At 33.7% G+C, this 66,749-nt stretch overlaps 1 protein-coding gene across 4 annotated transcripts; it reads left to right on the top strand.

The window, feature by feature from the left end:
* On the top strand, positions 33,223-44,181 carry LOC109343408 (mitogen-activated protein kinase kinase kinase YODA-like). Of its 4 annotated transcripts, none has more exons than XM_019581676.1 (11): positions 33,223-33,813; positions 34,728-35,042; positions 39,410-39,497; positions 39,669-39,731; positions 40,500-40,660; positions 40,749-40,824; positions 41,145-41,204; positions 41,303-41,410; positions 42,573-42,809; positions 43,331-43,440; positions 43,529-44,181. In XM_019581676.1, the coding sequence occupies exons 1-11, from the start codon at positions 33,398-33,400 to the stop codon at positions 43,776-43,778; spliced, it is 1,884 nt and encodes a 627-aa protein (XP_019437221.1). In that variant the 5' UTR covers positions 33,223-33,397; the 3' UTR covers positions 43,779-44,181. The 4 variants fall into 4 exon arrangements, with proteins under 4 accessions (XP_019437221.1, XP_019437218.1, XP_019437219.1 ...); XM_019581673.1 differs by having other exon boundaries at positions 34,725-35,042; XM_019581674.1 differs by lacking the exons at positions 33,223-33,813; positions 34,728-35,042 and adding exons at positions 37,236-37,825; positions 38,740-39,054.

Raw genomic sequence — 66,749 nt, 5'->3', positions numbered from 1 at the left:
TGAATTTATGTTTATTAGATGTCTTACTCTCTCTGATGTATTGTTTTCGTTTTATATATATTTGCTATACAGATGGTCAACAACAGCACTCACATTCGAGGTTATCACTTCACGATGTCCCCGATGGGACAATGGGCTAGTGACGAGCACACATATACATACACAGGCCCCTGCGGTATGTCGTTGCACATGGTGTGCAACGGGTCATCGATGATGATCCCTCACCCCAACACCTACATTGATGCTTCCTTCACCTTGCCGCCAAAGAGGCCGATGTCTCTATAGGTTGGACTTCGATACCCGCCAGTCAGGAGTGATGGCATTGTTCCCTCCCACGGTTATAGGACGTGGCCAGATTGTTTGGATGCTCCATCATCCAGTAGAGCCAAGAGGAGCAGTGGTCTTGGAGGAGGTCCCTGCAAGAAGGCTCCGGTTTTGAGAATGTCAACCTCTCCAAATTATGCCGCTGGGTTACGACATAATGCAGTGGAGGAGGAGGACGAGGTCGTTGAGCTTGTCAATGTAGAGTGCTCGGTGGAGGTGATCGACCTCGTGTCTGACTCGAAAGAGGAGGAGGACCCGAGTGAGGGGTCCAACATTCCTGGAACCTTTTGAGTCAGCTTGTGGGCCAGTCGATGTCCCATTTTTGTTTTTGGTGGGGGCTGTGTTTCTTTGATTTTGTATATGTTAATGGCGATGTAGTTTCCGCCTTTGTTGATCTAGTCTGTATGAACTGACTATGACTTAACCGATTATATACATCGCATTATTCCGGAAATTGTGAATCAGGTTAAGTTATCATTCGATAACGATAAGTTGATTTTCCGCATTCGAGTTACTTAAAGTGATGTCCTAGAAAAGGAAGATTTGAAAAGGAGGCAAATTTTATATAATTCATTTCAAAAACAAATTTATCCATTTTTCCACAATGTTTTTTAGAAGTATTTTTCGGGGCGTTACAATGTCCCAAAAGGGGACTTGGAGAATTGATGATGAGCGATACACCTACACCGGCCCATGTGACCTTGAGTTGGAGCTTGTATGTGATGCCTCCATTATGCGCCTTCTAGCACACCATGCCATTAGAGATACTTCCTTCACCTTACCAGCCAGGAGGCTCGTACCCGCTGATCCATCTACCTAGTCTACGACTTTGTGTAGACCAGTTGCTATCGAACCCTGGTTCTTAGACGAACCTTGTAATGACCATTCTTCCCCGACTCTGTGAAGGGGGAGACGATCGTCTAAAGATGCTGAAGACGCCGTCAGGACCAACAATGTTGTAGGACCGCCATGGAGGTGGATGATTTGAGAGGATGAGGCGAGCTCTATTGGATCAAGGAGGGACGATCTAAGTGCCCTTCCTGAGCAGCTGGCATTTGATGGGGCGATGATTATGACTCTTTGTTCCGACTTTGACACAGTGGAGGAGATGGAGGCCGACGATGACGTCGACTGTGTAGAGTTAGTCTGCATAGAGGACTCTGTGGAGGTAGTAGACCTCTCATTGGACTCAGAGGTTGAGGATGATCCAAGCGAGGGCTCTAGTATCCCCGCTAGTGTTGGAGCTAGCCACTAGAAGCTGTTTCTCTTCTTTTACTTTTTGGAATAGGGATACATGTGTCGGGTACTTTTGTAATGGTGACGCCCTCAGCTTATTTTGTACTTATTTATACTTTACAATTTTCAGTTTAGGCGATGATTAGATTATATCTTGTATTTTGTAACCACATTATACTGGACCAAACAACACCTTGTTGTGTGTGTTGCGGGGTCAAGTATGTTATAATGAAAATCATTCAGAAAAGTGTTGTACCATTTTCAATTACCATTATGTATTAGTTATTTACTTTCTGCAGTTTATAAAAGTGTGACGTCTTGAAAAAAGAATGGATATAAGGAAAATCATTTGTGATTTATATATTACATCAAAGAGAAAAAATTACCCATTTTTATAAGAAATTAATTACATTATTTACGAAGTAATTTTCGGGGTGTTATAGTATTATCCACATTGATAAAAAAAAAGACAATAGTATAATCGCATACTGATTTTTAACTCAAACAAGATATGAAAAATACTCGAGTTGATGACCGCTTTCCTTAACTTTGAGATGTTAAAAGATTTTCGAAATAATTAAAACATTTTGTTTTGTATTGACATGATAACTTTAGAAATATATTTTTAATAATGGTTTACCACTTTACTCTAAAGATTATAATCTTGCATGTATGAAGAATATTTATTTAATGATATTGCAGATAATTATAGAACCTATTAATTATGAAAACGATTTTCATTATTATTTATAATTACTATGAACATTTTAACAATAATTAAAAGATTTGAGTTGGATCCTTTTGACAATAAACTACTCTTGAAAATAATTTTCTATTATTAAGGCAATTAGAATCATTCATTTTTTATCATAATTATTTAGACACATTTTGTATAAATTCAAATTGAATTAATCATATAAACCCAATATGTTATCATAAAGCATAAAGTGATTTTAAATACAATAACATGGATATGTTGTTAAATCCAAACAAGTAATAGATGAACATAAAGACATCATAATGCATAAACATTATATATAAAACAAAATTAAACAAATAAATTGTAAAAATGGGAAAATAATAAAATAAAATAAACAAATAAAGAAACGTAACAAAAACAATTAAGAAGGGGAGAGATGAAGAAAACGTGTAGAGACAAAAGGTAATTGAGTTTTTTCCCCAATGACCCTTAAGGGTCTTCTTCCTCCAGCCCATGAGGGCTGCATTTTCTGCAAGCAACATGGCCAACACTGGAGATAGTGGTGCCTCACCACTCAAGCTGACCAAAACGACAAAGCCACTAGTCAAGCAAGGAAAGGGTCGTGTGGACCAAGCTGACGATAATAGGGTACCACTGGCACCTTTTTAGAGAAAAGTTTGGGTGCCTCGCAGGTCTATTCCGACCATGGGATTTCAGAAAAGAGATTGGGTCCCTCGCAGGTTGATTCCAACCATGGGGTTTCAACCAACACCTCTTGGGTCACGGCTAGAGGTGTCAAAATGGGTTACCTCGATGGGTTCGATCTAGCCCATATTAGGGTAGCCCAAACCCACCCTAAGCGGGTTGCGAGTTGTGGTTAGTCGGCCCGTATAATACTAAAAAATGTTTACCTAAATTTTGACATATTTAATCTATTTAAAATATATATAACATTTGATATTAATGTATAATTTTTTTAACACACTTGTTATGCCCAAGACAACCAAACATATAGATCTAATGCCTTGTGTTTGAGTTAAGATGTGATGTCAAGTTCACATATATGATTTTTAACATAACTCATATTAAATATCTCATTTATATTGGACTCTCACTCCCAAACACAATATAATTTGTAACTTCACTTTAGGATACTATCAAAATATTATAAATTTGGTTTATAGTAATTGTAATATAGATTCTCAAGTTTACAATGAATTCTATATGTCAAAGTATAATCACCATCATAATATATGATTGTTATTCTTTACTTTTAGTATAAAAATCATTTGTACTTGAGGATGCTCTTTGGGCATATAGGACTACTTACAAGGAACCCATAGGGATGTCCCCTTATTGGGTTGTCTTTGGTAAAGCATGTCATCTTCCTACGGAGATAGAGCATCAGTCATCTAGGCTGTAAAAACTTGTAACTTGGCTCTTGATCAAGTTGGTGAGGAAAGAAAGCTCAAATTGAAAGAACTCGATGAGATTCGCTTAGAAGCCTATGAGAACTCTAAGTTCTACAAAGATAAGACCAAAAGATTCCATGATAACTTGATTTCTAGAAAGGAATTTTTGGTTGGCCAAAAAGTGTTGTTGTATAACTCTAGGCTTGAACTCATGAGTGGTAAGCTTTTTTCTAGGTGGATTGGTCATTTTGTTGTTACTAATGTGTTTCCTTATGGTACTATAGAAATCAAAAATGAATCCACAGATAAGAGCTTCAAGGTTAATGGGCATCGCCTCAAGCCTTTCCTCACAAATCCTTCATTAGGGGATGAAATTGTGGAGGATGACTCATTGGTTAAACCCACCTTCCTCCCTCCATGAATCATAGAGTTTTTCTTCCTCTCCTTATGTAATTTTTATTGCACTTCTCCAATTCTATTGATTGATATATGTGTGTGGATATTATGATTGTGCTACATTGGGACAATGTGTAGTTTAAGTGTGGGGGAAGACTTTTGTAGGTCGTAGGTTTATATTGATGCATGATTTTAATTGATTTTTAGGTTTTGCTCAGGTTTGGGCATTTTCTCTCATACTTTCTTTCATTTAAGTCATGATATCTTGTGGTGTGAATCTATGCATTTTTGTGTATCAAGTTGTTTTTGAGAATTAAGAGATTGAAACAATTGTGATAGACTTGTCCCTTATGAGAATTTGAGCCTTAATTGTGGATGGATTGCTATTATACCATTTAATATTCTTCCATGTGTGATTGCACTCTTGATTACTTGCACTCTAGAACTTGACTTGTGTCTTGTTGATACTAGATATTCACATGCACATATGAAAGTGATTTAGGCATTTCTTTTAAATAAGCCACTTAGCCATATAAGCCTACCTTGAATGAATTTATCCTTTGAGAGCCCATTTGAGCCTTTTTACCTATTTTCTTATTATTTAGCTCATTACAAGCTTATAAGTGAAAAACCATGATTGTCCTAACCTTAGAGAAGTTTGGAGCTTTGGAATTGTTTTGGGAATGCGTATTAAGTAAGAAAGGGTGCATTGTTCTTCAAATCTTGTGGATTCTTGGTTATGTCTTAATGGTTGATACAATTAGGTATATAAGTGTTCATCAAAAAAAGGGAAAAGAAAAAGGAAAAAAAAACTTAAAAAGATAAACAAAAGTGAAGTATTGGAATTAGAGGTTTAGTCTTATTTTGGGGTTGACTTTTACTTACTTTTTACTTATTCCCCGTTGCTCCTCTATTCCATTTGGTTTTAGCTACATATCCCATATTTATCCTACCTTGTCCTTGGCCCCATTACAACCTTGAAAAGTCCTTTTGATCATTATGTGCATGTGCTTATGATGTTCATATTAGAGGTTTGTCAAGCCTATGGCTGTATTTGTTTTCATGAAGTGCTTTGAGTGTAAACACTTGCAACCTAAGACACATGAGTCTAAACACTTTAGAGAGCATATCTTGTGAGGTTCTATCATTGTTGTGACTGGCCTCTTGGTTTGATTGATTTCTTGGCATACTTGAATTTATTGGATGATATTCTTGGATATCTTGATTCGATTATTTTACTCTTGTGTATTTTATTTTGCCCATTCCATTGAATTTCCTATATTTCATTGTGATTTTCTTAGGCATTTCATTTTCTAGTTTTTTGTGATCTTCTTGCATGACTCACTTTGGTACATATCAATTACCATAGCCTTATTTCTTGATTTTATTCAAGAGTGCAAAAGGTTAAGTGTAGGGGTATTTGATGAGCAATATATTACACATTATTTATAACCTTAATCTAGTATGATTGATGATTCTTGGTACCTAATTGACTTTGTTTCGCATGGTTCAGTGTTTTAGACTTTATTTGACTAATATTCCTAAAATGAGTTAATTTGAGATTATTTGGCCTGATTAAATATATTATCATTTTCAGATCATATTTGGCATTTTGGGCATTATGGAAGTAGAGGACATATGTTGAAGTGAAGATTGTATTTTTATTTTAGGAGTTTTTATTTGTAAATTCGGTTTTAGTTTTGGGCCCATGTTTTAAGCCCATTTTCAGTTTGTGTTTTGGAGGGGTTAAATTCGAATTCTCTACCTAAACACACACACTTTTACATTCTCTCATTTTGAAACATAATGCATTTTTTTCCTTCTTTTGGCTCTGCTAAGGTTTCACTTCTTCATTTTCATTTTCGGTTTGTTCTTACATTGTCATGGAAGACTAAATTTCTGGACTAAATTCCTTTGGTGATATATCACAACTCTAGAAGTTTTGTTATTAACGTATTTTCGGTTTCTTCACTATTGATTTCTCTATCCTATTTTTGAATGTGGTTTGCTTAATCCCATTGTTTAGAAACTAGTTTGTGAGTTTATCTTCGTTTAGTTGATTTACACTCTAGTGCATGAACGCTTAGTTTGTGTGAATTTGTTAATGTTCCATGCTTATGTTGATTTCGCTTAGTCAAAGGATTAGATTGTAAAACTGTGCAAATTAGGAAGATAATGGTTGGAATCTCAAATTAAACTTTTGAAATCAAGGATTTAGTTGTGAACAAGCGAACCAAAGGGATTTAGCCATTTTATTACATTGCTTAACTACTATTTCTGAATTTGATTTATGTTTATACCATCCAACAACAACAACCCCCTTGTGTGTGTGTGCGAGTATAAGGCGTTTGAAGCTTTGCTTGAAAGATAATCCTTGGGAAATGACCTAGGAGTCACTTCCTAGTACTGTAGTTTTTAATTGTTATATTATTTACATCGAATACGGCCTCGATCATAGTTTCATTTATTATGATTGATTCAACTTATAGAGCATTACAAATCAACATCATTATTGACCTAGTTTGGTTTGCTTGTAACTTTCCAATAGGAAAATAGAATCGACCAAAAAACTACCTCAATGTGAGATACTATGACTCATCTTTCTCTTCAAATTATTCTGGTATACCATGAATCATCCCAAAAATTGCCCTAGTTTGAGACTCCATTCTTCCTTTTCTTTAGTGCTTCTTATTTCATGCATACTCTTTAAAAAGAAATACTAAATACAATGATCATGCAGCTTGGCTAGTGTTTGGGCTCTAGATGGTGATGATGAAATTGAATTTGTTGCAAGCTCTGAATGTTAATGTTTTGTTGATAAAGGTAATGGTGATGATGAGAAAGAGTGAATCTTAGTCCTATGAATTAAAGATGAGATATTTTAATCAAATTTTATGAGATCGGATGGAGTCAACATTTCTCTGCCCTACTGTGTACTTCAGGCAAGTCTCTGGCTAAGGGTTTATGAAAATAAGATATAAGGCTCAAATATGTGTTTTCCATGCCTACATCTCTACTCCTTTCTCCTTGTCCTATTTTCAATCATTTTCGGACATGACATTCAACTACAATGTTTTTTTTGTTTTTGTGATGGAATGAGTGAAGGCCTAAGATTAAGGTGATAGTCTTCTTCGATAGGATATGAATAGTTGCATTTTCATTGCTCTAACTTTTTGTATATCATTTTTCACACTTTGATCGGGGAACAATTTTAACTCGATTTTTTTTGGATTCCTTATCCCTCGGGTCAGATAGCGGAAATGATATATGATAAATGTGTACTAATTAGTTAATAATTGAATGTCAAGGAAAACTATTGAAATCCACCATCCCGTGGTTATTGATATTTTGCGGATAATTTCAGAAATATTCTATCATAATGCATAGGCTCAAACGAGTTGGCTAGGGATATCTTCATAGTGTTTGAAGACATATAATGAAGCCTTGTGTCATAGGCATAAAACTTGTTTGAAGATCCACATCTTTTTTGCTCTTATATTTGCATCGTCCTCCATATTATTTTAATTTTGAATCAATATATCAAATTAATGCATGAACTAAAAAAAATTAGGTTTTTTAGTGAATGATATTTATTGAATGGGGTATGGGATGGTAAAGTTACATGATCAATGCATTAGTATATACTTGTTCAAACGATATGCAGTGGAAAATGAAACTTTATGTATGGAAAAAACATGAATGAGTGAAATGGTAATTGGGATTGACTTGAACCTTTGAGGTCTTCAAAATAAGAAGTTTTTTTATAACCAATCATCAGTTGTGCTGGAGTAGGAAATGGTGCATTATATTGGGGTTTTTTCTAACTACATGAACATGCTCAGTCTCAACCGTTGTTAATTAAATCAAGTCCAAAAATAATATTTTAAAATTTGACCTTGAACTAATGAGTACCTTTGGATCATGAAATCTATGCAAAGCTTATTTTATTTTTATTTATGAATGAGGTGCATGAATGATATGAGGATTTAATTTTTGTTGCATGGAAGATGAATAAAAAATGTGTGTTATACTCTTTTTTTATTTTATAAATGTGCATGATGATGCATGAATTAATTCTTTTTTAGATGATTTATGAGGATGTATGAAATGGACGCATGATGATCTATGAAATACAATATATATAATGATAATGTATAAAATGTAATTGTAATATTTATCTTTGTTTTTTTATAAATGCATGGATAAGTGGATGAATGTATGATATTTTTTTAACTAAGTGAACATATGAATTGTTGAATGGATGGATGAGTGATTGAATGATTTGTTTTTTGGATGAATGTTTGAATGATTTAGATGAATGTTTATACAGTATATGTTTGAATGGTCGATTTTTAAAAAAAAATGTATGTATGAAGTGTGTAATTAATGTAGAATGTATGCCCCTTAGGATGATGCATAAATCTTGATTATTGCATGTTGCATGCCCTTAGGGTTAGTGACCTGATTGTGGCCAACATAGCCTTCATTAAAAAATATGAAATGTCATGATGGATTAATGAAAATCATATCGTTCAGACTAACCAATGGCAAGGACAACTTGCCCCTAGTTTTATGATATTACCTTTAGAACTATTGGTCCCATTGGGTATGTTTGTGAATATGTTGTCCTCATGATACATAGATATTGAGATGCAATGATATCACTCGAGCATGATGATGATGTTGGTATGTTCCAACCTATGCAAAAAAAAGTATATAAAGAGAGAAAAGTATACTTCTAGTGTCTTACACAAGGCACCATAAAAGGGTTATGTCTAAAAGCCACATTCCTAGGATGATGTATTAAGGTAGGTCTAGAGTGGACTCCTTAAAAAGTTCTAGACTCCTAAAAGGTCACCAAAATGCATCCATTCCATGGAAGAAAGAAGACCAAATATCATGGGTTAGAAACGAGAGAAGACTAGCCCCATCAAGCGTCTAACTTACAATATTGGTAATAGTCTGATCGGTCCATCACACTAATACAAGAGCCAACTCGAGGTTGGTACTGGCAACGCATATGTCCCTTCTAATCCTAAGAAATATCTCTAAAACTCGGGTATAAGGCATATATGTGTGCCAAGACGTTATGTACTTATGTATTGGGTGTTAGAAGCATACAAACCTATTTTAAAGATAAAAACCCCCAACAATGCAAAACAACCTCAAAACATATATATTATAAACAAGATAAGTTATATACAAAAATGGACAAGCTTTATGGGGTACACGTGAATTTATGCAATTAGTTGCTTCTGGCTTGACTCTATTAGGAAATCCCCAGCGGAGTCACCAGTTGTCGTGTCCTGATTTTCAGCCGAACACTAGTCACGCGACTGGTTTGGAGTCGCCACCACGTTTTTACGGTCAAAACATAGAAAACCCTTTTGATGCCCAAATATTGGATAGATTGGCCTTCAAACAAGAACTTTGGACTCGAGAGTCGGTTACGGATCGAAGAAAGTATTAGCGCCCGTTACTAAATGGTACCCATATTAATCGCATAAAACTAAGTTTACCCAAAAAGCTTATTTAATTTTATTGAAATTTTTTTTTGTGTCTGATAATAGTTCATGTTACTCCTACGTATCCCTATGTGTAATAGGGAAATCAAGATTAGGTAGTTCCTAGGTAGAAAATATGTGTTTGATTGATTTTAATTAATTTTAGTTTTTTTTAAATATAAATTAATAATTATGAAATATTAATGTTTTTATCCCAAGTAAGGAAGAAGCGTCAACACTGGTCTAGACTGCATTATCCATATAGAGAGAAAGAAAAGACAGTATTATAACCGCATACCACTTTTCAGCTCAAATGAGATATGAAGAAAGATTCAAGTCGAGATCGCTTTCTTTAACTTTAGAATTTAAACTCTATATTTATACATGGATAAAACATAGAGCAATAATTTATCAAAATAAATTAATAATTATAAAATATTTAAATCCAAAGTAAGTAAGAAGAATCAACATTAGTCTAGATCGCATTATCCATATTGAGATAAAGAATAGGTAGTATTGTAACCGCAAACCACTTTTAAGCTCAAATAAGATATGAAGAGAGACTCGAGTCGAAAGACCGATGTCCTTAACTTTAGGATTTAAACTTTATGTTTATGCACAAATAAAACATAGAGCGATAATTTACCGAAATAAATTCATAATTATAAAGTATTAATATTTATATACAAAACAAGTAAGAAGAATCAACATTGGTCTAGACTGCATTATCCATATTAAGAGAAAGAAAATGTAGTATTATAACCACATACCGCTTTTCAACTCAAACGAGATATGAAGAAAGACTCGAGTCGAAAACCGCTTTCCTTAACTTTGGGATTTTAAAATATTTTCGAAATAATTATAACATTTTGTTTTGTATTGACATGATAACTTTAGAAATGAATATTTTTAATAATTGTTTACTCTTAAAATTATAAACTTCCATATATGAAAAATATTTATTTAATGATATCGAAAATAATTATAGAACTCATTAATTATGAAAATGATTATCTTTATTATTTACAATTATTATGAACATGTTAATGATAATTCCAAGATTTGAATTGGATCTTTTTTACGATAAACTACTCTTGAAAATATCTTTCTATTATTAAGGCAATTAGAATCATAATTTTTTGGACCATAATTTTTTAGACACATTTTTTTATAAATTCATCTTGAATGAATCATATAAACCCAATATGTTATCATAAAGCATAAAGTGATATGATATACAATAACATGGATATGTTTTTTAATCCAAATAAGTAATGGATGAATACAAAATTACCATTATGCATACATATTATATACAAAACATAAATAAACAAATAAATTGTAAAAATGGAATAACTATAAAATAAAATAAACAAATAAAGAAACAAAAACAAGTAAGAAGGGGAGAGAATAAGAAAACATGCAGAGACAAAAGGTAATGGGGTTTTCTTCCCCAATGACCCTCAAGGGTCTTCTTCCTCCAGCCCGTGAGGGCTGCGTTTTCTACCTGCAACCTGACCAACACTGGAGATAGCGGTGCCTCATAACTCAAGCTGACCAAAACAACAGAGCCGCTGCTCAAGCAAGGAAAAGGTCATGTCGACCAAGCCACCTCGCCGAGGTGCGGTCTTGGGGTTTCAGAGAAGATATTGGGTCCCTCGCAGGTTGATTCCGACCATGGGGTTTCAACCAACACCTTGTTTCAAGGCTTCAGCTACTAGTAAGTCTCTGAACTTTAAGTTTGATTCAGTTATGATATATTCAACAATACTGAAATGGTACAGAGAAGAAATAAGGATAATGTTTTTCGATAATAACCTTTGTAGGATAAGGTTGCTGCTGTTTTGTTGTTTTTAGGATAAGGTTGTTTAATGTAAAGTGTTTAGGATGTGGTAGATGTTGGGTGCGCTTTAGGCTGATGGTTGCGTTAGGCTAATGATTGTGTTCAGGATAATGATTAGTGGGTATAGCCCCCTTAGTTTAGGATTAGGGTTAAGGGGTAGTTCTAGCTAATTATAGTTTAGCTCTATGAGTGTTTCTTAATCACAACTCCATCCTTGAAGTTCTTTAAAGTTTAAAAAAAGAATCACAGACTAAATTAAGTGTTCACATTCAGTTCCCACAATGTTTGTCAATATTATACTATGAAAACTAGGACTTGCAAAAAACATCGGTTTAGCTTGTCAATGTTTAAAACCTTGGTCCTATGTTCCCTAAAGTCAATAAGAGAAATAAATGTTATATAGTTCTATACAAGATTATAGAATTCGGAAGGCAACATATTTACTAGGATCCTTCATGCTTAAGTGTTTTCATTTGTAGTTAATATCTCCTTGATCCGCAGCCGGTTCTGGTAGATTGCTCCCTTTAATGTAAGTGTATATCTTGTTGAGATTCATATCCCTTAATCATGATTTATCTAGAAATTGTCTCATAGATTTATCTAATATATAATATAAGTGCTTCTTCACTTTGATCTTCAGATTATTATCAATCTTTGATATTATCCATCATTTAATGTTGTAATCAAGTGTCATTTTGACCCTTTCCATATAGCCTAAAATTTTGATATTCCAAAGCATGTGAGACATTCTCGAGTCCATAATTTGGGATTTTCAGCAGCCTTGTACCAATATTGCTCACAAATCATAATCAATTCGAATCACATATCTAATTACTTGTCCACTTCAATTATCATGACCAATCATAAAGTTAACATGTTGTCGATTAACCAACGGTAGACACTAAATTTTTTTTTTTTTATATTTATCAATAAACACTGAAGTAAAGAAGTTTTAAATACTAAAATCAAAAATAAACTAGAAGCTAACCAATCAAATAAAATATGATGCTACTCTTTCTTCAATAAAATATATATATTCAATTACCATGCATGCACTTGAGTATAATTAAATTAGAGTAATGATGTATCTTTTTACAAAACAAATAAGAAATTGACGGCTGGTTTTGACATATTATTGGCCCCGCGTGAGAAAAAATTTGGGTCCAATTGTTTTTTAAAATCTAACTATGTAATTATACTAAAGTTTGAAAAATGAGAGTCCAAAACAATTTGAAAGATCGAAATAAAAAGATGTATATATTGTATATCAAAAATATTTAATCTTCTTTTTATAATAATTATGAACAAAACATGTCTTAGATAAATTGTGATAATGTAAGATATATTTTATTTTTTTGGCCTTGAGTCCAATATATTTTTTGAGAACAACTTATTAATGATCTTTAAACAACTTCAAACTTTGATCACCTCATGTCAGATTTTATTTCAATTATACATCAATCATGTGATAATATAAAATAATCATCATTATAATTGACAAAGGACTCCACGCAATGCACTTGCAGCACACTAACCATGTAAGTGAATATGCAGGTCACTTATAAGAGAATCATTAATAAAAAAATATCACTTTGTAGGGGAGTTTATGGTTGGTTTGTATCAGTTTTTAGGCAAAAAGTAACCTGATCCAAACATATATTTAATTTACTATCTGGTCTGTTTTGTTTACAATAAGACATCAGATCGAAATATTATATGCGGTTTGGATCAATTTGAATCATTTCTTTATAAAAGATTATTACTCTACACATACACTTTAAAATCATAAACATTACCAAAATATTAAGTTTAATACACTTTAAAATGATATATTTAGATACATTCATGTTAATATTGTCACAACCTTATCATCGTATATTTTATATACACTATAAAGACATAATGTCACATATACACAACTTCGTCCCTACCATCATGCTAATTTAAATAAACAAATACCTATTGTATAAATTTAAAAATTATTATATCAAAGACCATAACATAATTAGAGTCACGATAATAGGTAAGGATATTATATTCATAAAAAGATGTTCTTATTAAAAAAGGATACAATTGAGTATATTGGCAACTAACATTGTTTTTTCATCCATTGTGATTGTATTGTACATTAGAAGAAACAAAATCTAACAACTTAAATATATTTATCAAAAGAAATATCATCTTTTTTTACCTACGTCTGAGAATATATTACTTAACGAACACATATTTTTTAGTAATATCAAATGAACTGAAGTGTTAAACACTTAAGTATACAACTCTATCTGTGCATATTCCTATAACTAAAATTAATATGTTCTAGTTTAGATCGGTCTGGTTCCTAGAGTTGGATCCAAAAACCAATCTGGACCGAACAGTTTTAAAAAAATCAATCCAACGCAATCCAATAACATTCAGTTTTTGCGCTTTCAATCTATTTTGGATCGATTTTTTATTTTATATTTGGACTGATGTGGATTTAAACACTCTATCACATTATGATACATTTTTCATATAATGTAAGAGAGTTTGTAGGAAAATATATCATTTTAGTTAAATTATTGCATATAAAAACTAGGGTAATATATATACATTGTTCATTTGTAACATTGAGTGTAATATATATATATATATATATATATACATAATGAGTTGTCATTCATCATTCATTTGTATTACTCTTTTGAATAGTAAATAATGATTGACGATAAATAATAAATAATAGACTAATAGTATATAAATCTCTTACTCTAATTATATATAATGTTAGAAATTCATAATTTCTAATTAAAGTGGGCATCATATATTTAATACAATTATATTGGCTATTTATTTTGGGTTATAAAACAAGTAATCTAATTAATGACAAACTAAAAGACTTCTGAAACTAATAACGGATATGGACTTAATGAGTAGGTGCCCAAATGGTTGGCATATAGGGGATAATGGGAACTATAGAAGTTCACACATAAGGAACGGTTATGGTCCCCAATACACCAAATCACAAATCGTTTTTACCTCTCCCCATTAGAGAGAAAACAAAGGTCTCAAAAGGAATTCAGGATTTGGTTGAGGAAGACCATCATATCAAAACACTCTCTCAAAAGGTATATCAAATGAGTAGATCTGAGAAGATGAATTTAGGTATGACTTTATATCCTTGTTTTATATTATGTGTGAAAATCATGAGATTCAAGATCTTAAGATTGGTATTTCACCAATCATAAAGAATTTCTAACAAGTGATACGAGAGCTTTAGGTTCAGAATTTTATGGTTCTCTATTAAAGATGTTTTCCCCCAAAAAATTTATGAACCCTAATTTTTTTAAATTTGGGGATTTTTATGTTTCCGCTATTAGTTATGAAAATTGGGTATTTATGAATAATGGGGATAACGTTTTTCCGCTTTTGCTTATTTGAATTATGAGTAATTTGTATTATGAATCCTTACAACATGTGTTGATATTCAAATCTGTGCATGAACATTACATTAACTTTTATGACTATTTTATGCAATATGTATATTATATGTGCACTAATGCCTTATTGTTGGACATTGACTTTTGTCACTTTACAATTTTGAAATTTGTTAAAGTATATGTATAAGGTATATATGTGTTAAGATGTGTTTTTATTTTATACATATACAACATGGAATTCATGACATTGTATATATTGTGAATTAAAATATACATATATACATATGTAATTGTTTCCAACTTGAGGTTGCTGTAATATCTAAAATTACTGATTAAAGTTAATATATTATATATATAATGGTTATGGTTAATGCTTAAAATTATATATACTTTACTATGTTAGTATGTAAAAGTGTATATATATAGTGTTACATATATGTTTTAAGATATACATCATCATATTCGATTTGAAATTTTTGATGATGATTTGCATATATATTTTTTATGTTTATCACTCTAGATCTACTTTGTATTTGATTAAGATTGCATCAATTTTCATGTGTTGATATATATGTAATATATCTTTTTTTGATTTGGAATTATATTATTGGATTAGATTTGATAATCATAAAAAATATCAAATTTAAAGATTTTAATTCCAAGATCATAATTTTTTATAATGAACCTATATTGTTTTCCTTTTGTCTGATAATTAACTTTTGAATTAATTGATACAATATGTTGCCAAAGTAATCTCTATTGTAGAAATTGATTAAAATTACACAGATGAGTATGAGATTATTTATGCGAATTGTGTTCGACTCAAAGAAATACATAATTTGGCCAAATAATAACATACTTATGTTGATAAATATGTAACAATTATAAAAAAAATTTCATGTGAATAAAAGTCAGTCCAAAGAAATGTTATTGTTTGACAGAACTTATTTTTAATATTTGATCATTACGTTGAGAGTACCACTTACAAATTAATTTTTTTGTCCAAAGACTAGAAATTGATGTTGTGTTGGGTATCTTATGATGGTCTATTGTGTGAACCTGTCTTGTTTTATATATATTACATGACTTATTTGTTTAAATGATTGTAACACTTATGGTTTATTACATTGGATGGTGATTGATTGCATTATCAAGGGGTTGCTATTATCGAAGCACTATTTATGTTTGGATAGTGTGTCCTTCCATGTTTAGTCATGTATAAAATGGTAATATATCTTCTATCAGAAATTCAAAAGGACCATCACCAGAATTAGAAATGTAGTCCTTGTGATGAGAATGATGCAATGCTATCAATAGGCTATAGTGAATATATGTATTTATATGTGGATATAAATAATATATATTTTGGATTAAGTGTTGAATCAAACTGAAGTAAATGGTTTTTTTCTCTTTTGAAAAATAAAACTCTTAATTTTAAGTGAATCTATTAAATAAGAAGTTACCAAAATGACATATTTTCTGTAAATTGTTCATAATAAATGTCAAATGCTAGTGCACATATGTAATCATGTGAGTATTAATCGGCCAAAAGGAATATTATTATTTGGCTGGATTATATACACACATGTGATGGTAAATATGTGATTTTTATAAAGTTGCATATGTGAATGATAAATCAGTCCAAAGAAAGGTTTATTCACTATGCTAGATATCGTAATAAACATCGGTCATTCAACACCGCAATTTTGAACAACGATGTTGAAAATGAGGCAGATGAACATCAACATCACATAATAAATCAGGCGCTTTCAATTTGTGTAACTTCAACAATGCATTCTTGACAAAACACTGTTGAACATCAGTAACGTTAGCATTGGCTTGAATGATTTATGTTTAACAACGCATTTGGTAGAAAGCGATGTTGAGATTAATACATGCAACAACGCATAATTAAGGAAGCGTTGTTGAAGATGACATAGTAACTACACTTTCTTAATTATGCGATGTTGATGTTTTACAACTCTTTAAATGTCCAAGATATTAATGGTGGCAATTATATGCGTCTCTTCGTTTTTAAAATATTAATGGTTGAATGGTTATGCATTTCTTGGTTTTTGAAATATTAATGGTTGAGTGGTACGTTATGCGTCTCTATGTTTGTTGAAATATTAATGGTATTCTGGTTCACTCATCTATAAATATTGTGGTTCACTCAATGTTCTATTTCATCATTAAGAGTATGTGTTTCTATAAGAGTATGTTCATGAAGATAGGAGAAAGAAAACATAAAGTAGTAAAAAAAGAGCAATATTGTAGAGAGTGAAAAAGAGAAAAAGGACCCAAATTTGTATAGAGGAGTCGAGGAAAAAATTGTTTCTATTTCAGAATCATGTCAAGGAGGTCTTTAACAACTTTTGATTTTGCAAAATGACCCAGATTTCAGAAGGAAGGTGACTATCATACAAGATTTGCATGAGATGAAGATTTAGTTCATTGATCTCTTTCAATTGAACGGAAATAAAAGGAAAATGATCAATGAATTATTTTTCTTCATCTGCAATTCATTAAGTCCATTGATTTCCTTCATGGCAAAAGGACCCAGATTTTAAAAGGAAATCAATGAACTGTTATACAAGATTTGTGTAGAGGAGTCGAAGAAAAAATTGCGGACAAAATTAATTTGTAAATCTTTCAGATCATTAGTGAAGATTTAATTTGTAAAGTATTGAGTTTACTTCATTCAGCTCTTTCCATTATCAAAACAAGCCAAGATTTCATAAGGAAAGTGACTGTTATACAATATTTGCGTGAGATGAAGATTTGTATAGTCGAGGAAAAAATTATTTCCTTCATTGAAATCATTTTCATTGTATTCTTCATCTTCCAAATCATTTAGTTCATTATATTCACATGTATCAAATCATTTAGTTCATTATAATATATTTTGTCTCTCTGAATGAATAATAAAACAATTATTTTGGATGTTAATTTCTATTTTTTGTTAATTATTTGGATGGTTATTTTCTTTAATACTTTTGTTGTCAATTATTAATCAATTAAACACAATAAACAAATTAACAATACTTAATAAATACAAAACAAATTAACAAAATGTAATGTTTAATATTTTTCCAGTTTCGTATTAATAAACACAATTATATAGTAATCTACTTCATGGCAACTTCATCTTAATTAACGTTAATTCATGTTGTATAAATATTTTTCAATTATGTAAAATGTTAATTTAACATCACATAACTATGAACACGCTGTTAATTTGGAAATTAAGTTCAGTTTAACATCGCATAATTAATATAGCGCTGTCAAATATATTCTATTCAACAACACTACATATCGGTAGCGTTGTTGATGTGTTAATGAAAACAAATAGTAAACAATTGGATACACAACAACAGCGTAATCATTAATATGCATTGTTGAAGATGTCAATACAACAACGTTACTGTTAATATGTGAGGTTGAATTGTTAATATAACAACAGAAAATCCTTAATATCCACTAGTGAAGATGTCAATATAACAACGCTATGTTTAATATATGATGTTGGAGATGTGTTAATGAAAATAAGTAGTAAACAGCTGGATACACAACAACATCATAATACTTAACATGCGTTATTGAAGATGTCAATACAACAGCATTACATTTAGTATGCAATGTTGAAGATGTCTATTCAACAATGCTACTTTAAATATGCGCTGTTAAATTGCTATTACAGTTTAAATATCTAAAACATCAATCGTTCCCTCTACGCTCTCAAACTTAATCGAAAAAAATATTCATACTCTTAGCAAACCCTCATACTCATAGAAAACCTTCATACTCTCATAAACCTCAAAAAACTTCATCAATGGCTTCCCAAAGTGGCGATCATGGCTCTCATAGTGGTGATGAAGCTAAACCGACTCCAAAAGACAAGCAAATTGTTGCTCAAAAACGACCTCCACGTGGAATGACTTCCATGAAGAATGTCATTCGGTCAAGAAGTAAGGATGTGAAGATAGAAGTTCAATGGAGAAAATCATTTGATTAAAACAATGAAGAAGGTCGTGCTCCTTTGCCGTTAACAGGTGACCAATTATTTAAAAAACTAAAGGGTTTTAATACTAACTTTGGTAAACCTTTTGCAAAAGAAAATGCCACAAGTGGGTGGAAAAAAAGGTCAATATTCTTTGAATTGCCATATTGGAGGTCATTATATGTGAGACATCTCCTCGATGTTATACATATCGATAAAAATATGTTTGAAACTCTCCTTGGTACCTTACTCAATGTCCCTGGTAAGACCAAAGATGGCTTGAATGCAAGGTTGGACTTGGTTAGTATGGGAATAAGAAGGGAATTGGGATCGATAATGAAGGGAAAACATATATTTCTACCTCCAGCAGCTTATACTTTGTCGAGGAAGGAGAAAATTGAATTTTTTAAATTTATTCATGGTATTAAAGTTCCAGAAGGGTACTCTTCTAACATTCAGAACCTCGTATCAATGAAAGACCTCAAGTTAAAAGGTCTTAAGTCTCATGGTTGTCAGGTACTTAAGAAACATTTCTTGCCTATTGGAATACAGTCAATTCAAACTAAAAATTTTGAGGAACCATAACTAGGTTATGTAACACCGCGAATTTTACGATATGGAATTATAAGATTTTATTAATATTTTTATTTATTATATTTTCGAAAATGAATTTCTGGGAATTTTCGGTAAAGAATTAGACGAAACTCTAGTTGAGTTTTAGTCTTGTAATTCTATTTTCAATTTGATGATAAATTTTCATGATTTTCGGAGACAGTCGGTTTCGGACCGCTGTCGGGGCCGAATCTTACCCGGTACTGCTCAAAAAGTGGTTTTTGAGTTCCGTGACTCGGAATCGAATTCTGATTGCGCCGTTGGCTTTGTAATTTCATTTCGAGTCAATATGGACCCTGAGTACACTCATACCTATTTTCTAAATATTTTTTTACTCGGAATGCCGAAATCCGAAATTCTAATCGAATATTAAGATCGGGCGATTTATAATATCCGATCGAGTAGTGGCCGATAATACTCGGGCGTGTTTATCGCACGTGTCTGCGAGGTGATCATTTCGCATTGGGATGGGAGATTTAACTTCCATAAAGCAAATCTCACATCACTTTCTTACATATCCCATGAGCTCATCATTAGCCACCCTAGGAGATTTTTTCATCATTGCCTAGAGGAAATCTGATTTCTCTCTCTCCTTAAACCCTCACACTTCACACTTCACTCTCACACTCTCTCATTTGCAAAATTTTCAAGAGAAGGTCAAAATCTTCTCTTCATCTTTTCTCTCATTTTTCATTTGTTTCTTCCATCTTCAATCCTTGATCTCTCAACATTCAACCAATGGATGTTGATGAGATTTAAGTATGTTGTTCATGAGTATGTCAAGAACATATTCAACCGTGGAAATTTTCTAAAATGCTTTCTAACTCATTTTCTCCTTAAAATCGTAAATGGTGATGTTCTTGAACTTATGAAAATATTTTGTTGGAACCATGAACAACTTGTGTTCATGGAGTTGTTATAATGTTTTATTACATGTATTTGGTTGTTGTAGCCAAAGGGGATGATGATGAAATCAAAGGAACCTTTAGGAAGTGTTTTGGAAAAATAAGAATGTATGTATTTCTATTTGTTTTAGCCTTAAACCATGGCTTGGAACAAGTTGGAAAAATAGAAACTTTTGTTAAAAAGGATGTTAAGGTTTATGAGTACATGGATGCCTCATAAAACTCTTAAATGATACTTTGAATAACATACTTTAAAGTGGTGAGATTATCAAAGAACGTCTTAAATCGGAATATGTAGTTTTACTAAAAATCGTACCTTTAAAAATGAATGGAAATCATGAACGAACTTTTGATGAAAAAGGATGGTCAATAACATGTAATGTTGGACCGGATGGATGAAAAGGATGTATGATCACGATGGGTAAAAAGAGAAATGATTTTAAGTATTTTAGTAACGATCTTAGAAATATCGGAAACTAACGGATTGTTATTTTGGTAGTTACGAAGATTCGGTGTTCGAACCTTGAAACCAAACCAGCCTTAGTTGACGAGTTAAATCACGCTTCATTAAGGTGAGAGAGAACACATTGTGACATAGTGGTGTCCGAATATGATACCCGAATCTCCTAAACCATCTCAAAGGTTTTGGAGTTAAATGGGGTTTTTAAAAACCCAAGATTTTGTATGGTTGAATGTTTTGAATATATATGATTGTTGATGAAATATGTTGAATATTGTGTGCAGGTGTTTGAAAAACTAAGTTTAAATGTATTTCGGTTGTCGATAAGGGCAAAAATTAGTATTCTGTCCAAGTCCCTGTCGCTTGGGTGAGAAACTCTCGCCTGGGCAAGCACAGACTCGCTTGGGTGAGGACTGGGCGAGGGGAAGTTTTGGTTCTGGAACTCCCTCGCTTGGGCGACAAAGCCTCGCTTGGGCAAGCAAGCCTCGCCTGGACGAGCAAAGGCCTCGCTTGGGCGAAAAAGCCCAGGAGTTTAATGAGTTTCTGGAACTCTCTCGCTTGGGCGAAAGAGGTCTCGCTTGAGCGAGAAAAGACCTCGCTTGGGCGGTAGTAACTTCGCTTGGGTGAGAAAGGCTTCAGTTTGTTTAAGCTTTAAAGATGAAATGTCACTTGGGCGACTAGTCCCTACGTTGGCCAGGGACAGTGTGGAATGATTTACATGAGATGATGTTGTGAACAATGCCATGAACTTGAGTTATGATGTTGTGAACCATGTGATGAACCCGGGTATGGGTGTTGTGATATAAAGGTTGTGGAATGAGATCATGGCTTAGATGAGAAGCATGTTTCCACAAAATTATGAAAGCATTGTTTGTGTTTATGCCTTGTTGGGCAAGTATCCGACTTGAGGTCGTGAACTAGGGGGGTACCCTAGTAAGGATACATGATATCACTAAACAACGATCGACTGACCGTAAGAGGCTTGGTCATGTGACCGTCAAGGATTATGTAGTGATGGGTTGTTGTGATTGAGATGTTACCTTGAGCACGTACGGTTGACGTACTATCGGGTCCCACGAGAAGCATTCCTTGTCGGGAGATGGCTTAAGGATGGGCCGATCATGTGTTTGATTAATACATTGGCATTTGACTTTGATTTAGAATGCATTGCATTGTGACCATGAAGTAGTGGAGAGGAAATGACGGGATGACTTAGAGCACCATGATGTAAGCAGGGACGACACTGATTGGACGGTGATTCGCCAACAGCGTCTTGAGGGAGAGTCTGGGTGAGACGAGTCCCTTGTATTCTTGGGAAGGTACCTTGTTGGATCGGACACTTCTCATAGGCCAAACTAGGCACTCTCTGACAACCCCGTGATTGCATTTGAGATCGATGAGAGGGATGCCCTGAAAGCGTTTGTACGACCTAGGGCTGGGTAGGACTGTTCTTGAGGGAACTGATCGATCTATTTTTTTATTCCTTGTGAGGATATGTTATTTCGGGTACGTACAAAGCGGCTTGGTACGGGACCTGTACTCTCGATTATTTCCGATTAGGATGTTGGATGGATATTGGTGTAAGGTGGATAATCATGACATATCATGCATACATTATCATTGTGGAAGTGAATTCCCATATGTGAGTTACAAGTATTGTGTATTCCTATATTTATGTATGTGATATGGTTATGAGTAAAATGTTAATTGTATTACTAGATATATTGGTAATGTTGGATTACATGGTAAGTTATGAATCTCTTCATGATGTCAATGATAAATGATGAAATGTATGTTAAAAATATATTTTATGTCTGAGTGTGATATTATGAGTAAGTCCACGCCGTCAATGAATTTATGTTCATTAGATGTCTTACTCTCTCTACTATATTGTTCTTGTTTGTGTGTATTCACTATGCAGATGTCCAACAGCAACAATCACGTTCGAGGTTATCACTTCACCATGTCCCCGATGGGACAATGGAATAGTGATGGGCACAGGTACACATACACAGGCCCCTACGGTCTGTCATTGCACATGGTGTACAACGGGTCATCGATGATGATCCCTTAACCCGACACCTACATTGACACTTCTTTCACCTTGCCGCCAAGGGGGATAAGGTCTCCAGAGAATGGACTTCGATACCTGCCAGTCAGGAGTGATGGCGCTGTTCTCTTCCACGGTCGGAGGACGTGGTCAGATTGTTTGGGTGCTTCGTCATCCAGTAGAGCCACGAGGAGTCGGGTTCTCGGAGGAGGTCCTTGCAAGAAGACCAAGGTTTTGAGAATATCATCCCCTCCGAATTATGCCGCAGGGTTATGGCATAACAAAGTGGAAGAAGAGGAAGAGGAGGACGAGGTCATTGAACTCGTAAATGTAGAGAGTTCGGTGGAGGTGATCAACCTCGTGTCTGACTCGGAAGAGGAGGAGGACCCTAGTGAGCGGTCCAGCATTCCTGGAATCTTTTGAGTCAGCTTATGGCCAGTCGATGCCCCTTTTGTTTTTGGTGGGAGGGTTGTGTTTCTTTTTGGATTTTGTATATGTTAGTGGCGATGTAGTTTCCGCCTTTGTTGACTTAGTTTGTATGAACTAATTATAACGTAACCGATTATATGCATTATGTTATTCAGGAAATTGTGAATCAGGTTAAGTTATCATTCGATAACGATAAGTTGATTTTCCGCATTTGAGTTACTTAAAGTGATGTCCCAGAAAAGGAAGGTTTTAAAAGGAAACAATTTTACATCACCATTTCAAAAACAAATTTACCCGTTTTTCTGTAATGTTTTTTAGAAGTATTTTTCAGGACGTTACATGTTATGCTTCTTCTTTAAGGCAATTCGTAGCAAAGTGATTGACCCTAAGAAATTACCTGCATTGCAAAGACAAATTATTTTGACTTTGTGTGAGCTTGAAATGTATTTCCCACCTTCTTTTTTGACATAACGATTTATCTAAGCATTCATCTTGTTCGAGAGATACAACTATGTGGCCCTTCCTATATGAGATGGATGTACCCCTTTGAGCGTTATATGAAGACATTAAAATGGTATGTGAAGAACCAATTAAGACCAGAGCGTTGTATTGTCGAGCGATATGTTGTTGAAGAAGCTCTTGATTTTTGTACCAGATACCTTACCGATGGTGATTGATTTCATAGGCATTCCAAAGCCTCGATATGCAAAAAAACATTTGGTGAATGTATTACTGGGAATGAAATATTGATTATAACAAGAACCGAATACTTATATGTTTTACATAATGCCGACGAGGTTGAGCCATATGTGGAAACATACAAGGAGATGCTAAGGAAGTGTTACCCAAGTAAGAATGAAAATTGGATTTCCAAAGAGCATAATTAGTATTTCATAAATTGGCTAAAAAATCACATTGATGAGGAGTTGAATATAAATGCACATTCAGTTCCCGAAAGATTGAAATGGTTAGCCAATGGTCCAAGCCTTCATGTCTTATCCTACATTGGATACCTAATTAATTGGTTCTCATTTTATACGAAAAACAAGATGATCAAAGTAAAATGAAAAATAGTGGTGTGACTCTTGTTGCTCGAACTTTACACATATCAAGTGCAAAAGATAGAAACTCAATATATGCGAACATGTCATACTTTGGAGTGATTGAACGCATATGAGAATTGGATTACACAATATTTTGGATGCCAATTTTTTATTGTATGTGGGTTGATAACAACAATGACTTCCGAGTTAATGAGTTAGGGTTCATGCAAGTGGATCTTAATAGGCCATAATATAAAGATGAGTCATTTATTCTAACATCACAAGCACAACAAGTATTCTATGTTAGTGACCCAACTGATATGAAATGGTTCATTGTTCTTTTAACTAACAAAATAATTGTCAATAATATTGATGACCAAAAATATGAAGATATTGATGAAGATGATCCTTTTTTGGGGACATATCAGTCGTGTGAGAACGGACCAACTACGGATGATGATTTATATACAAGAGATGATCACGATGAAGGGCATTGGGTAAATCAATGCTCCTCCAAACAAGGATGACCTTACAAGACAAAAACAATCAAAGAAAATTCAAAAGTAGATGCAAGTAGTCTTTGTATAATCATAACTTAATTTTGATTGTTTGTAATTTGTATAATATTGTTTCTTTGTAATTTGTGTAATTTTTTATTTTTAACTTTGTACTTTGTCAAAATATAATTGGCATGATATTCATTGTTTGTATTTTGTATTGTATTGATTTTCAATAAAATAAACTTATGGCTTGTATTAATGTCTATGTCTTGTTCAGAGTGTATAAATGTATATGTTGTTGAGAATGTTTGTTCTGCTAATAAATGTATATGCACGTACTAATTTATATAAATCAATAGCGAATTTTAGGGGAAGCCCTGACATGCGCTATTGTAAAGGATAACTACAACAACGCTTTTTATAGAAAGCGTTGTTGTACATTATTAATACAACAGTGTTATGCTTGTGATGTGTTGTTGTATTAAGGTGTTGTTTGAGAAAATATATGAATAATATAACTTCGCTTTTTTGTTATTGCGTTGTTAAATATATGAACTTCAACAGCCCAACCATAAGCGTTGTTAATAAGACATGTAAAATGCGCTGTTTATGTAAGACTATATGACAGCATTTGTGGACGATGCACTGTTATATTGATGCACTATATGTCAACGCTTTTGGTGTGTTGCACTGCGGTATATAATCAATACAACAACGTTTGTGAATCACTGTTAATGATGACCATATACTAATGCGGTAAAGAAAGCGCCCGAAAGCATTGTTATACATCTAAAATAAGCAATGTTGAAGGGAAACTCTGACATAGTGATTATTTGATATGCATTATGATCAATTTTTTGACCATTACAAACAAGGGTACCCTTAGTGGTTGATATAAAATATCAAGCCAATTGTATGTGAATAATGATCAACCAAAAGGAAGATTACTATTTGGCCCAAATTACAAACATGATTTTAGCAATAAATATGTGATGATCATATGGTTTTCTATCGATCCAAAAAAAGACTTATTGTTTGACAAGATTGATTATCAATGTTTGATTACTGCATTGAGTGTACCACTTAAAAGTTAATATTCATGTCCAAAGTCTGAATATCAATGTTGTGCTAGGTAACTCGTGATGCGCCCTATCATCATTTGAATTTAAGTATTAAAGTGAAATGTGAGTTTAATTGCAATAATGATTGCAATTTGTTTTGTTCTTTTAGTAGTGCTGCAAATATTTCTGTTCAAATTAAGAACATCTCATTGCTAAATGAGAAAAACTTTAAGGTCTATAAGGAAGCCGTAGAAATTATTCTCGGTTGTACGAATTTAGATCTGGCACTTTAGGTGGAAAAATCCATTTCTACTATGGAAATCCTCGACGAGATTAAAATTGAGAAATTGGAACACTCTAACTGAATGTGTCTAATAATCATGAAACGCTATATTCTAGAAGCGTTTCAGGCTTTAGTTTTTAGGATTAGTGTACAAGGAAGTTCCTTGAAGAAATAGAACCATACTTTTCCAAAAATGAAAAGAGAGAGACAAGTAGTTTTTTGGCTAAACTCATCACCATGAAGTATAAAGGCAAAAGGAACATAAGAGAGTACATTATGGAGATGTCTAATCTCGCATCAAAACTCAAGTCACTTAAGTTAGAGCTTGGTGATGATTGCTTGTGTACTTGGTTTTGATCTCACTTCTTGCATACTTTGGGCAATTCAAAGTAATTTATAACACTTAAAAGGACAAATGGTCTCTCAATGAGTTTACATCTCACTGTGTGCAAGAGAAAGAGAGACTGTAGAGAGGTAAGACTGAAAGTGCTCATTTGACTATGATCTCTCAGAATAAGAAAAGAAAGAACAATAAAGATGTTGTGAAAGGGCTATTTGTGTTTTTCCTAAGAGAATGTGGAATTTTCTTACAATACACTATGTCAGGAAAACCTGGCATGAAGGGTGTTGTTGAGTGATTAAACCGAACTCTTAAGGATATGGTGAGAAGTATGATTAGTCATTCTTCCTTGCCAGAGTCTCTTTGGAAGAAACCTTAAAGACCGCAGTTTACATCCTTACTAGGATGCCAAGTAAAGTAGTTAACAAAACCTCATATGAACTTCAGACTGATAAAAACCAAGCTTAAAACACATGCATATTTGGGGTTGTCCAGCTGAGACGCAATCTTATAGGTCGCATGAAAGAAAACTGGACTCAAGAACAGTTAGCTGCTACTTTGTTGGCTATGTACAACACTCTCGAGGCTATAAATTTTATGATCCCACTTCAAGACTTTTTTTTCCATACGGGATATATAAGATTTCTTGAGAAAGTTCATTTTGGGGAGGAAAAGAACATAAGGAATGTTGTCTTTGAGGAACAACCTGTCACTGATAGTGAACAACTTCTTGTGTTCATTACCATTCAAGGAACAACTTCGGTAATAGAAGATAATGTTCAGAATATTGTTCCTGACAATATTCCAGAACAATACAACAATGAGTTTCTCCCTCAAGTACCTATAGAACAAATTCAACAACCTCAAGAAGTAGAAGTCTCATTAAGGAGATCCACTAGAGAGGGGAGAAGCGAAATTCCTGATGATTATATTGTATTTCTTCAAGAATATGAGGATGATATCGGGTTAGCAGAAGATGATCCATTGAACTTCTGTCAACCCATAAAAAGTTCTAACTCTAAAAATTGGATTGATCTCATAACGGAGGAGATGAAGTCTATGCATGATAATGACGGTTGGGATCTTGTTGAATTACCAAAAGGTGCGAAACCTATTGGGGTCAAATGGATATTTAAAACAAAGAGGGATTCGAATGGTAATATTGACATATATAAATCATATTTATTTGTTAAAGGCTACACTCAGAAAGAATGGATTGATTATAAAGAAACCTTCTATCCAGTATCTTTGAAGTATTCTTTTATAATAATATTGACACTAGTAGCTCATTTTGATTTAGAGCTACATCAAATGGATGTTAAGACCACGTTTCTAAATGGTGATATTAAAGAAATGATTTATATGGTGCAACCATAAAACTTTGTGTCAATTGGCTCAAAGTCAATGGTATGCAAATTAAAGAAATCCATCTTTGACCTTAAACAAGCTTCTCATCAATGGAATCACAAGTTTCATCAAGTTATTACCTCATATGGTTTTGAGGCAATAAAGTTGATGATTGCATGTACCATAGGTTTAGTGGGGGTAAATTTATATTCCTGGTATTATATGTCGATGATATATTGCTTGCTAGCAGTAATATGGGACTATTGCATGAGACTAAGAGATTTCTAACGCATAATTTCGAAATGAAAGATCTTGGGGAAACTTCTTTTGTATTAGGTGATCAGATACTAAGAGATCGCTCTCAAGGTATCCTAAGATTGTTACAAGAAAGCTATATAGATAAAGTCCTAGATAGATTTGGTATGATAGACAGTAAACCAGGGAATACCCCTATAGCTAAAGGTGACAAGTTTAGTCTCAAACAGTGCTCCAAAAATGACATTGAATGATACGAGATGTAAAAGATTCCTTATGCATCTATAGTAGGAAGTCTAATGTATGCTCAAGTTTGTATACATTCCGACATAAAGTTTTTCATGGAATTTTTGAAAAGATATTTGAGCAATCCTATAATGCATCACTAGAAGACAGTCAAACGTGTTATGCGTTACTTAAGATAACAAAGGAGTACATGCTCACTTATCGAAGGTCTGAGAATTTAGAGATCAATGTGTATTTTGACTTCGTTTTTTGGGTGTCTAGACATTAGACACTCCACCTTTGGATATGTGTTTATCTTGGATGAAGGTGATATCTCTTGGAAGTCTACTAAACAGATGCTCATAGCTCCTTCAACCATGGTTGTGGAGTTCCGGGTTTGTTTTGAAACATCAGCCCATGGCATATGGTTGTAGAAATTTTGTCTATGCTTACGTGTGGTTGATAGTACTAAAAGATCACCAAGAATTTGTTGTGATAGTAAGTCTATGGTTCTTTACTCCAACAATAATATGAGTATTATAAAGTCAAAATTTATTGACATCAAGTTTCTGGTTGTTAAAGAAAGTGTTCAAAATAGACAAAGTTCCATAGAACATATAGGGACAATTTTTTTGCTAGCTAATCCACTGACTAAGGGTTGGGTACCTAAAGTCTTTCATGAGCATATTGCTCATATGAGTATTGCTCCTTAGGATATTTTAGTTCAGTGAGAGTCTATATGTTTTATGATATACTTTGGACGTTATATATAATTTTATGCATAATAAAGTTGATGATTTATTATTCTATTTTGAACGTGTGTATTATAACTATTATGTTGCAATTAAAGACTTTGGATTGATCTCACTAAAGAATAAAGAAGGACTAGTTAGAAATAGACATGTTTGAGTTCATACTGCATGAAATTTTCATGTCACTCATCCATATTTGATCTATGTCATTAAGTATATTAATATGGTGATCATCGTGGTCGAGTCGCATTTGAATGTTATGAAGGCCGCGGTGAAGTGGGAAATAGTCAAAGGATGCCATCAATGATTAACCTACTTAGTTTTAATGAAGATAATGAGTTATATGAAAGCTTGAAGACTTGAACATCACAAACAAACAACATGCCGAAAACTCAAGGTCAACGTCATAGAGATTAGGATTGCTTTCTTTTGTTTAGAGTCCTAAGATGCTTGCCTAGTGTGGAGTTTAGGTTAGGTAAACCCAAGAGAGAAATCTCATAAAAAGTCTAAAATGAAAATCATATAGGTTTAGGCATTCCATCTTGGTATATATATGATAAGTAAGACTCATGCATTTGCATTAGGCATACACGACTTTTTTGCATAAAAGATTCATCTATTTCAAAATCATGTATTGCCTATTCTTGCATCATAAAAAATGTTTACCATACAATTAAGAAAAACCATTTTCATACATGTTAATCGATTAAGTTGATTGATAATCGATTATATTCTGTTGAAATCTGTTAATTGATTACGGTATTGTATAATTGATTAAAAAAGAGTTACAGTAGCTAACCTCCAAGGATTTCTAGCTTATTAATCGATTAAGTAGATTGATAATCGATTAAGGCATAACTGAAAAATTGTTTTCATAAGCACGTTAATCGAATAATGTATTAGATAATCGATTAACATTTGTTACAAATCAGTTACATATAAAAGCTGCGATTTTAATAAATGTGCATAATTCATAAATTTCAACTTTTACACATTGAGAGAAAAAGAAAACCCAAGATTCTCATAGCTGCATTTTTAAAAGCATCTTGCTTATCTTTGAAAGATTTCTTGCATAATTTTCATAGAGAGAAAAGAGATAGAAAAAGAGAGAATTTATTTTTCATTATGCTGTAATTTTTATTCATTTTGAAATACCCTACATTAACTCCACTTTTAGTTTAAGGCTAGTTGTGAGATCTCTATTTAGGGTTGTAGAGCCGAATTTAGAGTTTCAATCCGCACATTAAGTGTGTAAATAACTCGACTATTGTTCAATTACACAATGATAGTTCTTGTGGTGTGTTTAGTATCATCATGTTAGAGAATTGGTTATGTTCACGAAGTAGGAAATCTTGGATCGAGTGATACTTCGGCTGAGGCCTGATTCGCAAATGGTGTTAGTATCCTAGTACGCGTTAAGAGTGGTCAAACCGAGTGTGTAGCCTCAATTGGTTCAAGAAAGAAGTGTCTTGCTAGGTGTATTGGAAGAATGTTTGTAATCAAACATTTATTTCCAATAGTGAAGAAAAATCTCCCTAGATTAGAAGAGGAGGCTTGGATGTAGTTTGCAAGTGGACCCGCAAACGAACTAGGATAAAAATCTTTGAGCACATTTCTCTTTTACGATTCTGTCTTTACATGCTTTATGTTTCAATTGCATTATGTGTTAATTGGTAACAATATATGTATAATCAAGAATCAATTCAGGATAGTAAAGATCAGCAATCATCACTGTTTTCAAAGCAAGAAAAATCAGTTTTTCAAAGAATCAAGAATCAGCATAATCGATTAACTCTAACCATAATCGATTAAGACAATTGTCAATAATCGATTAACCCTGTTATTAATCGATTAACTACAACAGTTTCATATTCTGCGCATAAATCGGAAAAGCGTGATTAGTGATCCGCTACACATATTCACCATCCTCTAGGTGTGTTTTACCTTACTGTACTCAACACGCGGTGGTTCCTTAGTTGATATATGAGATGGACCAGATTATATTAAGAAGAAGTCTAAATATAAATATCATATTGATGCGTGCCTAAATAATATGTGATATAATTGTTCCAGGAAAAATATGAAGCCCAAGTAGGATATTGTTAGAAATTTTTAATTTCTAATTAAAGTGAACATCATATATTTAATACAATTATATTGACTATTTATTTTGGGTGACAAAACAAGTGATCTAATTAATGACAACCTAAAAGACTTCTGAAACTGATAACAAATATGATCTTAAACAATTGGCATATAGGATATAATGAGAACTCTATAAGTTAACACATAAGGAATGATTATGATCCCCAAGACACCAAATCACAAATAGTTTTCACTTATCCCCATCAGTGAGAAAACAAAGGTACTAAAAGAAATTCAAGATTTGGTTGATAAAGGTCATCATACCAAAACACTCTCTCAAAAGGTATATCAAATGAGTAGATCTAAGAACATGGATTCAAATCTGACTTTATATCATTATTTTATATTATGTGTGAGAATTATGATATTCAAGATCTTATAATTGATATTTCACCAATCATAAAGAATTTCTAACATATAGAACTCTTATTCTAATAATATATAAAACTCTTACTCTAATAATATATAAAACTCTTAATGTTAATTCATACATAATTTTTTTTCTCGTTAACATTTTCATAGGAGTATTAAACAATTACCATAACGTGAGCATGGGATAAAAGGCAAACTGCCAATTGGTTACTAAGAGGATTTTTCTAGGAAAATGCTTTATGGGTGGCCCATTCCAAGATCCAGCACGTGTAAAACTGTAAAGCACAAAAAATGAGTGCACAATGACCAACATGGATACTTCGTTTTTCTCAAACTTTTTATCTTCACTATCTTAGGAAACAGACAACTAAGTGCACTAACAACAAAAACAAGTTAAACGAAATTAACCCAAAGACACAGTTTTCACTTACTACCACACAAACAGAAACAGAAACATACACACGTAGGCGCAGACAGACACAAACACTAAACACTTATTTATCTATCCAATCACCCATTGCCGTCCCATTTCTCTCTCTTTCTATCTTAGCTGTCATTTCTTGTATTTTATTTTAGTTTTTGAGGGGGTATACTGCACTTTTCGATTTGAGTAAGAATAAATTAAAGAATAGTATTATTTTATTGACAAGATTAATTTAAACAACTTATATACCTTTAAATTATTGTACTTTAAACAAAAAGTATAATATTTATCTACTAATAATTTCAAAATTTAAGATTTATATATAATGAATATACTATCACGAGTGTAATATTTATGGACTGATAATATAAAAATTTATACATAATTAATGTATCATCTACCATTCATTTTATTACTTTTATTTAAGAATGAGTGATTATTAAAACTGAATAATGAATAATGCATCGGTAGGGTAAAAACTCTTAAACTATTAATATATACATTTTTTCTTTATTATCATCAATGAATTAGTTATATTATATTTAAGAAAAAATAATTAAGTATGAAATAATACATAATTAACACATTTTTGTTCTCCATCTAAAAATATTATATAACTTACAATTTATCTATGTAAACATACAAAATTTAATAACAAGGTGTCATTGTAACATTGTAAAGTTTAAATTCGATTATTAAGTACAATACTTAATTATTTAATATGTCTATACTAACAATATAAATATTTTTTATACTGTCAATAATTCATCAATCATCCATGTATTAAGTATCGTTAATTATTAAGCAAAAGTAATACAAATTAATTGATAATATCTATATCTATACTATGTATAAAATTAAAACATGGTGTAACTTCTACTATGTAATTTTCACTTCCTATTTTGTCATTCACATTATTTAATTTTTTACAAAAAAACCATATAATCCTAATTAATTAACCACATCTCTCACTTTAAACTATATATTATCATAAACACACAAAAATTATAATATAAAGTACACTAAATACAACAAATATATTCTAACTATAAAAACTAAAAATATATAAGAACTGAATACCATGCGACAGGCAAACTATATATATTTTAAACTATTAGGAAATGTGTGGAAATGAATTAATTGTTTACTTTTACTTTCCATAGAAGAAGATGGTAATAATCAGTTATTTATATTTGTCCCTTTTCTTCAATGCTCCTCCCTTTCGTGGTTTGTTCCTGATTTAGAAAACCACACCTACTCTCAACTCTTCAACCCTTTTTCTTCTCTCTTCTTCACTAACCCACTTTCCTCTCTTCATTCTCATTCCCTTCTTCTTATTCCCAAACCCATAATCACTATTACAATGCCCACGTGGTGGAGTAAAAAACCCAACAACAAGAACACCAAAACCCAACAACAACAACAACAACACCAAACAAATGGAAATTCCAACACTACCCTCAACTTCAACAAGTCACCGATTAACAAGGTTAAGAAAAACGCTGAAAAACCAAAGAGTTTCGATGAAGTCACCGGCGCCGCCTTTCTCTCCCGGAATTCTCCTCGTGTCAGCAAGGATTTCACTTCCTACGGTGGCGCCGTCGTTGATGTCGATGGTGGTGATAAGATAGGACTCCCTTTACCACGTCCTTGTGTTTCTTCTAGCTTCAGCAATGAACAAGGCCTTGTTTTTGGATCTGGTTCCTTTTCTGCTGGTTCTAGCGTTAGTTCCTCTGGCTCCATTGATGATCATTCGATTTCTCAAATTAATGCATCGAGGTTGGGTTCAAATCGATTTACAATTTTTTGGGTCTTTTTATTTTTTTGTTTTTAATTTTGGTGTAGCTCAAGTTTGTAAATTTGTGCTTTTGATGAACTTAACTTGATAGGTTGATTTCCTTTTGGGTCTTTTTTATTTTGGTTTTTCTGTTTTGGGTTTAACTCAAGTTTGTAAATCTTTACTTAATTTGATTGATTCAAAATTTTCTTTTGTTTTTCTTTGATTTCCTCAATTCAATTTTTTTCTCCATTGGGTGTGGTATAATTTTGGACTATGATTGCTTAGTTGTTTGAGTTTTGTATGCCTTTTTAGTTTTGGTAACACTAATAATCAATTGTTTTAACAAGTTCTGCTACTACCTGCTTACCCTTTTACACCGTGATAAACCTTTATGATTTTTTCATCCCTTTCTCCTTTTTCTCTTACCTTCAACTTTCCTTTCCCCTTTTTGTTAACCAATTTTGTAAAATGGGTCTCTCATCTTCTGTATGTGTAAGTCTACACATGCCTAAATACAATTTTATTCAATTATTGATTTCCCCCTCTCTCTAGATTAGATGATTGTGTCTGTTCTGTGAATAACAAATGATTTGTAACGAATTCGTAGGAGTCTTAATTTAATTGTAGAATTCCTGTATGGATTTGTTTGAGGGAAATGAGGATCTAAATCTTGATGGAAATTTTTGTCAGCATTAGATTATTTCTTAGGTGACAATTATCCATAATAGATTTTTATTACTGTTTTTCGATATTATTATAATGATTTCAAGGGTATATGTACACTCCTTTTAGTATTGAGTATTGACTGTGTGGAGGAAGGTACAGAGAGAACATGATCTGTGGATAAGAGTGTTTCAGTGTTCTTCTTCCGTCTACTGCTAAACTAATAAACTCCATTTCTTTATGCTAGAAGGCAAGTTGACATGAAGTTCAATGTGAGACCAAAAAGCCCGGGTCCTGTGTCAAGAGGGCCTACCAGCCCTACTTCACCTCTCCATTCACGGTTGAATGCTTTGAGTCTGGACTCCCCTACTAGCCGACAAGAAGATGGAAGGAGTCAATGTCATCCATTGCCACTTCCTCCAGGCTCTCCTACAAGTCCTTCTTCTCTTTCCAACACACGAGCAAATGGACAGCTAGAAAACAATACCAGTAACCGGGGCAAGTGGAAGAAAGGAAAGCTTCTGGGACGGGGAACTTTTGGACATGTTTACCAAGGATTCCATAGGTATTGGGTTGTTTTTTTGTCTTTTCCAGGGTTCGTTAGTTGATATATGAGATGGACCAGATGATATAAAGAAGAAGTCTAAATATAAATATCATATTGATGCGTGCCTAAATAATATGTGATATAATTGTTCCAGGAAAAATATGAAGCCCAAGTAGGATATTGTTAGAAATTTTTAATTTCTAATTAAAGTGAACATCATATATTTAATACAATTATATTGACTATTTATTTTGGGTGACAAAACAAGTGATCTAATTAATGACAACCTAAAAGACTTCTGAAACTGATAACAAATATGATCTTAAACAATTGGCATATAGGATATAATGAGAACTCTATAAGTTAACACATAAGGAATGATTATGATCCCCAAGACACCAAATCACAAATAGTTTTCACTTATCCCCATCAGTGAGAAAACAAAGGTACTAAAAGAAATTCAAGATTTGGTTGATAAAGGTCATCATACCAAAACACTCTCTCAAAAGGTATATCAAATGAGTAGATCTAAGAACATGGATTCAAATCTGACTTTATATCATTATTTTATATTATGTGTGAGAATTATGATATTCAAGATCTTATAATTGATATTTCACCAATCATAAAGAATTTCTAACATATAGAACTCTTATTCTAATAATATATAAAACTCTTACTCTAATAATATATAAAACTCTTAATGTTAATTCATACATAATTTTTTTTCTCGTTAACATTTTCATAGGAGTATTAAACAATTACCATAACGTGAGCATGGGATAAAAGGCAAACTGCCAATTGGTTACTAAGAGGATTTTTCTAGGAAAATGCTTTATGGGTGGCCCATTCCAAGATCCAGCACGTGTAAAACTGTAAAGCACAAAAAATGAGTGCACAATGACCAACATGGATACTTCGTTTTTCTCAAACTTTTTATCTTCACTATCTTAGGAAACAGACAACTAAGTGCACTAACAACAAAAACAAGTTAAACGAAATTAACCCAAAGACACAGTTTTCACTTACTACCACACAAACAGAAACAGAAACATACACACGTAGGCGCAGACAGACACAAACACTAAACACTTATTTATCTATCCAATCACCCATTGCCGTCCCATTTCTCTCTCTTTCTATCTTAGCTGTCATTTCTTGTATTTTATTTTAGTTTTTGAGGGGGTATACTGCACTTTTCGATTTGAGTAAGAATAAATTAAAGAATAGTATTATTTTATTGACAAGATTAATTTAAACAACTTATATACCTTTAAATTATTGTACTTTAAACAAAAAGTATAATATTTATCTACTAATAATTTCAAAATTTAAGATTTATATATAATGAATATACTATCACGAGTGTAATATTTATGGACTGATAATATAAAAATTTATACATAATTAATGTATCATCTACCATTCATTTTATTACTTTTATTTAAGAATGAGTGATTATTAAAACTGAATAATGAATAATGCATCGGTAGGGTAAAAACTCTTAAACTATTAATATATACATTTTTTCTTTATTATCATCAATGAATTAGTTATATTATATTTAAGAAAAAATAATTAAGTATGAAATAATACATAATTAACACATTTTTGTTCTCCATCTAAAAATATTATATAACTTACAATTTATCTATGTAAACATACAAAATTTAATAACAAGGTGTCATTGTAACATTGTAAAGTTTAAATTCGATTATTAAGTACAATACTTAATTATTTAATATGTCTATACTAACAATATAAATATTTTTTATACTGTCAATAATTCATCAATCATCCATGTATTAAGTATCGTTAATTATTAAGCAAAAGTAATACAAATTAATTGATAATATCTATATCTATACTATGTATAAAATTAAAACATGGTGTAACTTCTACTATGTAATTTTCACTTCCTATTTTGTCATTCACATTATTTAATTTTTTACAAAAAAACCATATAATCCTAATTAATTAACCACATCTCTCACTTTAAACTATATATTATCATAAACACACAAAAATTATAATATAAAGTACACTAAATACAACAAATATATTCTAACTATAAAAACTAAAAATATATAAGAACTGAATACCATGCGACAGGCAAACTATATATATTTTAAACTATTAGGAAATGTGTGGAAATGAATTAATTGTTTACTTTTACTTTCCATAGAAGAAGATGGTAATAATCAGTTATTTATATTTGTCCCTTTTCTTCAATGCTCCTCCCTTTCGTGGTTTGTTCCTGATTTAGAAAACCACACCTACTCTCAACTCTTCAACCCTTTTTCTTCTCTCTTCTTCACTAACCCACTTTCCTCTCTTCATTCTCATTCCCTTCTTCTTATTCCCAAACCCATAATCACTATTACAATGCCCACGTGGTGGAGTAAAAAACCCAACAACAAGAACACCAAAACCCAACAACAACAACAACAACACCAAACAAATGGAAATTCCAACACTACCCTCAACTTCAACAAGTCACCGATTAACAAGGTTAAGAAAAACGCTGAAAAACCAAAGAGTTTCGATGAAGTCACCGGCGCCGCCTTTCTCTCCCGGAATTCTCCTCGTGTCAGCAAGGATTTCACTTCCTACGGTGGCGCCGTCGTTGATGTCGATGGTGGTGATAAGATAGGACTCCCTTTACCACGTCCTTGTGTTTCTTCTAGCTTCAGCAATGAACAAGGCCTTGTTTTTGGATCTGGTTCCTTTTCTGCTGGTTCTAGCGTTAGTTCCTCTGGCTCCATTGATGATCATTCGATTTCTCAAATTAATGCATCGAGGTTGGGTTCAAATCGATTTACAATTTTTTGGGTCTTTTTATTTTTTTGTTTTTAATTTTGGTGTAGCTCAAGTTTGTAAATTTGTGCTTTTGATGAACTTAACTTGATAGGTTGATTTCCTTTTGGGTCTTTTTTATTTTGGTTTTTCTGTTTTGGGTTTAACTCAAGTTTGTAAATCTTTACTTAATTTGATTGATTCAAAATTTTCTTTTGTTTTTCTTTGATTTCCTCAATTCAATTTTTTTCTCCATTGGGTGTGGTATAATTTTGGACTATGATTGCTTAGTTGTTTGAGTTTTGTATGCCTTTTTAGTTTTGGTAACACTAATAATCAATTGTTTTAACAAGTTCTGCTACTACCTGCTTACCCTTTTACACCGTGATAAACCTTTATGATTTTTTCATCCCTTTCTCCTTTTTCTCTTACCTTCAACTTTCCTTTCCCCTTTTTGTTAACCAATTTTGTAAAATGGGTCTCTCATCTTCTGTATGTGTAAGTCTACACATGCCTAAATACAATTTTATTCAATTATTGATTTCCCCCTCTCTCTAGATTAGATGATTGTGTCTGTTCTGTGAATAACAAATGATTTGTAACGAATTCGTAGGAGTCTTAATTTAATTGTAGAATTCCTGTATGGATTTGTTTGAGGGAAATGAGGATCTAAATCTTGATGGAAATTTTTGTCAGCATTAGATTATTTCTTAGGTGACAATTATCCATAATAGATTTTTATTACTGTTTTTCGATATTATTATAATGATTTCAAGGGTATATGTACACTCCTTTTAGTATTGAGTATTGACTGTGTGGAGGAAGGTACAGAGAGAACATGATCTGTGGATAAGAGTGTTTCAGTGTTCTTCTTCCGTCTACTGCTAAACTAATAAACTCCATTTCTTTATGCTAGAAGGCAAGTTGACATGAAGTTCAATGTGAGACCAAAAAGCCCGGGTCCTGTGTCAAGAGGGCCTACCAGCCCTACTTCACCTCTCCATTCACGGTTGAATGCTTTGAGTCTGGACTCCCCTACTAGCCGACAAGAAGATGGAAGGAGTCAATGTCATCCATTGCCACTTCCTCCAGGCTCTCCTACAAGTCCTTCTTCTCTTTCCAACACACGAGCAAATGGACAGCTAGAAAACAATACCAGTAACCGGGGCAAGTGGAAGAAAGGAAAGCTTCTGGGACGGGGAACTTTTGGACATGTTTACCAAGGATTCCATAGGTATTGGGTTGTTTTTTTGTCTTTTCCAGTGAAGGAGATATACTATATGTTCTATTTCGGATTAGCCTTAAACAACTTCATAACATGTATAGTTTTCACTCCTTGAATATTTTATAGCAGAATTTTCTGTCTGGTGGTTGTAATGTATATTGTATAAGCCAGATGTTACTGGTAATAACAAAAAATTGACGTTAAAGTATGGCTATGTTTACAGAATGGTATGATCTGTCTTCTTTCAGAATGTGCACTCTTAGTAAATGTTCATAGCATTATGGACAAATTACCGAAACTCTATATATTCTGCTTTTTATGTTTGTAATGCCTCTCTAAAATGCTTGTATTGCAACTTTGATAGTGAAACTGGACAAATGTGTGCAATAAAAGAAGTTAGGCTTGTCTGCGATGACCAATCTTCAAAAGAATGCCTCAAACAACTTAATCAGGTAATTCTATTGATATTTTTGTATATTTATGCATGACGATTTAAGGCTTTTAACACTAACTGTGGCTCTTTTGTAGTTCTTCTATTAAGACTGCATTGTAGTTTGCTTTTATATGCATGATTATCACTTGATTCTCTATAAATCTATAACATGTTCTCCAAATGATTGCAGGAGATAAATTTGCTTAGTCAGCTTTCTCATCCAAACATTGTTCAATACTATGGGAGTGACTTGGTATGACTCCAATATTCTGAGTTTAGAATCATGTATGCCATGTTTGTGTCTATGGATAATGCTATTTTTCTCAGACTCTCCTTACATAAGTGATACGAACTGACATGGCATGATATTCGCTTGTTTCGCCATCAAAAAAAGATTTTCCCTAACTGTGCATGTTTTTTTCCACCTATTATGATTGGTTCACAAGTATTCTCAGCCTTTTTCATAAAAAAACCATTCGTGCTATATAGCACCTGTCATGAACCTACTCTCCCGAAAGCTTAAGCTGTTGGATGAAGGTAGATAAATGGTTTTATGTATCTAACATGTCCCTCATGGCTCACACAATAGCCCTTCAGGCTTGAAGCGTGGACTCTGCATAGGCTCACCATAACTTGTGAGGAATTTAACTTCTTTGGCAAGGACCAAATTCTTGATCACCGGGTCATAGAGGCACTGATACCATTTCATGAACCAACTTTCCCAAAAGCTTAAAGTGTTGGGTTACGGTAGATAAATGGTTTTATATATCTAACAACACCACTATACACACATTCATTTATACAGGGGACATATCTAGTGAGAGGATACTTTATTATGAGAGATGAGCGGAGTAAACCTATAGGGGACATAGCTGTATACCTGTATGCACACACATAAAGAGGAATTGAAAATTTGATGAATTAGATAATCATTTATCATTGACCTCACCTAGTGGGAATAAGGTTTGATTGTAATTGTTGTTGGGATCCATTTATCGATATGTATCTGACATGTTTGCAGGGAGAAGAAGCACTTTCAGTTTACTTGGAATTTGTATCCGGTGGCTCTATTCATAAACTACTTCAGGAATATGGACCCTTTGGGGAGCCTGTTATTCAAAATTATACCAGGCAGATTGTCTCTGGACTTTCCTATCTTCATGGAAGAAATACATTACATAGGTAATTTGGTTTTTCTTACTTCACTTATAACATGAAATTGATGTTTCTTCACGACCTTTAAATTATTTTTATGTTTTTATTTTCACAGGGATATCAAAGGGGCCAACATACTAGTTGATCCTAATGGTGAAATCAAGCTTGCAGACTTTGGAATGGCTAAACATGTAAGTGTCATATATTCATATACTGTAAAGAAGAATTGCTTCTAGCTCAGTTCCAAAGCAAATATTTATTGTTTCTGGTATAATAGAAGTTAGACAATGCACATTTTGTAAAATTTATGGACATTGGATACTTAAAAATGCTTCTTTCGTTAACGGTTAAAATTTGTAATTATACTCATCTGAATGCCTAGTGACTCATACATACATTGCACTGTCATTATATAGGAAGCAAATCTCATTTATAGTGCTTCAAATAATTTGTTTTAGTTTGTCTAATTTATGATGGATATTGTCTCTGAATTGTGATTGTTCTAAATCAGATAAATTCTTCTGCCTCGATGCTTTCATTCAAAGGAAGTCCATACTGGATGGCACCTGAGGTAAAAAAAATTCCTCTTTTCAGATCTTGAAATTTCTTTCAAAACAAGCAAATCCTTCTCTCTCTCTCTTACCATGTCCCGATGTTTGCTTTTTTTAGGTTGTGATGAACACAAACGGTTATAGTCTTCCTGTCGATATATGGAGCTTGGGATGCACAATTCTTGAAATGGCAATGGGGAAGCCTCCTTGGAATCAGTATGAAGGGGTAAGAAATTGGATTTTTAGAACTAGACTTTATTTGCATACTTATTGCGATCCTGGTAGAAGAGTATGGGGGCCTAAATGGGTTTTTATAATGTTGGATTCCGCAGGTAGCAGCATTTATCGATATGTATCTGACATGTTTGCAGGGAGAAGAAGCACTTTCAGTTTACTTGGAATTTGTATCCGGTGGCTCTATTCATAAACTACTTCAGGAATATGGACCCTTTGGGGAGCCTGTTATTCAAAATTATACCAGGCAGATTGTCTCTGGACTTTCCTATCTTCATGGAAGAAATACATTACATAGGTAATTTGGTTTTTCTTACTTCACTTATAACATGAAATTGATGTTTCTTCACGACCTTTAAATTATTTTTATGTTTTTATTTTCACAGGGATATCAAAGGGGCCAACATACTAGTTGATCCTAATGGTGAAATCAAGCTTGCAGACTTTGGAATGGCTAAACATGTAAGTGTCATATATTCATATACTGTAAAGAAGAATTGCTTCTAGCTCAGTTCCAAAGCAAATATTTATTGTTTCTGGTATAATAGAAGTTAGACAATGCACATTTTGTAAAATTTATGGACATTGGATACTTAAAAATGCTTCTTTCGTTAACGGTTAAAATTTGTAATTATACTCATCTGAATGCCTAGTGACTCATACATACATTGCACTGTCATTATATAGGAAGCAAATCTCATTTATAGTGCTTCAAATAATTTGTTTTAGTTTGTCTAATTTATGATGGATATTGTCTCTGAATTGTGATTGTTCTAAATCAGATAAATTCTTCTGCCTCGATGCTTTCATTCAAAGGAAGTCCATACTGGATGGCACCTGAGGTAAAAAAAATTCCTCTTTTCAGATCTTGAAATTTCTTTCAAAACAAGCAAATCCTTCTCTCTCTCTCTTACCATGTCCCGATGTTTGCTTTTTTTAGGTTGTGATGAACACAAACGGTTATAGTCTTCCTGTCGATATATGGAGCTTGGGATGCACAATTCTTGAAATGGCAATGGGGAAGCCTCCTTGGAATCAGTATGAAGGGGTAAGAAATTGGATTTTTAGAACTAGACTTTATTTGCATACTTATTGCGATCCTGGTAGAAGAGTATGGGGGCCTAAATGGGTTTTTATAATGTTGGATTCCGCAGGTAGCAGCAATATTTAAAATTGGTAACAGCAAAGATATGCCCGAAATTCCTGAGCATCTTTCAAATGATGCAAAGAATTTCATTAAGTTATGCTTACAAAGAGATCCATTAGCTCGTCCAACAGCGCAAATGCTACTAGACCATCCCTTTATTCGAGACCAGTCAGCAACAAAATCTGTGAATGTCAGAATAACGAGAGATGCTTTCCCTTACATGCTTGATGGAAGCCGGACACCGGTATTATTCTCTTCTTTGATCTTATTTGTTTTCTTAGAGAAGTAATGTTGCTTTAGTCTCTTAAATGTTAGTTCCAAGTTCCAATACATGGTAGCTTCACTATAATGCATGTTCTGTTCTATTAACATGTTGCAATTGATGCTCTTATTTTACCTACGACCACGGTTGCCATGTATACACTACTAGTAAAGTTTGTATGCACAAATGCGAGAGAATCATGTTGGAGAACTGATTAACAAGGAAACAATAACATAGTTTGGGGTGATAACTGATAAGGAAAACATTACTATACAATGGTAGTGGACTACATAGCTTCATAGAAGATCTAATTTTGCCATAGAATTCTAGATATGCAACAGAAGTTTAACATAAAATATGGGATCTTTTCTAGTCATGATTCTAATGCACAAATTCCTTGACTGAATGATGTGATTTCTAAAGTTGCAAAGTTTCTGAGCATTTACTATATTGGACAATGTTGGGCTGGGGCTAACTATCTCTTTGTTTGGATCAATTTGCAGCCAGTTTTAGAGCATAACTCCAATTCCAATAGAACAAATAATACTTTAATCAACGGAGACTATGCAACGAAGCAAGTTGTTGCATCTTCACGAGCAGTAAAGAGTACAAGGTAAAATACCTCCCGAGTCCTGATTATATATAAGCTTCATTGGTTTGTGTAATTTGGACTGACATTCTATTATAAATCACTTGTTCAGAGATAGCACAAGAATGATCACATCTTTACCAGTGTCTCCCTGCTCAAGTCCATTGCGACAATACGGACCGGCACACAAGAGTTGTTTCTTTTCTCCTCATCATCCTTCATACACAATGATGGGACAAAATAACCTCAATTCATATCCGTTAAGATCGAACGCAGCATTTACCCTTGAACCATGGCAGGAAAAGTCTCTATACAGAGCTCATACCCCACCCGGTGGATCCCCAAGAACGAGACTCATCTGAGTTCGCATATGTAAATACAACTAAAACCCCTTTCTTGGTTACCCCAGCTTGCATTTTGGTCTGTTCTTGAACTCGAACTTCGATATGTTCCCGAAAGCACAAACTCTCCGAAACATGGGAATGAAAACTAGACAATTTTAATGCTGGCATTGGAATGGGGAGACCTTGATGTTTGTAGCAATCTTATTGATGTAAATGCAAGTTGTTTACTATGTTTGTAGTGATGTTTATGTTGTATATTATGTTAGTTCATGGAGAGGGGAAAAAGTAAATTTTCCGTGCATACTCTTTCTCTTTTTGAATTGTATTTTTTGTAGTTGAGATTAACTCTTTTATGGGTTGGTAACAGGTCATAGTTACAAGAGCTTAATGAAAAAGAGCATCATGCTCCAATTGTCCAACATATTTGGAAGCAATTTATATTAGATTACTTTGTATTTAGATTTTAATTATATACTGTGAAATTATAATTAGAGATTATAAACTGAAAAAAATAAACCAATTCATCTATTTGAATATGGTACTTTGTTTCTTTTTCTTGGTTTACAAGGTTTTTTTTAATAAACTAACTGATTACTAAATAAACTTACATATTATAAACCAAAATAAGTAGGAAAAAACAAATCACAGGCAATTTAAGTTGTTAATGGTTCATGATGCTCATTCAAAACAAATTAAGAAAACCTTCTATTGGTTTAAAAACAAAATTCAGCTCCATATGACAAAATAATATGTTGCTATTGAAAGAAAGAAAACAAATCAATTTAATCTATGATAAAAAACTACTTAAAACAAAATAATATGTTGTTGAAAATTTGATGAATTTATAGAGACTCAGAGTAATTTAATGTTGTCAGAATATTGTAAAAGAAGAATGCACGCTTTCAAATAATACATTGTGGGTTGTGTCATGTGTGAATGGGTAGACCATGACAGAGCCAGTATTCAAGTGTTGTATCTCTTAAGAAAGTCAACTATATCTTATATTATATATCAACTAAAAAAATTAGGAGAGCCATATCTTGTATTACGGTTTACACTATTTTTTTTCCCTTCATGTGGTTAACGGATTTATCATTAGTTAGATATAAAGTAATATTAAACAATTCATTACATCACCAATTCAATTATAAACAGAATTACTCTTTTGTTTTGGTGCAAGTGCATATTTATTATAGATTTTGCTTATTTTGAAAAATAAAGTGAAAATATAATTTGATAGTAAATGAAATTATAAACTCAGTTTTTTTTTTGAAAAAGATAAGCCAAAAGTATAAGCTCCAAAATTATGGGTTAATTTATTTTTTGTTAGCTTATTTTTTTTCTACAGTTTTTCCACTTCTTATTTTACAAATCATAACTCTTCATATCATCACCACCAAACTCCATAACTTTATTTTTCTCCTCGTTTTTAATTAAATATAATGATGATGTTATCTTAAATATTTTATAATAAAAGATTATGTAACTATAATTCATTTAATCAAAAATAAAAAAAAGATAATGTTATCATATAAAATAATACTAGAGGTACTATTTGGTAACTTACCATAAAAAGATGAATACTCGCAAATTTAATGCAAATTCACTAGCATTCCAAAAGTATGTGAATATTTTAATAATATAATAAAATGTGATTTCTATCTTAAAAATACATTTTTGAAACCAACCTAACTCTTAGAAGATAAGTTTCATTTCACTACAATATAACCAATGAAGTAACTTGTTTTTAAAATAAAACAAAATCGTTATTATTGGATAATCATTCCAAGATGAACTACTCATCTACAAGTCATATTTTTATTAAGATAAATCTACAAAACTAAATCATGACTTTCAACTCACACATAACAAAATAGAAAATCGTAGGTGTTACAATCTTTCCCCCCTAACAAGAAATTTCGTCCCCGAAATTTTCTTAAGTTATACAAAGGAAAATAAGATTTTAAACTCGATACCAAATATAAGACACACACAATCAAACACAAATTCAACAATTTAAAAGAGTTCGTTGTCAGTCACTGGAACAAACCACATACAAGTTGATACAACTTGTTGAATTCAACAACAAACGTTTGGTCAAATTTACAATATCAAGATACAACAAAAGGGTGTGAAGACACAACATGAATTAAAGTTATTATCACGAGGATATAGTTTACCAAGTAGTTATTAAGAAAGCTAGATCTCTAGGATATATGAAGGCAACAATAACTTTTAATGATTAGCAAAAAATGAATTATATTGGAATGTAATCAATAGTTAGTTAGTTTGGTTAAGAAGTTTCTATTTTTAGTTTGGTAGTTATTGTTAGTTAGCCATATATAGAAACTTGTATAAATAGAATTGATATCTTGTTAATCAAGTAACCATTCATTGAAACTCAAAACTCTCAACTCTTCTCTTTATTCTTCTTCTTCTTCTTCTTCTTCTGTTATTTTCGTTAACATTTGGTATCTAGAGCTACAAAAAGGTCAAGCCATTCCACTGCAAACATGGCTCAAGCAACAGGAAACTTTGTCACTAATCTCCCCGTGCTTGATGGAAAGAATTGGTCAAGATGGAGCATTCAGATGAAAGCCATCCTTGGCTATCAAGAAGTTGCAGACATTGTTGAGGAAGGGTTGCCAGTATTAGAAGAAGGAGTAACAAAAGCACAAAGAAATGCTCACAAACAGAACAAGAAGAGAGATTGCAAAGCAATCTGTCTCCTACACCAAGCAATGGACAATGACCACTTTGAGAAGATTGCAGGGTCTGCAACAACAAAGGAGGCTTGGGATGTATTGGAAAAGCATTATGCAGGGGCTGCTCAGCTGAAGAAAATTCGGTTACAAACAATGAGGAGGCAGTATGAGCTTATGCAAATGGATGAGGGAGAAAGAATTGCAGATTTCTTCACAAGGATCGTAACTCATGTGAATGAAATGAAGTCGTGTGGTGAAAGAATGGAGGATGCTGCAATTGTTGAGAAAGTCTTGAGAAACGTGACTCCCAAGTTTGATCATGTTGTGGTGGCAATTGAAGAATCAGGGAGAGTGGAAAAAATGAGAATTGAAGAACTACAAGGGCCTCTTGAAGCTCATGAGCAGAGACTCAATGAAAGATTAACTGATACGCCCTCTCACCAAGCCCTGCAAACTCAAACATCAATAAAGAGAGGAAATTTCAATGTGAAGAATTTCAATAAGAATTCAAGCAAGACTTGGGATTCAAAAGGTGGACCAAGAAAGGGAGTTGATCTGCAAGATCAGTTCAGTAGGAGGAATGATGGAAAATAATCCAAGAACTGGAAAAGAAAAACTGATAAGAGGAGAATAAAGTGTTATAATTGTGACAAACTAGGACACTTTGCGTCTGAATGCTATGCATCAAACAAAAACCAACATCAAGTGAAGCAGGATACTGAATCAAATATTGCTAAGGAAGAGGGTGAAGACTTTGATGATGAGGCAGTTCAGCTAATGATGACAACAACAACCAGCAAACTTAGAAATGATGTATGGTACCTTCACTCAGGGTGTTCCAATCACATGACTGGACACAAGGATTGGCTAGTGAATTTTGATCCAACCAGAAGAAATAAGGTGAAGTTTGCTGGCAACAGAGTTGTAGCAGCTGAAGGAACAGAGGATATTCCACTAAGGATGCAAGATGGTAGAAAAGCACTCATAACTGATGTGCTATTTGTTCCTAACATGAAGACTAACCTCATCAGTATTGGTCAGCTGCATGAGAAAGGGCTCAATATGGATTTGCACAATGGTTTCCTAGAAATCTATGACAAAAAGAAGAGAAGAGTACTCAGGGCACCCCTCTCAAGCAACAGAACATTTCAGGTGAAGCTAGATGCAGTAAAGGCTCAATGCTTGAATGCTGAAACCAATATTGATGAATCCTGGCTTTGGCACTTAAGGTATGGTCACTTAAACTTCACAGATCTAAGGATGCTAAACCAGAAAAACTTAGTCACTGGTTTACCTGAAATAAGATCACACTTGCCAATATGTGATAGCTGCATAATCAGTAAACAAACAAGAAATCCTTTCAACAAGAATACTCAAGCCAAAGCCACTAGTTTACTGCATATTGTTTACTCTGATGTGTGTGGACCTTTTGAAGTAAATTCACTAGGTGGGAATAGATACTTTGTATCTTTCATTGATGACTATAGTAAGAAGATGTAGGTCTATCTCATCAAGGACAAAAGTGATGTATTTGAATACTTGAAAAAGTTCAAAGCAGAAGCTGAAAGACAATAAGGAAAACAAATAAAGATATTCAGAACTGATGGAGGAGGGGAACTCACATCAAGGGAGCTTGAGAAATTCTATGTTGATCAAGGCATAATACATGAGGTGACAGCCCCCTACACTCCACAGCACAATGGTGTAGCGGAAAGGAGAAACAGGACAGTAATTCATATGGTAAGGTGCATGCTGAGGTGCAAAGGATTGCCACACAACCTATGGGGAGAAGCAGTCACAACAACCACATATGTTCTAAATAGATGTCCAACTCAAAGCCTAAAGGATCAAGTCCCTGAGGAAGTATGGACTGGAAGAAGGCCACCAGTAAAGCATCTGAGAGTGTTTGGATCAATATGCTTCAAGCACATCCCAGATCAAATAAGAAAGAAACTTGATGATAAGAGTGAGTTAATGATTTTTGTTGGCTATCACTCAACAGGATCATACAAGCTACTAAATCCTGTGACAAATCAAGTAGCTTTCAGCAGGGACGTGCACATTAATGAGATGAGCACATGGAATGATCTTCATAAGAGAATTGAGAAAAGCTCAACTATGCCTCTGATTCATGTACCATAAGATCAAGATGAGTATGAAGTTGCAGATGAAAACAACCCAACCTCAAGAACAGATGCTGCAAGAATTGTATCAAGGCCTGTGAGGCTTAATGAATATGAGCTATTTCCTGATGATGCAATTACAGATGAGGGTGATCTAATCCATCTTGCACTAATGGGAGAAACTGAACCAATCACTTTTCGAGATGCTATGAAGGAAAATGTATGGGTCAGTGCTATGGAAGAAGAACTTAAGGCAATTGAGAAGAATAACACCTGGACAAAAGCTAACCTACCTGCAGGAAAAGTTCCTATACCTGTAAAGTGGGTATACAAAGTGAAACTCAGGCCAGATGGCAGTGTCTCAAAGCACAAGGCAAGGTTGGTTGCCAAAGGGTTCTTGCAGAAGGAAGGTTATGACTACACTGATGGCTTTGCACCAGTGGTAAGGTTTGAGACAGTGAGGCTGATTGTAGCATTGGCAAGCTGGTTTGGGTGGAAGTTATGGCAACTTGATGTCAAGATTGCTTTCCTCAATGGGCCTCTTGAGGAGGAAGTGTACATAACACAACCTCCAGGTTTTGACATAACTCACAAGGAAACAAATGTTCTGAAATTGAATAAAGCTCTCTATGGACTTAATCAAGCTCCAAGAGCTTGGAATAAGAGAATAGACTCATTCTTAAGGTCTATTGGCTTCACCAAATGCAAGAAAGAACATGGAGTCTATGTAAACTCATCAAGTGAAGGAGAAACAACCCTGCTCTGCTTATATGTTGATGATCTAGTCATTACTGGTAGCTGTGAATCTGAAGTTCTAAGCATAAAAAACAAATTGAAGTCTGAATTCGAGATGACTGATTTAGGTGAATTGGCCTACTTCTTGGGAATAGAATTTCAGAAGACTCACAAAGGAAGTATGTCAAAGATGTTCTAAGCAAATTTCAAATGTTTGAGTGCAACTCTCTTTTGGCAAATGGTAGGTTGTCTTCGGTTTATTTGTCACACTAGACCAGAGATAAGCTATGCTGCAGGAGTAATTAGCAGGCATATGGCTAATCCTAAGCAATCTCACTCGATTGTAGCCAAGAGGATAATGAGATACTTAAGAGGAACTATGAACTATGGAATTCTGTTCTCCAACCAGACAGAGATGAATGAATCTTGCTTTGTTGGTTTATCATATTCAGATTGGTGTGGAGACAAGGAGGATAGAAAAAGTACCTCTGGTTATGTGTTCTCCATATTTGGTGCACCTGTGTCTTGGAGTTCCAAGAAGCAAGATGTGGTGGCTCTTTCCACATGCGAGGCTGAGTATATAGCAGCTTGTAGTGCAGCTTGCCAAGGTCTATGGTTGACATCTTTGATAGTAGAATTGCAGTGTGGTGAGCTTAGTAAATTTGAGCTAATGGTAGACAACAAATCAGCAATTAACTTAGCCAAGAATCCAGTTAGTCATGGAAGGTGCAAACATATTGAAATAAGGTTCCATTTCTTAAGAGATCAAGTCGAAAAGGAGAAGGTGAAGTTGGTCCACTGTCCAACAGAAGAACAGGTTGCTGATGTGCTAACCAAAGGCTTGAAGATTGAAGATTTCAAAAAATGAGAAACATGCTAAAGGTTCTTTGTTTTGACTAAAAACAAGAGGCAATGTACTTGGTTGTGTACTGGTAGTATGATAACTCTTGATTAAGGAAGGGTATTGTAATGTAATCAATAGTTAGTTGATTTGGTTAAGAAGTTTCTATTTTTAGTTTGGTAGTTATTGTTAGTTAGCCATATATAGAAACTTGTATAAATAGAATTGATATCTTGTTAATCAAGTAACCATTCATTGTAACTCAAAACTCTCAACTCTTCTCTTTATTCTTCTTCTTCTGCTATTTTCGTTAACAACAAACACATTTTTGAAATTAATATAGGATTAGATGAAATTATCATAACTCATGTAAAAAGATTTAATCAAAATGAGGATCGTTAAATAATTACAAACTAGATAGAAATATCAATATACCACTTAACACATGTCAAAAGGGGTCATAATAATTGAAAAAGGTTTCAATAATTTCAAATGTGTCATTGTGACTTTACAATAATAGGGAAGAAAATTATCCATTAAGTGAGCCTAAGTGAGCCTCTAAGTATATAAGGACTTGTAAAATTTGAAGGGTAAAACAAAATTATTAAATCAAGTCATACAATCAAAATCATGTTCATGAAATTTCAAATAGGACATGATAGATAGAAGTTTTGGTAAATATTTCATTCTAGTTGTGCCACAAAAGGAAACAATTTCTACAATAAAGATAGAATTCATTATGAATGACAATTGAAAATTTATAAATATCATTGGAATGACATAGATTAGATAAGAATTACCTAAATATAACTAGAATAAATATTTAGAACTCAAAAAATCTATGTCGGGTTTAGAAATAAAAGGTTATAATGAAATCAATGAGATATTCTTTATTTCAAAGTACTCAAAGAGATATTCTTTCATTTGATACATCATACCCAAACCATTAGTTTCTAAGCAAGAGTGAAAATAAATTAGGTCCCTGGTCTAGTACCTAACCTCTAATAGGTTAGATTATATCTTTCTAATAAAAAAGCTAAGACTAGGCTTCTTAAAAAGCTTATTTAACCTAAATAGGTTACATTGAACTCCTTAAAAAACATATTAAGCCTAACAAATTGACCTATATAATCTATTGTATATTTATGTTAATTATTTTATATAATATATACATGAAATAAATACAGAGTGACCTATATAATCTTGCAATTTGACATTGAGAATTTGGGATGTTAGATTTGTCAATTAAGAGTGACCTATTAGCCTATTTAAAGACATAACTATTAGCCTATTTAAAGGTCTATTGACCTATTTAGATGTCTCAAATTATAATGAACTTTTAAATAGACTAACAATTCATACCAGACTTTTAAACATGTCAGACCTAGGCTTGAAAAAAACATAAATAGACAAATAGGTCAAGCTTAGACTGCAATATTTTAAACAAAGTCAGGCCTTCTTAAGCCAAAGCCTGGTATGATATGTTTCCACTCTTAGATGCAAGCAAGATATCATCATTATATAGGACAAAAAACATGAACTTATTTTGATTGAACTTTTCATATATCTCTTTAAAAGTTAAAATTGAAAGAAGTAATGTTATCATTAAACTTGATATATCATTGTTCATGAGGTTTGTTTTAGTTCATATATTGATTTTTTAAATTTACACATCATGTGATCTTTTCCTTTGGTTGGAAAACCTTAAAGTTTATCGAAATAAAATTTCTCTTTAGCATTACCATTTAGAGAGTTTGTTTTCACATCCATTTAGTATAATGTTAAATCATAACGAGCCACCAAAACCATAATCATACACACCAAATCTTTCATTAAGAAAAGAAAACAAAGTTTCTTTATAATCAACATTGTCATTTTGGGTGTACCCATTAGCAAGAAGTTATGTTTTATACCATATTGTCATTTGAATCAACTAGTTATTTTGGATGTACCCTTTGTTATAATTCATGAATTATAACTCATCTTTCATAGCATCAATCAATTTTTATGATTCAAGATTATTTATGGCTTGTGGATCTTCATCCATTCATATGTTTGATTCTTGCAAATAGTTGAATTTATTTATCTTTAAGATAATCTCAAAGGCACTTCTTGAGGCTCATTTGTTTCCAACATTTGTGAGTTAGTTTCTTCATCGAGTATATCATCATTTACTTGTTGTTCATTGTTACCAGAATGTCTTACAGCAATTGGAACAACTATGGATGAAGGAACACTAATAAGTAAAAGAATCATGGTATTAATTTCCTTTATGTCAACATTTCGCCATTCCTCACCCTCACTAATGTTATTATTTTCAACGAATTTGGCATAAGAAGTTGCTACAATTTTTGGGGATAATAAAATATCACCCTTTAAGATTTCTCAGTATCCAATAAAGCAATTCATGATGTGGATTATGTATTCTTGCTTTTGTTGGGAAAACCTATAGGTGTCTTAAACTAGATTTCCTACTAGTTTACAACTCAAAAATATTTTTAGGAACCGCCTCACTCATCATACTCCTAACTATATATGGGTAATGAACAATTACTCGTCATTGTTAGGTTTTTAGTGAAAGAATAAGAAAGGAAAGTGAGAAAGAAGAGAATCGCGAGAGAGGGAAATCAGAGATTGAGTGGAGAGAATTGAGAGAGTGATATGTGTATGAATTGAATTGTAAATCTGCATAGAAATGAATTGCATGATTGTGTGACTAACCACTATAACTGCTTTCTAATAATAGCAACTCCAAACCACTTCTAACTAACACCCTTTTGGATTACAATTTCTAACATCATCCCTAAATCCAAAAAGGAACTTACAACAAGTAACAAAAATAGGGAAAGAAAACAATGCAAAATAAGAGGAAAAAATCTGCACTTAACATTTCACATGAACACACTCTATAGAAAATTAACTACACCAAGCATGTTCCTCATCTTCTCAAATCTGTCCACCTTCAATGCCTTAGTCATTACATAAGCTATTTGAGATTCTTGGAATAGTGAACTAGCTCAACCTTCTATTTACCAACTTGATCTCTCAAGAAGTGGTATTTTGTCTAAATGCGTTTACTCCTTCCATGGCTAACTGGAATCCTTGCTAAGTTTATGGCTGATTTTTTGTCAACTCTCAACTCAAACTTCTTAAATTCTCCGCACTTCAACTCTGCTATTAAGGATGTTAGCCATAAGCCTTGGCATGCAGCATTGTAGGCAGCGATGTATTCAGCCTCACATATAGAGAGTGCCACCACATTTTGCTTCTTGGAACTCCACAAAATTGGAGCACCAAAAATGGAGAATGTGTACCCTGATGTGCTCCTCCTATCCTTCTTGTCTCTATACTAATTAGAGTCTGAGTACCCTAGAAGTTGTAGCTCACTTTGTTCCTTCTGATTAGAGAACAAAATGCCATAGTTAAGAGTCCCCTTTAGGTACCTCATTATCATTTTTGCTACTGTCATGTGAGATTGCCTGGGGTTGGCCATGTATCTACTTATTACTCATGCACCATAAGTTATCTCAGGCCTGCTATTATAGAGAAATCTAAGGCAATCTACCATGTGCCTGAATAGAGTTGCATCAGCTGAGGCATTAAAGGTTGAATCCTCTTGTTTCACACTTTCTTCAGTTGGTATTGTCACTGAGTTGCAATTCTGCATATGAAACCTCTCTAGTACCTCTATGTTGTATCTCCTTTGATGCATAATGATCCCATTATATGTTTTTAGAAATTCAATTCCCCAAAAATAGGCCAATTCACCTAGATCAATCATTTCAAACTTAGATTTATGCTTCTCCTTCAGCCTTAGAATCCCATCTTCACTGCTCCCTGTGATAAACAGATCATCAACATAGAGGCAAATTAGAATCACACTGCCTGTGCTTGCCACATTCACATAGACTCCATGATCCACTGTACATTTTTTGAAACCAATGGATGTAAAAAAGGAATAATCCTTTTATTCCAAGATCTTAGTGTTTGCTTCAAGCCATAAAGTGCTTTCCTCAACCTTAACACTTTGGTTTCAGCTCCTACTATCTTAAAACAAGGGGTTTATGAGATGTATACTTCCTCCTCAAGAGGTTCATTGAGAAAGTTACTTTTGACATCAAGTTGCCACAACCTCCAATTATTCCAGCTTGCTAATGCAACAATCACTCTTATTGTTTCAAACCTAGAAACACGAGCAAAGACTTCTGAGTAATCATACCCCTCTCTTTGCATGAATCTATTTGACACTAATATGGCTTTGTGTTTAGAGATGCTTCTATCAGGTCTCAATTTGACCTTATACACTCATTTTAATGATATCTCTATTTTACCAGCTGGTAAGTTGGCCACTTCCCATGTGTTGTTTTTCTCAATAGACTTAATATCTTCCTCCATTGCACTAAACCAAACATCTTCCTTGATAGCTTGGTTGAAAGTGATTGGTTCAACTTCTTCCATGAGTACCAAGTGGATTAAATCACCTTAATATGTGATTGTATCATCTACTAGCATCTCAAATTCACTATGCCTTGCTGGTATATGTCTGGTCCTTGTTCTTCCTCTTGAGGGACTAGAGTCACTGATTTCTTGTGCTCAATCATGGTGAGAAGATCCTTCCATGAACTCATTTCATCAAACTTAACATCCCGATTGAAAACTATGTGTTTCATCACAGGGTTGAGAAGCTTATATGATCATGTTGGATTGTAGCCAACAAAAGCCATTAACTCACTCTTGTCATCTAACTTCCTTTTTACTTGATTTGGAATATGTTTGTAGCACAAAGAGCCAAACACTCTTAGATGCTTCACTGATGGTCTCTTCCATATCCACACTTCCTCAGGAACCATGTAGTTTAAACTATGAGTTAGGCATTTGTTGAGAACATAGGTAGTTGTTGTGACTGCTTCACCCTGTAGATTGTGAGGTAAGCCTTTACATTTTAGCATGCACCTAACCATGTTCATCATTGTTCTATTCCTCCTTTCAGCTAGCCCATTGTGTTGTGGAGTGTATGGATAGGTGACCTCGTGGATTATGCCACTATCTGCACAATAATTTTCAGATTCTCTTGATGTGAATTCTCCCCCTCCATCAGTCCTAAGGATCCTAATCTGCTTACCAGACTGTTTTCTGCCATGGCTCTGAACCTCACCAGGTTGTCAAACACCTGACTCTTTACTTCGATGAGATAAATCCACATCTTCCTAATGAACTCATCAATGAAGGAAACAAAGTATTTGTTTCATCCTAGTGTAGGAACCTCAACAGGTCCAAAAACATCCGAGCACACCATATGCAATAGATCCAATGATTTAGCTTGTGTATGATTACTGAAAGAGGTTATATATTGTTTACCTGTTATACAGCTTTCACAAATAGGTTGTTTAGCCTTGATTTCAGGAAGACCAATCACCATCCCTTTCAACTTTAGCAGCCTAAGATCTCTGAAGTGAAGGTGATCATATCTCATATGCAAAAGCCAAGTCTCATCCTTATTCATTACTGCATTCAAGCATTGAGAGTCCACTGCTCCTAACTTGACTTGGAAGGTTCGGTTGCTTGACAGTGGAGCTTTCAAAATCCTTCTTCTCATGTTGTCATAGACTACCATGAACCCATTCATAAGCTCCATGGTGAGTCCTTTCTCATACAATTGACCAATACTAATCAACTTGGTCTTCATATCAAGAACAAACATCATATCATTGATGTATGCTCTCCTTCCATTTGCCATACTCAAAGGAATATCACATGTTCCTTCAGCTAAAACCACCCTATTGTTAGCAAACTTCATCTTGCATCTCCTCTTCTTCATCTTGCATTCTCTATGCCTAGTCATGTGGTTAGAGAATCCTGAATTCAAGTACTGTGTATCACTGCCTCCATTCCCACTTTTGTTGTCATCATTAGTTGGACAACATTGTTATCAAGATCCTCATCATCATCCTTAGCGAGATTTGCTTCAAAGTCTTGCTTTCCATATTATTGATTCTTATTAGGTGTTTGACACTCAGATGGAAAATGTTCAATCTTGTCACAGTTGTAGCACCTAATCCTCTTTTTATCAACCTTTCTCTTCCAACTTTTAGATTGCATGTAACCTCCTCTTCTGTTGGATGGTTCTGCCTAATCAACAATGGCGACACTAGAAAATTGTGACAATTTCCTTGAATCACTTCTTTGTTCAAGTGTATTCCCACGATTCTTGTTGGAGATCCTCTCAAAATAAGTTCATATCTTGTTGTTTGAACTTGCAGTTCCTGATGAGAGGATTTATCTACTCCTCTTTCATTCAGTCTTTGCTCATGAGCCTCAAGGGACCTCTGAAGCTCTTCAACCTTAATCTTCTCAACCTTCCCTTCTTTTTATGATATTGTTGGCTTCCTTTTGAACACCCACTTGCATCCAACTGCACACTTGTCTGGGGCAATGGGACAAGTTCCCAAGTTTGGTTCAAGTGTAAAGACTCCATCTCCTCTATCATGGCACATATCAACTGTTCTTTCTCCTGACATTTCATAGCCTCTTGAAAGCTACATGGATCTCCTGAACTAATATGGAAAGCAATTGAAGCCATATCCTCAAAGCCATATCTCTCTAGAGGTTTGATAGGACGTGTATCCATGTCTCTAGCAAGTAGATACTCTTGCACTCCTTAACTTTCTTCCTGAGAATCATCATGTTCTTGACTTGAACTAGTGCATGGTTTCTTACCGTAATTCACCTGAACTCTTTCATTGCTCACAGAAATCAAATTTGATCCTAAATTCTCTCCATTTTGCATGTGGACCTCTTTCAAAACTGATTGTTTCAACATGAAACATCATCAAATACTACATCCCTACTCAACACCACTTTTCTGGAAACTGGATCCCAGAAATTGAACCTCTTCACACCTTTGGTATATCCAATGAAGATAAACCTCTTTGACTTGTGATCAAGTTTAGATCGTTCATCACTAGGTACATGTACATAAGCATGACAACCAAATATACATAACATATTATAATTGATTGAGTTACATGTCCATACTTCTTCTACAACTTTACTATCCAATGAAGTTCGTCGTGATCTATTGATGATATAGCATGCCATACTAAGTACTTCTGTCCAAAATCCTTTGGAAAGTCCAGCATTCAGTCTCGTACATTTGGCCCTCTCTGTAAGAGTTCTATTCATCCTCTCTACAACACCATTCCGCCGAGGATTCTTCTTCACTGAAAAGTGCCTCTGAATACCATGTTCCTCACAGAACTTTTGAAAATGTGAGTCTTTGTACTCCACACCATTGTCTGACCTCAGGTATTTGATTTTTCTACCAGTTTGGTTCTCTAACTCTACATTCCAAACCTTGAACTTGGCAAAGACTTCTGACTTATGCTTCATAAAATATACTCAGACCTTGCAAGATAAGTCATCAATGAAGGTAACAAAATACCTAGAACCTCCTAGGGATGGTTCTTGAATGGGTCCCCATACATTAGGGTGGACATATTCTAGAATGCCACGAGTCTTGTGTCAGCCATCCTTGAAACTAACCCGTGTTTGTTTCCTAAGCACACAATACTTGCACAAATCTACCTTACATTTGCTGACTCCCCTCAACAGTCCTCTTTTGCATAGTTTTATTATGTCACACACACTAATATGACCAAACGCATGTGCCATAATATTGTAGCATCATGGTATGAATCAACTGAAATATCTTAAGCAATTCCACCTACAAATGTTCTCCCTAACAACTTGTAAGTGTTCCTAGTGATAGGGAAAATCGCAAGTGCACAATTATGTTGTTAAGTAATAAAATATTAATCCCACGAGGATTGGAAAATTCCTTTAATTGTAACAATTAATTTATACATAACTCAAATTGGGAATAAAATTGAATTTAGAACAATTGAACAATTGATTTTAATAATTATAAAATAGTAAAAAGGATTGAAGTATAATTTAAGAAGATTTCCCAAGATAAGGGTTACCGCCTTTACACTCGCAAATCCTTATTTTGCTTCTTTTCATGAACTTTAAGCTATGAAAATGACTTGCTCTTTGATATGTGTCATCCTCTCTCGAGCTCCGACACTTGTATGAATTGAAGTCACACCTACTCTCATGGTACGATTATCAATAAAATCATTTACTTGGATCTTTCTATTCAATCACTTCGTAGCAACCCAAGCTGAATTCTAGAAAACCCCGAGAATTCTAATACTACTCTCGTGAATTAGGATTCTAGTTTGAATAACTGAATAATCAGATAGTTGGGTTCACCTCTCGGTCATTCCCTAATGTATCTAAGAGGTATAATTTGTTGGCCAGACAACTCACATGAATAAAACTCAGTTTAATGGTTCACACCACAACACTCAATGAAATAGAAGTAAGAACAAGTGTTTATTGAATATAAAAGGGTATGACCCCAATCCTAGAGACAAAGGGAATTACTCACTCATGATGGAGTAGAGAATACCAAATTTTAAATTAGAGAATTGTAATGTCAAGTGTTCCCAATCCTTGTGGGAGAATCCTTATTTATCCTAATTACAAAATATTGGGCTAAGCCCAACAAAACAAATCTAAAAAATAGGAATAGAATATAACATCCACGACCATGGGTGTATGTGGCACCTTCACTTCAAGTTGCTTCTCCTCGATCCAGGTTCCAAAGCGACATCTTTTGACCCTTCAATTGATCTTCTTATAGCCTCCACACCGAATTCCATCTTCTTGTATCCAATCTATACTCTTTTTGGCTTCAATCCATCCAAACTACACAACATAGCCAAAAACTCCCGCTCAACCCGAACAAAGAGAAATAAAAGCTAAAAAATAATTGTAATGTTCTAATTATGTCCTAAAATGGAAGTTAAATACAATGCAGATGTAGCATAAATCATCAAATCCCCTCATGCTTATCTCTTCCTTGTCCTCAAGCAATCTCATGATAGTTTTGAAACAATCCAGATATTATCAGACAATACAATAGTATACAAATTTAATTCAAGATAAGTGTTTGAGTCATAACAATTGCATGATTTAGGGTCACTCTTCTCTCATCACTCTCATGTGTTTAAAGGTCATATTGTTTCACTAAAAAAAAATCATTTAAGTAAATTACCATAGGCTTTATTATAGACCAAATCGCCACTGACTGTATTTGAATGCATGGAAAAATCAAGAGGTCTTTAAATGGTTGTAATAGAGCCAAGGTGAATTATTTAAGGTGGGATAGACAAAGAAAATGTAATTCAAAAGGCTTAAAATTGCTTCCCAAAATACTTAAAAAATTTAAACATCCAATTGAAGCAATGGGGTTCTCTCAATAGGCATTACTTTATCATATAATCCTTTTTTGATCGACCCTTCATTTTACAACATACTTTTTCAATCATTTCTCTTTTAGTATACTTTGTATTATTTTTTTCATTTTTATTCATTCTTATTGTTTTTCTAAAAGAGAAATGATGATTTTATTTTCTTTTTCACCTTTTTATGGTTTCTTTCACTATACATGACCTTTTTAACTTTCCCATTGCTTCAACCAAACATCACAAATTACGTCAAACCTTATTTGAGTAGCTATGAAAAATCATTAAAGTCCAAGCTCAAAAGTGAGAAACTAATGAGTTTTCAATGTTTATAGCAAGCGGTTGAAGGTCAAAAGAAGAATTCTTAATTATCTCTATCATTTTAATGCATACAAACAGACTTCAATCTTGAAACAGTCACAAATCAAATTCTAGAATATACAATCATAGAAAATTATGCACTCATGAAAGAAAAGAGTTTTTATGCAATTGTCAATTGAAATTAGAACTCTTATTGTGCTTGGCGCAAACTTCTGACAAATTTAATTCACAATTGTCAAATCTAAAGTCTTTAATGTAATTATTCTATCAAAAAAATTTCTTAATAGAGGTCACAAATCAACAATCATCATCCATGCATACTTTATTCATTTAAAGCAGATAGAGAAAACATAGAACAAAGCAAATGTTAAATGAAATATGAAACATATGCTAATGCATGATAATTTGAATAACCTGAAAATTTTAAAATCTATATGGTATGCATGACATGAATGAACTATCAAAAAGCAAAAACCCTTCAAACATAGAAATTTACATTGTCCCCAATGTAAAATTCTAAACAACAAGAGAAAGAAAAAGAAAACTCATGGGTTAGGTAGGAAGTGTCCCTGACTTATGTGCCAATTATAAGTGGTCAGCTTTAATGGGTATAATGGAAGTCCCTGCAAAAAAAAGAGATTAAAAGTTCCGAGATGGCCTATATGTCCTAGATGGATTAGATGCAAACACTAATTTTGAAGGGGGCAACTAATAGGCAAGGATGTGTTAGCATTTTTCCTTATAATTGGTTTTTAGAGTTTATGATTTTTTTTGTGGCCGACACTATATACATCCCTCTACAAAGGCTCCAAAATCGTGGAGACACTATAGTTGATACTAAAACACTAAAATTAATGAATTTAAAAATGTACCTCCAACGTGGGTTGCCTCCCATAAAGTGCTCGTTTAATGTCATTAGCTTGATGATTGATCATTACAAATCTTGTAGGATCCAAGAGGGCTATGTTTTTTGTTTCTCTAGCAGCTCATCTGTTAGATAATACTTCAAATGTTGACCATTCACGTTGTAGTTTCCCCTTTCCTCATTCCATATCACAACTGTTCCATAAGGGGAGACCATGGTGACTCTAAACGAACCAGACCATATAGACTTTAACTTCCCTGGAAAGAGCCTCAATCTAGAGTTGAATAAGAGAACTAGTTCCCCTACTTGGAATTTTCTGCGAAGTATGTGTTTGTCATGCCATCCTTTTGTTCTTTCTTTGTAAGTGTGAGCATTCTCATAAGCATACAACCATAGTTCTTCCAACTCTTGCAGTTAGAATTTCCTCTTTTCTCCAGCAACTTTCAGATCAATGTTTAAAAGTTTGACTTTCCAATACGCCTTATGCTCTAGTTCCACTAGAAGGTGGCAATGCTTACCATAAATCAACCTGAATGGTGACATACCAATATGTGCTCTATATGCAGTATGGTAAGCCTATAAAACATCATCAAGCTTTGAGGACCAATCTTTCCTACTCCTAGACAATGTCTTCTCCAATATGCTCTTAATCTCACGATTTGATATTACCACTTGACCACTTGAGGCTGGTAAGGGGTACCAACCCAATGAGAAACACCATACTTCTTCACGAGGTTTTAAAAATGTCTTTCAATGAAGTGTGAGCCTCTGTCACTAATAACTATCCTTGGGACCCCAAACCTTGGAAATATGATCTTGGTAAACAGTTTATGATTGTTTTAGCATCATTGTATGGAGATGAAATTACCTCCACCCACTTAGAAATATAATCGACTACCACCAAGATATATTTGTTGTTGTTTGAATTAGGAAAAGGTCCTATATAGTCAAATCCTCTTACATCAAATATCTCCACCTCAAGGATGAGGTTCATTGGCATTTCATGCCTTTTTTATATGTTCCTGACCCTTTGGCAAGAATCACATATGAGAACAAATCTCCTTGCATCTCTGAATATGTGTGGCCAAAAGAAGCCACATTGGAATACTTTTGCTATTGTTTTTGAAATACTAGCATGGTCTCCATAACAGGCAGAGTGGCTATAGCTCAGGATCTTTGATACTTCTTCTAGAATGTATCTTCTATAAATACCATCAACACAGAGTCGGTAGAGGTAAGGATCAACCCATATATATTTCTTCATATTTGAGAAGAAGATCTTTTTCTATTGCGGTGCCATTTCAGGTGGAAGAATCTTGTTGAGCAAATAGTTGACAAAGTCAGCATACCAAGGTGCCTCCATAGTAGCTCAGTGGTAGTGACTCAATGGAACAAATGACTACATGTCCCTAAGGTCATGGGTTCGAGTCGTAGAGGCTACCTTTAGGGGGAATAAAATATTGCATGGGGTATTTAAGCTTAATATGTGGCTTGCTCAGTAAATTCATGGGTCGATGGGTTGCATGTCAAGGTTCGGGTGCTACAATTTCTTCCACAGTATAGTCACTAGCATCATACATCACTGCAAAGGGAAGATTCTAGTCTAGTGATTGTAATATTGGTGCAATGATCAATACCTCCTTCAACCTACAAAACGATTCTAGACTAGCAACACTAAAATCAAATGCAATCTCTTCCATCAAAAGTTTAGAAAGAGGTTTCGCAATTTTAGTAAAATATTTTACGATTCTGTGGTAAAATCCTGCATGGCCTAAGAAACTCCTGGCACCCTTTATGTTAATTGGTGGTGACATATTTTCTGTTACTACATTTTTCGTCATGTCCACCTCTATCCTTTTTCTGAAATTAAATGCTCCAATACAATACCCTCTCACACCATGAAGTGACATTTTTCCCAATTTACTACAAGATTCACTTCCTCACATCTCTGCAATATTTTTGTCAAATTTGTTAAACAATCATCAAATGCAAGTCCATAAACCAAAAAATCATCCATAAAAACATTCATTATGTTTTCTATAAAATCAGAAAATATTGCAGCCATGTACCTTTGGAAAGTGGTTGGGGCATTACATAGCCCAAAAGGCATTCTCCTATAGGCAAATGTACCATAAGGACATGTAAAAGTAGTTTTTTGTTCGTCTTCAGGGTGAATGGAGATTTGATGGAATCCCGAGTACCCATCTAAATAGCATAAATATTTATGTGTCGTAAGCCTTTCAAGCATTTGATCAATGAAAGGGAGAGAGAAGTGATCTTTCCTAGTGGCTGAGTTTAATTTTCTATAATCAATTCACATTCTCATGCTTATGACTGTTCTATTTGTTATTAATTCATTTTTATCATTTTTCATAATAGTCATCCCACCCTTTTTAGGACCCACGTGAACTAGGCTCACCCATTCACTATTAGATATATGGTATATTACCCCGACATCTAAAAGTTTTAGCACCTCTTTTCTAACCACTTCTTTCATATTAGGATTTATTCTCCTCTGGTTTCCAATTGAAGTTTTATGGTTAGGTTCTATGAAAATTCTACATGCAAAAAGAAGGATTTATACCCTTAATATCATCTAATGTGTATCTTAGTACCTTCCTATGTATTCTCAAGACTCTTAACAATTTTTCAGTTTCCAATTTATTTAATTTCCCATTAACGACAACTGGATAAGATGAATTGGGTCCAAGAAATTCATACCCGAGAGTGGAGGGAGTGTTTTTAATTCAATTTTAGGTGTTTCCCCTATTCCCAATCTTCAGATTTGGGTATTACCTTCAAGTTCTCATCTTGTGAGTTGTGAGGAAGTGTTGGGCTTGCATTCAGAAATTCAATAATCTCAACCACTTCCTCATCAACATCTAAAGTGTCACCATCTACCATGCATCTCTCTAAGGGATCTTAGATTGCACTCTAGTTGCTTCCTCTTTCACAACTTTGTTCAGCATATCAACCCTACAACATGAATCCTCAAGAGAAGGTTGTTTAATAGATTTAAAAATATCAAATTCAACTTTTTCATGCTCAATGCATAGGGAAAATTATCATTCATTACATCAATTATAGTGCCAACAGTTGCCAAAAAGGGTCTACCTAGTATGATTGGGATTTGTAAATCCTCTTCCATCTCTAGTATTACAAAATATGCTAGAATGAAAAGTTTCCAAAATTTGATAGGAATATCCTCCAAGATGTCTCTATGGAATTTAACTGACCTATCTGCTAATTCAAGTGATATAGTAGTGGGTTTTAATTCACCCAATTCCAACATTTTGCACACGGATAAAGGCGTGAGACTCACACTTGCCCCCAAGTCACATGACATGATCAAAACTAGTATTTCCTATTAAACGTGGGATAGAAAAACTACTAGGATCTTATAATTTAGGAGATAATTTATTTTGAATTAAAGCACTACACTCCTCAGTTAAAGCAATTGTTTCATAGTCCTCTAGTCTTCTTTTTTAGTAAAAATATCCTCCATAAATTTTATTTATACAAGCTTCTCCTGCAATGCCTCGGTGAAGGGCAAATTGATGTATAATTTCTTAAGAATACCCAAAAATTTATCAAATTTCTTTTCTAATTTTTCCTTTTCTAATCTCTGAGGAAAATGAACTACTGGTACATACGATGGCAGAGCTACATACTTGACATTTTTTTTAAAATTTGTTCCCCTTCACGGAGTTGTGTCATAGTATATTCCTCTTCCACTTGCGCATCTTTCCTAATTTGAGGAATAACACTTAGTTTTTTTCCACTCCTTAATTTGACAGCTTTACATTGTTCATTATTTGGATTTTTTTCTGGTTGTCCTATAAACAACCATGTTTGCCTATTAGGATTAATAGCTTGTTGGACAATTTATGTTTCCAGCATTTTACCATGGATGGTCAAGTTTTCAATTTTAGAATTGAAGTGATTGAGCATGGTTGAAAAACATTTATTAATCATGACTTGATCTTCATGAAAATTATTTTGGTTAGCAAGCAATTTTTCCTGACCGTCCATGAATGGTTTAAGAGTATGATCAATAGAAGAAGATTGTACTTGTGGAAACCTTGTTGGATGTTTCCTATTACTCGGTCCATCCTGATATTGATGATTTAGAGTGTTGTTGCCCTTCCAAGAAACATTGGGATTGTTCTGTCTATATGGTGGATTGAATTGTTGTTCGCTCCTCTCCTTATAGTCAAAGTAGTTGCACGATTTAGGTTTTTCATTGACCAATGCTCCATGTTCAGGTTCAGTGAAGTGTTTGCCTTTGGAACACTCATGACCTTTTACTCTACACCCTTCACATGTTCTAGCAGATCCAATAGCATTAGCATGGCATTCTTCAGTTTTCCAAACCTTTGAGAAAAGTTCTCAAGCGTGGAAATTACCCTTTCCATTTGATTTCTTGAATATTATGCACTGGAGTATCTCCTAGGATGATATCTCCTCTCATTCTCCCATTGGTGATGATTGGAAACCACATTCTCTATGATATTTGAAGCATCATCAATTCTTTTGCACATGTAGGCACCACTTGCTGAAGAGTCCAACAATTATTGTGATGGAAAGTCTAGCTCACTATTGATGTTCTGAACCATCATCTAAGGTGGAATACCATGATGAGGGCAAACTTCAGTCATCTCATTTAATCTTTCTCAGGCCTCAGCAATTGACTCCTCATCCTTTTGAATGAAGTTTTGGATGAGGTGCCTATAGTGCACAGTTTTGGAAGGTGGAAAGTATTTGTTGAGAAAAGTCTATACCAAAGTTCGCCATGTTGCTTGAATTTCAGCATTTTGATGTCTTACCTAATTCTTAGCTATATCTCTAAAGGAATATGGAAACATGCAGAGACAAATATCTTCTTTAGAAACCTCATGGATCCTTAGAGTCTCACAGAATTCCAAGAATTGATCTCTAGTGTGTCCTAGTTAGTTGTTGATTTTAGGAATTTTATGGTTTGTGTAATCTTTTGGTTGTTGCATTGCAATTTGCCAAACTCGTTTAGTTTGTTTTTGTGCTTTGACTTGAACAATGTAATGACATAACATGTTATGAATGAATTGGTTTTGTGCTGTTAAAATCGAATTGTGTATTGCTCCTATTACTTTTGTAAATCACTTGATCAATGGATGAAAAAATGTTAGAAACTTTCAAATCTATTTGCATTGATCTAACTGCGCTTACTTTTCAATTAACAAGTGCTATTAATTCACAAGTGGTATCGAAAGTGGTATGTACATAAGTGATATAAAACAATTGGCATCTGTATAAAATAAGTGGTATGAAACCTGAGATATCAAATTGTATGTTTTTGCTATAGCATGTGGCCTACACGGAAATTTGTCATATCAGTAAGTTTGATCAATTAAGCACATGCCATAATTGATTAAACTGCACCTAAAATGAAATTATGGGCAAAACTAAATCACACTTAATCGATTAAGTACATATGTTAATCGATTAAATTCAGTAGAAATTGCATTATTTGTTCCTTCTTTTGGCAATATACTTTCATATACGACTTTGCTTTTTGATCAAGCCAAAAGGGGGAGAAAGGTTGTTGTTTATGTTTTACAGGACTTACAAGAGAAGATAAGTTGAGGCTTTCGTAACGAAAAAGAATAAATCACCCAATGCTCAAATTGAGGGGGAGCAAGAGGGAGAAACGTGCAACAACTTATAAGAACAAGGAAAAACAAGTTGATAATCATCAAGAAAATCCAACAAACAATTGTTAGATCCAACAAGTTGTTAACAAATGTCAACAAGTGTATCTCATATGTCAACAAGTGTTTGTCATCATCAAAAGGGGGAGATTGAAGATGTAAGTGTGCATGAATGCGAGATTGAAAAGCAAGCATGCATCACATAATGTTTTGATGAAGACAAAGGACACACAAAGGTTGATGAAGACAAAAGACTGATAAAGGCAAAGGATTGACAACATGCATAAATGTTGAAGGACAAGCTTGAGAAGATGAGCAAATCAACAAACAACAAAGTATCAACCAAAGTCAAGACTCAAGAGTATACAAGGCAAAGCATGCAAAAGAAGATCTAGGGGTTA

This window comes from Lupinus angustifolius, chromosome LG03 (genome assembly GCF_001865875.1).
Source record: "Lupinus angustifolius cultivar Tanjil chromosome LG03, LupAngTanjil_v1.0, whole genome shotgun sequence".
In the NCBI taxonomy this organism is placed as follows: domain Eukaryota; kingdom Viridiplantae; phylum Streptophyta; class Magnoliopsida; order Fabales; family Fabaceae; genus Lupinus; species Lupinus angustifolius.
This window is presented reverse-complemented; position numbering and strand designations above follow the sequence as displayed.

What these genes read in the sequence shown, in the direction of transcription:
- LOC109343408 (XM_019581673.1), top strand. Translation starts at nt 33,398, where the DNA reads ATGCCCACGTGGTGGAGTAAAAAACCCAACAACAAGAACACCAAAACC. An exon ending in TCTCAAATTAATGCATCGAG is followed by an intron (nt 33,814 to 34,724) that starts GTTGGGTTCAAA and finishes TCTTTATGCTAG; the next exon opens with AAGGCAAGTTGACATGAAGT. An exon ending in GCCTCAAACAACTTAATCAG is followed by an intron (nt 39,498 to 39,668) that starts GTAATTCTATTG and finishes AAATGATTGCAG; the next exon opens with GAGATAAATTTGCTTAGTCA.